This window comes from Mytilus galloprovincialis, chromosome 14, assembly GCF_965363235.1.
Source record: "Mytilus galloprovincialis chromosome 14, xbMytGall1.hap1.1, whole genome shotgun sequence".
NCBI lineage: Eukaryota > Metazoa > Mollusca > Bivalvia > Mytilida > Mytilidae > Mytilus > Mytilus galloprovincialis.
This window is the reverse complement of record NC_134851.1, coordinates 53820648-53892736: the sequence shown is the minus strand read 5'-3', so window position 1 is coordinate 53892736 and position 72089 is coordinate 53820648. Positions and strand designations below refer to the sequence as shown.

General features: G+C 32.5%; 3 protein-coding genes and 1 long non-coding RNA gene across 4 annotated transcripts; all 4 read right to left on the bottom strand.

The window, feature by feature from the left end:
• Positions 1–16481: 16481 nt before the first annotated feature.
• Positions 16482–38991, bottom strand: LOC143059131 (lymphoid-specific helicase-like). The gene is made up of 14 exons (XM_076232619.1): positions 38858–38991; positions 36822–36911; positions 35868–36050; positions 34510–34733; positions 33382–33507; positions 29711–29813; positions 29151–29312; positions 25999–26204; positions 23625–23838; positions 22455–22574; positions 21533–21649; positions 20528–20687; positions 17917–18132; positions 16482–17036 (listed from the first exon to the last, which is right to left on the bottom strand). Exons 1-14 carry the CDS (start codon positions 38858–38860, stop codon positions 16885–16887), a joined length of 2076 nt encoding a protein of 691 aa, XP_076088734.1. The 5' UTR covers positions 38861–38991; the 3' UTR covers positions 16482–16884.
• A 3211-nt stretch (positions 38992–42202) lies between these two features.
• On the bottom strand, positions 42203–43443 carry LOC143059133 (uncharacterized). Its single transcript, XR_012973396.1, has 2 exons — positions 42624–43443; positions 42203–42414 (listed from the first exon to the last, which is right to left on the bottom strand). It is a non-coding gene; the product is annotated as an uncharacterized LOC143059133 (long non-coding RNA).
• Positions 43444–44856: 1413 nt separating this feature from the next.
• Positions 44857–54284, bottom strand: LOC143059132 (lymphoid-specific helicase-like). The gene is made up of 5 exons (XM_076232620.1): positions 54066–54284; positions 51795–51820; positions 49903–50019; positions 46805–46927; positions 44857–45036 (listed from the first exon to the last, which is right to left on the bottom strand). The coding sequence occupies exons 2-5, from the start codon at positions 51798–51800 to the stop codon at positions 44872–44874; spliced, it is 411 nt and encodes a 136-aa protein (XP_076088735.1). The 5' UTR covers positions 51801–51820; positions 54066–54284; the 3' UTR covers positions 44857–44871.
• A 6082-nt stretch (positions 54285–60366) lies between these two features.
• On the bottom strand, positions 60367–67261 carry LOC143059130 (orexin receptor type 2-like). Its single transcript, XM_076232618.1, has 2 exons — positions 66720–67261; positions 60367–61498 (listed from the first exon to the last, which is right to left on the bottom strand). The coding sequence occupies exons 1-2, from the start codon at positions 67021–67023 to the stop codon at positions 60714–60716; spliced, it is 1089 nt and encodes a 362-aa protein (XP_076088733.1). The 5' UTR covers positions 67024–67261; the 3' UTR covers positions 60367–60713.
• Positions 67262–72089: the final 4828 nt, after the last annotated feature.

The following is a 72089-nucleotide window of genomic DNA, read 5'->3' as shown; positions in this document are numbered from 1 at the left end:
GGCTAATTCCATACTCAAACGAACGAATTCGTTCACCATCGATAGTAGGTTTCAACAGGTAAGGTACATTTCATTGTGTTGTATATTTCTCCGCCTGATATGAGGCCTTTTAAAGGGGTCTTTTTCCCAATATTTAAATCAAATAAATAATATTAACACATTAAACAACAATTGCAAACGTTTTTTTTTTCTTTCGATTGCATTACTAGTATTAAGAGGATAATAGTGCGTTGACTTGACATAACAACGATATGTCAAGTCAATGCACTATTATTGTCTATCTACATACATGTAACTACTCTCGTTAGGCAGATGCTATTGACATTATTGACAGTTGTATATGATGAGAAATAAATATTACAGTTTTTATAAGATTATCTCACAGACAGTAGCTCTTCAATGTCTACACGTTGTTATGCTACAAGGTTGAATTTGCTCACATGGGATATGACTGTTAGAGAAGTCGTTCTTTCTGATAATAGGTTCAACATATCTCTTGATCACTAAGTAAACATATTGTGTCTATTAAAACATTGAAATTTCAAAATTATGATAGATTATTTGAAAAAAGGGTTAACACAAAATATCGAACTTTGCCTCAATTGGTGTAAACATCTTTATAAATTTGCATGATGACTGTTATTTTGACAATTTCAAGCACAGAATTTCCATAGAATTAACAATGTATATGTAGAATAAAACAGTAAATGTGGTTTATTTATTTTGTAATAATTGGTTGTAATCTTGGAATGTTCGGTGACAAATTAAAGCAGGTGTGACTTGTAAGTACTTTAACCCACGTGGTCAAATTCAACTTGCTAGCATAACAATTGTATTTGATTTTTAATTAAGTTCCGAGATTTGAACATAGGTTACAACATCTATCGCCTCTAGGTGTTTGTATTTTTGTTTTGAAGTTAAGTACAACATATTTAATTATGTTCTTTGTGTTTTACTTTATTCATGTGTGCGTATATATAGTTATAAAAGGAACCAGGATTATAATTCAATACGCCAGACGCGCGTTTCGTCCACATAAGACTGATCCGTGACGCTCAGATCAAAATAGTTATACAGCCAACAGGTACAAAGTTGAAGAGCATTGAGAACCCACAATTCCAAAAAGTTGTGCCAAATACGACTAAGGTAATCTATTCCTTGGATAAGAAAATCCTTAGTTTTCCGAAATATTCAAAGTTTGGTAACAGCAAATCTATAGAAATGACCATACAATTGATAGTTATGTCAACACCCAAATGCTGACTACTTGGCTACCTAGGGGATGAAACGACCATCAGCAATGGCATCGACCAAGTAGTATAACGTTCTTTGTGGAAGAAACAAAGAACGTAGGTTAACCATTTGTTACCACCAATGTCCAAAAATAACTAACTGCATGCTATATTTAGATCGTATATTGGCGCATTTCAATTGTTATTGATTTTGATACAGATTAAATGACTTTACTCAATAATAAAATTGAGAATGGAAATGGGGAATGTGTCAAAGAGACAACAACCCTGCCATTACTAGCGGTTAACTGACATGCCAGCTTTAGACTTCAATTAAACTGATTGAAAGATAATGTCGTCATCATATGAATATCAGGCACAATCCCTCTCGTTAGGGGTTTAGTATCATACTATCATAAAATATATGAAAAGAACATAGCCCGTGTCATGCCAACAACTGGTTTTAAAATGAATGGGTTTAGTTCCGATGCAAAGACCTTATAAGTAGTCAATAATAACGCCAAAATATGCAGTCTTTAATGACCTGACAACAGTATCGTAATTATATCCCTTCCTAATAAGTCTATTTAAGGTTTTGTTAGCTTCTGAGGTGAATACTGACATTTTTGTGCTTTATAAAGAATATTTCCCTAAAATATTGGATGTGAAATACCTGAACGTATAAGAAGTCAGCATGTTGAGCTATATTTACGAATGATGTCCTTATACCGATGATAAAATTTAGTAAATGTTTTGACTAGTTTGTGATATCGAAAACCCTGGTGTAATAATTTGTCAGTAATACATAAATTTCTTTCGTTGAAATCTTAAAGATCGTTACATACACGAGCGAATCGTACAAGTTGGGATATATAAACACCGTAATGTGGTGACAAGGGAACGTCACCATCTAAATATGGATAATTAACGATAGGAAATGAAAAATCATCTCTTTTATCATAAATTTTAGTATTAAGCTTTCCGTTAATGATATAGATATCAAGACAGTGGTCATTGTTAGTATTAGCTTTATTTAAAGTAAGTTCAACAGGATAATTTTCTTTAATATAATACATACATAGAATGGATAACATTAACAATAGGAATGACTTAAAATATTTTTCATATAAGTCAGAGGTTTACATGATCAAATACCGGTACCGGTACCAAGTTAACAATACGACAGTTCCTTTCAATTCATTTTATGTATTTGAGCTGTTGATTGTTTCCATTTAGTAAATGACTTTCCGTTTTGAATTGTCCTTGAAGTTCGGTATTTTAGTTATTTTACTTTTTAAGCTACAACATACCCAACAAATTACCAACCGACAACTCCTCAACCCATTGGCCAAACGACTTTAATTTGTACATGTTGTACAGGCTCAAAAAATCAAATCATGTTTTGGTACGTACAGAACAGCCCTTCCATTTTATTTACCTTTCGAATCAATGTGTTGTCATCGTTAAACATGTATGGAAAACCCATTAAACAGTTTGGTTTCGCCAAGTTCGAACAAACGTTTGGTTGTTAGATCTAAATAAGTCGGCATCTTTTAGGAATGACATGTCTTATCTTATATATAAAAGAAGATGTGGTATGATTAACAACGATACAACTCTCTACAAGAGACAGATATCATGCGTGTAGCTACGTTCTAAGTCTTTCTTCAATTGCTTGTAATTTGGAATAAAAATGACAAAATTGGTGTCATATTTATATATTTGTTCATTTTCTGTCAAAGTCTAAATCTACCGTGATTTATATACTCGCTTTCCTTTTTAAAGCAATTCCTTATGTACTTAGATTCGAAATGTGGTTTGCTTTTTTTTTTAATTATAACTGTGTAGATGTAGGATCAGTATGTGGTTAAAGTTTAGCTAAGGACATTTGTGACTGTTTTGCTGAGTGTGAATTCGCATTTCTAAGACGTGTTACGGTACTTATCTATCCCAAATTCATGTATTTAGTTTGATGTTATATTTGTTATTTTCATCGGATTTTGTCAAATTGGTTGACCTCTTTTCTATTAAATTCATGTGTTATGGTAAAGAAAATTATTCACCGCCTTCATTTATTAGTTTTGATTTTGTTCAACGTAATCTGTATTTTTATGTTTGAAGTTAGATTCAAAACAAACCGGACATATATATATAATATAGTTAATTGCTATTAATTAGTATTGCAATGTGCATTGTGTTTAAATGTAATATCAGTATTTAGTTCTATTATAATCTTATATCAATCCTATTTCTATCTTATTTTTTAGACATAATTTTTCAAATGTGACGTCATATTTGTGCTGTTTCAGAAATTCAAATGTCTGCATGACGTAATATTGTGCCTTTTCACCATTTCGTTCGTATGTGACGTCATGGTTATAACTTTTTGCGTTCAGGTCTGGTTTGTTACTGAGTCGGGTGTGTCTATTTTCTGTGTTGGTCTTCAATGTATTATGTATTCGGGTTTTGTTTTCTGTAATTAGTTAAGACATCAGTTTTATGATGTAAATCTGTTATATTCATTTGATTAAATTTGCATAAATTTTTCTATATAAATCACAAGCAGAAAACCCTAGCCGTATTTGTCACAACCTTTTTCAACTTTTGATCCTCAGAGTTGTACAACTTTGTACCTCACCCCTTTTTTTTGACTTTCGAACTTTTATATCTGGGCGTCACTGGTAATTCTTGTCTGGACGAGGCGCGTTTTTGACGTAATGAATTTTAAACCTGATGCCTTTTGTTATCTGTTGTTCGTGTGTTTCTAATACGTTCACCTATTTGTTTGTATTGTGGTCCTGTATTATTATGTTGTCATTTTGATGTTATATTTAACAATGTCATCAAAGTGCGAGGTTTGGCATGCCACAAAACAAGGTTCAACCCACCATTTTTTTCTTTAAAAATGTCCTGTACCAAGTCAGGAAAATGGCCATTGTTATATCATAGTTCGTTTCTGTGTGTGTAACATTTTTACGTTGTGTTTCCGTTGTATCGTTTGTTTTCTCCTATATTTGAGTGTACTATAAGACGTGTCACGGTACTTTTCTATCCCAAATTCATGTATTTGGTTTTGATGTTATATTGGTTATTCTCATCGGATTTTGTCTAATGCTTAGTCCGTTGCTGTGTGTGTTACATTTTAATGTTGTGTCGTTGTTCCCCTGTAATATTTAATGCGTTTCCCTCAGTTTTAGTTTGTTACCCCGATTTTGTCTTTTGTCCATAGATTTATGAGTTTTGAACAGCGGTATACTACTGTTGCCTTAAATTAATATATCAATAACTTTGTCAAACCATCGTATGATTTTACGATAGCTGGACAAAAACTGTTTATGGTAAAAACAGTATCCAGCGCATCATGACAAAATCATATATGATGAATTTTCCCGTAATTTAGTGATTTTTAAAAGGAATTTCTTGAAGTATTTACATTCTGAGGTTAAAATTTGGTACATATGAATTATTTGTAAAACCGTGGTCAAAGTTAATGAAACTTTCTTGGAGGAAAACGCGTATAGCACAATAAGAAATTTCCATCCGGGTATCCATGATGTCGAGTTAATTTACATGATAAATTTATAAACCTCAATATTTTGTCATGAAACTTGTGCAGAAATTAAATGAAATGTTTTTATTTGTTTCACTCCTGTAACCAGTCCATGGACTGATAAATGAATAAACTTTTCGCGGGGAGAAATTTCAGGCGAGAACCAGGGTTCTATTTACACATTCTAATACTGCACCTGAACAGCTCAGAAATTTAATCATTTCATGTTCATTTACTATTCTAAATAAACAATGAATAGATTAAACATAAAAAATAACGATTTTAAATCTAAAGAATGTTGTTATTGATATGAGTTATCAATGGCAGGAATGGTGCGTACTTTAAAACTTCCGGAGGCTTAGCACCCGCTCATCTATTACCAGCTGGTCTATTGGCCTGGATCCAATAGGGCCTTTAGGCCCTGATCGAGGTTCGGGTGTACACTTGAAAATGACCTAGTTACGCCACTGGATATAACAGCCTTCAGAAACGAATAAAGCCCATACCGCATAGTCGTCTATAGAAGGCCCCGACATCACATCAGAGAAAACTAACGGCATAAGTAATATACCAAAAAAAAATAAGAACGAAAAACATATATGCAGCACACGAAAACCACTGAAATACCGGCTCAAGACTTGGGACAAACACATACAATGTCTACTTTTTTTGTTGACTTTTCCAGTTTGCAAGGCACACATTGATAAATAATAAAGACATGAACATATTTTAACGCTGTCATTGGCTAATATATAACAACGCTAATATTATTTAAAGCTACTGTTCTAATAGTTCTTAAGTGTAATGTTTGAATTATAAAGATTTTCAGTGCATAGTTCCTTAGGAAAGATAACAGGTGTGCTCAACGTGATAATTATTTGAAATTTGACATAAACATCAGTTTTCTTTGTTTGATATTATATGCAAAATTACAAAGGGAGTGTTTGATATAAGTAAGCGAACATACTTTTCATAACTGTAAGCAGATGCTTTAAAGTCACTAGGCACATGTTATATAACTTTTGTATGCTTCAAATAACAATATCTTATTTGATACTTTATTTCAAACATACTGAATGTCCTTTAAGATACTAGAAAAGACATCACCTGACTCATCTTTAAATATTCTCGGTGCATTGTTCCAAGTTTTAATATGTGTTTATCTCTGCCGAAGTCTCCCATTAACATATTTTGTTTTGTTTAAAATAGCGTTTCCAGGCGATAATATAACATGTTCATTAAAAAATAGAAAATGATAAACCAAAAAAAAAACCCTCTTTTTGACGAAATCGTTGTAAAAGATGCAGATGATATCAAATGGGTACCCAAAGTTATACATTTTGTCATAAGTCGTAAACAAAATGACATTGTATTTGCCCAAAATAAAATGAAAAATGGAACTTTTAACAACGGTCTACAAAACATGTATAAAAAATAAAAACAAAGAACGCAAACCCCATCTAAAGTAGGGGTTATCTCAGGTAATCCGGAAAGTTCAGTAGGTACTGGTCCACACGTTGTGTTGCTCATGTTAGTTTAAAGTCAGTGGTGTCACATCGACAAATAGAGGAGTTACTGTGTTTGGAAAAAAAGGTTTGGATAACACACCATTAAACTATAGACAACTTTCGAGTTCGATGCATTTCCGTCAAAAACTCTGGTTTTAGTGAACATCATTTGTGCGTTTAGTGGCGTCATCACTTCCATTCCAATGTTCAGCGAGTGGTTGGAAAACTATAATTCTATATTGTACGAATTATTCGGCAAATTGAATTCTCAAAATTGACAATCAGCATTTCTGTCAGTAAGGAATTGTCATTAAGTACCTACAGAACAACCATTATTTCTAGTTTATCCTGCACAATGACGATCACTAAGACGCTTGATGAACGTAAATAGTGCAGGGATACAGGCGACCCCCTCTATCTGGTAAATGACGTCATTAAGGCGCGTATAATTGACGAGTGTTTTTTTCCGGTGACGGATGAACTCGAAAGTGGTTTATTCATGCTTTATCGTTTCTTAGGAGAGGAACTTCAAGAAAACTCTGTAATTTTGGTGTTGGGCGTGATGTTATCCGATAAAACGTCAATGAATAATTATTGTTGCCAAAAAAAAACCAGTAGTAATTAATTGAGGCTAAAAATACACCCAGGCATGAGCAAATGTCTTCCCACGTGTTTCTAATCTCGAACTTTCACTGACTAAAAGACATCAAAGTGTAGCCGGTCTGCCGAAATCATTTGAATAGCACAAATAGCTGCAAAATTGCAGCATTAAGATATTTCCTGAAAACTGAGAATAGAGTACAACAATCTACCAGATACCTTCAGGAAAACTAGTGCGACTGTTGGATAAGGTCATGACAACAGGTATGACATTATCCTGGAATCACCCTTAACCTTTTTAGAATTTACAACTCAAAATATATCAACAAATATAAACAAGAGTGCACTCGCTAATGTATCCAGGGGTGGATTTAGGCGGGGCGTTGCGGGCGTGTGCCCCCTAAAATTTGCAAAGCATGGGTTGTCTTCAACTTATTTAAGTACAGAAGGGACCATTCCATCTTTTTTAACATTCAAAGTATATAAAACAGTCAGTTTAACAGAATAAACGTGATTACTTATAAACTGACCTACGATTTATTAAAGTTCTATAAATAATTCAGGAAGGTGTCAAACGCGGAGCTGCACTTGATTACAAAATAATAGGTTTTTAGAAGTTAAAGTAAAAACAAATGTTACATTGTATTTGCGGTTTTTATAACTAATTTTATTTGATAAAGTTCCAAAACATCCCTTACTCACTTTAACAATTTCATCATGGCACGGTCAAGAAAACAGTCGGCAAGTGGGATTCTTTCATAATATCTATAATGAAAGATAGAAATACTGTTTCAGGCGAAAGGTTAGTTTATTAATTTGTTTCTCTGTGTCTATATTTTTTTATCACTTGCAACCTAAAAATTAAGCCGAATTATATACCGTATTACATGCTTGGGATTCCAAGGAAATAAACATAACTTCGTAAATGCATCTCATTCTGATTTTAGTTGTCTGTGGCGAACACAGTAGGAACACAGAATCAAAATAAAATGTTCGCATGATCTTCAGCTTCTGCTTTAAGGGCTGCAGCTTTATAACTGTAGCTTTATAAACTCACTCATATATGCACTATGAATACTTAGTGTTAATTACGGTGATTGTAGATTGTTGTCATGTGTGGATTAAGGCGTTTTCAGCATGAAACTTTAATTTTACCACACAATAGTTTGAGATCTACATATCACCCCTTTAGAAGAATATTTCAGTAATTTTACCTCAAAATTTTTTTGCGCCTCGCTCCGCTCGGCGAACATAAAATATTTTCGCCCCCACCCTAACCAGAAATCCTGGATCCGCCCCTGGTATCGGTTGTTTATTTGGTTGTGATCGATTCTAAACAAATAACACAAACCCCTTCTATTATTAATAATCCATGTAAACGACATTAAGGTCAGAAGAATTATGTATCCGTACAATTGTATCATCACCTAAATATAATTCAGCTATTGATTATAGTATATCAGTAACAACCTTGATATGGAAAACTTAACAATGACCTATAACTTATGAACATGGGGTCAAGGTCAGATTAAAACTACCAGACAATATGCGCATACACCAAATAAAATTAACCTATTTTCTTTATCTGAGAAACCGACCAAAATATAAAGACTAAACATTGACCAATGCACCATCAAAATCAGTTCAAAATAAGAAGAAAATTGCTAGTCGTACATGTAAACCGTATGGTTAACTTAGTAATAATAGTACAAAAATAAAGGGCCCTAATCACGCAACTTTACAAGTGATCGCTGATCCCTGAAATGACTTTTATATCATTTGAGCCATGTCTGACGGACTAGGCAAGGATACTAAATTTCAAATATAATTATAATCATTTTACTCATAACAACTGAGATATTCACACGACAAGAAAAGTATACATTGCTGGACCATTCAATCGAGGTCGAGGACAATAAACATATAACAGCCGGCAACTTCTTTACTTAAGAAATTAAAACACAAGGTATGAAGCATCCAGGTATTCTAACATCTGAAATATTAATTTCAATATTTATTGGAAAGAGCGCAATAGAGGCGTGATCCAAATACAGACCATAGTAACATTAAAACAACATATAAATCAAATATAGATGCATGTAACAACAAGTCATAAGTAAATTATATGAATACCATAACATTTTAAGTAAATTATATGGATACCATAACATTTTAAGTAAATTATATGGATACCATAACATTTTAAGTAAATTCTATAGATACCATAACATTCTAAGTAAAATTTCTCCGATCTTGTCTGTTAACAATAAAATCAGATGAATAGAAACATTGCTAGTTAATTCAAAATTGCTGGACAATAAACTAAAGTGATGGCCTCGAAGTGGTAGACTAATATATTAAATGTAATGTAACTTTATTGTAAATATTATTATTCTTCAAACTCATTTAGGTGGAAAACTTAATTTTGAAAATTGGTTATTAATTAAATGTCACTAGACATTGTCCTTCAGGACAAACGTCAAAGTGATATGTACTGACAGTCGTGCGACTTTATAAACACTAGCATTGCTCTATAATTCCTATCAAAACAACTTTAACACGAAATTTCACATTGAAACTTGCTAATCAATTCAAAGACACTGGACAATGATCTAAGGAACACTCAATATGATAGACAAACTGACATGGGAACACTCAATATGATAGACAAACTGACATTTACTGATAGATATTCAACTTTGTAAAATATAGCATTGGTCTATCACAAGTAGTTTCCTATTAAAGTGACATAACCAGAAAATGTCCTAATAAATGAAAGTCAGGTTGTATCTATGAAAGTTAAATTGATTGACAATGTAAGAAATCTCGATTTTGAAAACTGAAAGTAGCAGGTGATACTGTGAAATTTATGACTATTTCAAAAATCCTGATTGAAAAATTAACAATGGTTTCAAAAGTAACGTTAAAAAATAAAAAAAAAATATGCAGCACCTGTGATTAATACGTCATACATATACTATAAATATTCTGGTTAAAAGACGTTGTATATTACTTGGTTTATACAGAACAAAATAAGTAAAAAGTAAGTATATTATATATATGCAGACGTATTTTTTTTTTTTTTTTAATTATAATTCAATTTATTTTTATTTTTATGATAAGTTAAGCACAAGTCCTATCTTTCTACGGGTCTTCGGTATGTTCCGTTTTTTTTTAATAAGTAAATATGTCTTTGAAATTTGAAAACTTTAAAGGGACACTAGCTGTCAAATTCATGTTCATCGTTTTGACTCAAATTCTCATATCTGATTTATACCAATGTAAAACATTTATCAAATTATAAAAAAGTAAAAAAAAAAAAAAACGTTTGCAGTGCATGGTCTCGAGAATATGTAGATTCAATTTGTGTGTATTTAGATTTAGACGCAATTCAATTGCATATCCTGATCTCCGAAGACCTTCGATTGTCATATCAGTGATATAAACATAAATATAAATATAAGTAGAAAGATAGAGTAATCATGCAATTGGATTTTTCTTAGTCTGTCTAATTCCATATTATAGGTTGAAAATATGTTAATCATCGTATCTATCTGTATACGAATTATGTTTTGTGAATCGATTCAGTCAATCAAATGATTTACCTTTGTTTCACTTTCAATGTTGACATTATTTTCCTTTAAACAACTTAACACGCACGATTTATGCGTTATCCATCTCTAGCTAAGGGGTTTATTTATAGTTCATATGAATACGGATTCATTGAAATCGAATTATTCACTTGCAAGTGAACAATTCATCATCAATGTTTCTTTGCCGTATTTCGACAAAATTGAATCATATTGGCCGCTAAAAGTGAATTATAATTTCACTTTTTTATTTCATTAAATGATTAATGATTGAACAAAACAATCATATTTTAGATTTTTTTTTATTTATCCCGTAGCTAGTGCCTCTTTAAGACAAAACTGTATAATGTAATAATTTGTTGGAAAGCAACCGCGTAGGGCCAAAACAACTCAATCTGAAAAATAGTCATCAAATATTCTGAAACTCGACGTTTTGGTCTTCTTTTATTTTTAAATATAATAGAGTTATGTCCTTATTCATGACTCATAGAATCGGATAGTATTTACCTGACAGGGGGTACCTTTTGCGTAGGTATTCAAAAGGTACCTAGTTGGTAATTATTTTTTTTTAAGAAAACCAATCATTTTCCAATTTTTTTCTAATTCCATTGATGAATGATAACAGTTGTCTGGTCTTGTTTTTTTTTTAATTCCAAAATGTCATTTGTGATGTCAATGTGAGGAAATATACAGGTCAACTTTTTCCCCCGTAAATGTGTGAATTGAATGCTATTAGAAATAATGCGTATAAGGACAACATTTATTATAAGCTTTGGATTTCAAATATTTTAGCCAAGAGCATCACTGAAGAGACATGTATTGTCGAAATGCGCATCTGGTGCAACAAAATTGGTACCGTTAATTTTATTACTACCACTGGGTCGACATGAAAATACGGATTTCTTGTGTTATTAAAATTTGCTGTTACAAAATGATGGAAATTATTATAAATTAAGGAATGTATCTCCCTCATGCAAAGCTCTGATTCCTTTCACGGATTTGGCTATACTTTTTGGACCTTTTGGATTATAGCTCTTCATCTTTTATATAAGCTTTGGATTTCAAATATTTTGGCCACCAGAATCACTGAAGAGACATGTATTGTCGAAATGCGCATCTGGTGCAACAAAATTGGTACCGTTAATTTTATTATTAAAAGCGCTGAACTATAAATTGAGTTTAGAATGGAATTCATAAGTAACGAAAATGTAGATGTAAACATAAACAATTTAACCAAATAATTTACAAAATAAAGTAGTGTTTACCAGTTTATCTATAAAATGTTCATAATTCATATTTGATTTATTACATACCAAATTACAATAAGTCTGAAATAAACAGTTAACAATGCATACACACGATAATACAAATCAGAATTTCGTGTGTATTTTAGTCTAGACGTCATCTAATTAACTATCGAGATGACCTCCGAATATTACCGACGATCACATACCCAATGTAAACATAAGCATAAATATAAATAGCTAAGTCAACGAAATGGTTCATCTTTGTTTCACTTTCAATGTTGACAATCTTTACCTTTTGATGGCTGAACACGAATAATGGGTTAAATTGAAGGTCATACATGAATACGGATTTAATGAGGTCGAATTATTTACCTGCAAGTGAATATTGCATCAGCGATATTTCTTTGCTAATTTTGACAAAATTGAACCACATTGGCTGCTAAAAATATAGTTTAAAATTAATTAACTTTCAGTAATGATTGAACCAAACAAAATCATATTTCTTAGCTAGCGCCCATTTAATAACTGATGCACATTTCAACAAATGCTTATTTTTAGATATTTTGAGAATAAAAAACTAAAAAGCGAGAGTGGTGTTCTTGAATTGTTTCTTTTCGTGTGTGTATGTTTATTTTCTTCGGTGTTGCTTTGTTTTTCATTTAAAATTTTAAGGAATTTGACATATTTGTTATGTCTATTGAATAAATTTTACAACAGAATGGACTATGCATTTTTAAGAAATTGACATGCTGTGTAATCATTTGTCCATTTTCATAACATATAAAGCATTTCTACGATCATTTTGTAATGGCAGAATACGTGTTTACAAAAACAAAATAAATAATATAAAATGTGAATATAATTATAAAAAAAAATCACAAAAATACTCCGAGGAAAATTCAAAAAGAAAAGTCCCTATAATCAAATGACAAAATCAAAAGCACAAACAACAATGAATTTCCATGTATTTACAAATAGTATATTACAAGAAATATATAAAATAAAAAAGTAATATATAAAACAAAACAGAATGAATGTATAAACCAATTAACTGGTTCCATGGAAATGCCTTTTAATCGTTTTGTTTTAACACATTTGTAGATATAAAATGAGTATCAACTTCATTGTGGCCATTCTGTTACTGGGAGTATCGCTAGGTAACATTATACAGAAAGATGATCACCGAAAACTGAGTGAAAACAAAGAGGGCATAGAATGGAACAGAGAGAAAAGACGTTTTTCTGACCAGGATTATAGTATTGGAGGGGGAAGGTTTGGGAAGAGAGACAACAGCGGTAAACAGCTCAGACCCATGTTTAATATCTCATGGAAGAAAAGTCAAGATACCATAGATCCAAGTGAAATGGAATATTATTAGACTATGGAAAATCTACTATTCAGAAAGCAAAAGAAAAACAAGCATAAAATTAGAAAAAAACTTGAAGATGAGTAATAATTTGGAAATTGCAATAAAAATATTATAATGCTTACTGTGTTACTGAGTCATAGATAACATTTATAAAAATAGGTATTGGCTACGATTACAATGAAAACGTAACAATTACGAAAAAGTATTGTTACATTTCACACTTATTATCTGAATGCCATGTCGGCCCAATGAAAATAGGTCCTGGCTATGATAACTTTGAAAACATTGCAATAACAAAAAGTTGTTGTTTCATTTAAGACGAATTCATGGGATGGAAGGTTTGGTCTGATAATGTTCCGGTGACATAATAAGCAGTAATATATATATGCATAACTGTATTATAAAATCCATTTAAAATAAAGCTGTTTATAATATATTGCCTGTAAATACATCGAAATGCATTGATGTCACAATAGCGCAACGTAACTTATGACACAAATATTCCTTTCTTTAATTTCAACCATTTTTACATGACAAACTGTGATATGGTTGAAATTAGCCAAAAAGTTAAACTTTAAGAGAAGATGACAAAGTATAACCTATTATTGATGACTGATGCGAGGCCCCAAAAAAGATAACCTGCTTCATGGTCTCCACCGAACTTAAAGTTGAAGGAAATCCTAAAAAATGAGAAAGGGGTGGGTCTTGTGTCGCATAAGTAGACGGAGAATTTTATTTGTGCTGGATTATTCTGTTAAATATGTAATAAAATCGAATTAAATAATGTTAAAGAGGGGCAAAGATACCAGAAAGATATTCAAACTCGTAGATCGAAAATAAAATGACAATGCCATGGCTAAAAAAGAAAACCAGACACCTAATAATACCATGACACAATAAAGAAAACTCAAGACTAAGCCAAACGAACCCCACCAATAACTGGGGTGATCTCAGGTGTCCAAGAAGGATAAACTCCTGCTCCCCATGTGGTACCAATCATGTTGCTAATGTAATTGCAAACCCGATAAAAAATCTAATTCGGTAGGTCACATGATTGGAAAAGGAACGGGATTGTAGTAACGACATTAGGATTATACCCAATATCAGCTGTCAAACGAATATTCTGTAACGGTCAACCCATTGTGATGGCGTCCGTAAAATTTACGAAGGGATGATTTCAACTTCACCAATGGGAACTCTTTGATTAATAGCTTCCTTGTGAGCAGCAATCCTCTTTCAAGGAAATCATTATAGGATAAAAGCCCGGGAATATCGTTAATGTTGTCACAACATTAATAAAAATTGCAACTAATAGTATACAATTGTGCATGCACAAATTTCTGGATAATTTTGTCAATTGGGGTTTGAAAAAGTAAAAAAAAAAAAACGAAAAATTATATTAACATAAAAAAAAAAAATTATATAACAAGAGTGTACATGAAAAATCTTGAACCTGGAGGCGGCTTCAGCTTGCCCTTAAACAACAATGTTTACTAGTTCAGGAAAATGGACTAAACACTAAACTGACCCGTAACAATAAGGTCAAGATAAGATAAACTCTGCTAGACAGATATGTACAGCTCACAAGGGATCTATTAAACCAAGAATTCCAAATGGTGAAGTTGAAATCATCCCTTTCGGACGCCATCAGGAGTTGGTTGTCCGTTATGGAATAACTGTTTCACAGCGGTTATCAGCAGTTCCTCATGTAGTAACTACAATCCCCTTCCCTTTTCATGAATATGACCTACCGAATTAAAGACTATTTACGGGGTTTGTAATAACATGAGCAACGCGATGTGTGCCATATATGGAGCAGTTTCTGCTTACCCTTCGAGATCAACACGTTTCCTGTGGGGTTCATGTTGCTTAGTCTTAAGTTTTCTATGGTGTGTCATATGTACTATTATTTGTCTGTTTGTCCTTTTCTTTTTTAGCCATAGCGTTGGCAGTTTATTTTCGATCTATGAGTTTGACTATCTCTCTGGAATCTTTTGTCCCTTTTTTACAATCATTCCAATATAATATAATTAAGATTTTTCTAAATATACATGTACTGCTGTAATTTAACCTAACTTGAACTAGCCATCAGTAACTGCAAGTACTTTCTGAGTGTCTTTTTGTTGTTGGGATGTACAAGTACCCGGTAACGTTTTTGTTAGATGCATTTCTTTTTGTATACTACTGATGAGTTAAGCCTTTTTCAACTTATTTGTATAGTAAGTTCTTTACAAGCTTAGGGGAGGGTTGGGAACCCTCTTACATGTTTTACCCTGCCACATTCTGCATGTATGTGCCTGTCCCGGACTCCCAATCCAGGAGCCTGTAATTCAGTAGTTGTCGTTTGATGCTGTTACATATTTATTTTTATGTCCCATTTATGGGCATTATGTTTTCTGGTATGTGCTTCCAACCGTCTGTCCCACCTCAGGTTAAAGTTTTTGGTCAAGGTAGTTTTTGATGAAGTTGAAGTCCAATCAACTTGCAACTTAGTATGCATGTTATATGATCTTTCTAATTTTAATGCCAAATTAAGTTTTTAATCAATATTCACCGTCCACTGAACATAGAACATGATAGTGTGGATTGGGCAGCCACGAACTCTTGACACATTCATGTTCATTCATATTTTGTATATTATTTAGGCCATTAGTTTTCTCATTTTTCTTTTCATGGCCTTTTATAACTATGTTGTAGGGGCTTTGCTCATTGTTGAAGGCTGTACAGCGACCTTCAGTTGTTAATTTCTGTATCATTTGGTCATACCACATCTTCCTTCTTATATGTAAACCTAATAGTTCTATGCACAAATGATGCATCTAATGAAATTGATATGTTGCTTATAGTATCTTTACAAGAAAAAAAACAAGCATTAACCAATTAACAAAGCCAGATAATATGTATGTGGCCTACCTAAGGCCACACATACATTACAAGCAATCAATACACCATACAGTATTAGAGAAGGGGATCAAACCCCAGAAACTCAACATTTATAAATTAACCTTGAAAATGAGGTCAAGGACAGATGGTACCCATCAGACTGACATTTACACCTGTAAAATATTCCTTAAACCAAATAAAGTATATCTATTAATTAAAGTATTTAAAAATAAATTACCAAGACACTTAATATTGCCCAATGTTCCCCAAGGTCACAATTACATTTGACCTGCTGAACTGACATGTACACCTTACAATCATTCCATACATTACTGATTATAGTATCTGAAACACAGACTTAATCAATCAAATAACTTAAACATTTACTATTGATCAATGCAATGAGGTCGAATCCTTATGCAACTACCATATTTTAATCCCTATGTCTCACATTCTGTAACTTTTGTTAAAGGCAAAAAAAAAGAAATTAGAAAGAAACCAATACCAACCAACTGTTCTTTATTGCAGAAAACAGACATATTTCTATAATTCTTTAGGTAGACAATGTATACTAAAAATATTATAAACATGATAAAATCAATTGCATCAAAAATTTGTACTGTTTAAAACTATAACTTGTTATCACAATAGCTTTAAAAGAAATAACAGGTAGGATGCCAAAGTTCCTATTCAATGTCTTAAATTGAATAGGCCTTTTAAGATTTCTAAACTTTGAATAATGACCACCAACATGGGAAATGTTACATTATCATCTCCATATCAAGTTCTTATTTCATATCAATGAAGTATTCTTCCCTTTTCTTTTGTGTACTTTTTTTCTCCAGCATCTAAATGTTCTTCTGCCTTCATTATTCTCCAGCATCCGAATCTTCTTCTTTTTAAGATTATAATCCAGCCATATCTGATAGTTCTTTTACTTCCTCTTCTGTAACAGATTCCTGGTCAAGATCAATGTCATTGTCTATCACTTTAAATAGTCCTTGAACTCCTTTTCGTGATGATCCTGATGTCTTAAGCTTCTTCGTGGGCAACTTACCTGAAATTAAGAAGTATAAAACTAGGTTGAATTATCATCAGGTTCAAAATATAGTACACACAATGTTAAAAACTAGAGACTCTTAATACCAAATGTCATTTATCTGGAACTATGAGCATCTTTAACATTGGCCTCTCTCCAACATTATATTGTAGAAGAAAAGTTCATGACTTAAATCTTATTAAGGTTTGGCCTGTTCTGTTGATGATTTTAATAGAGTAGTTTCTTTTTTTCTCCTTGAGAAAATCACTTTTTTGTGCAAAGAGAAAAAAATAATTTGTATATCATCATACAGAGCATCAACTCATAAACGTATTTAACTTGGTACAAATCAAAATCAATTGACTATCAATTTCAGCTATACTGAGGTACTTCTATCTATGTACACTACATTTCAAGATCATAGATTCATTAGGCCAAAATTTTGACTTGTTGGGTAACATATCCAGTTGGAAGAGTCCTGGAATATGTATGCTGGTCAGAAGATGTCTACTATTGCAGATTGATTGATTTTTGGTTTTTTAAGTCCACTTTTAATACAAACTTGTGGCTGTGGCCAAGAAACAGCCTGAAAGTGCCATTTAAAAGTGGTCTTAAAAAACAAAAATCACTCAATCTGCAATGGTAGACATCTTCTAACCAGCATACCAGCATACATATTCCAGGACTCTTCCAACCTGATATGTTACCCAACAAGTTAATATTTTGGCCTAATTTCTCAAACTCAGTGTTGACTGGCTAGTGATCACAGTAGTAGAACTACTTGGATTACTTGGCCACAGAGACCCCTCAACAGACCGTCAGACCCCACCAATGAATCCTAAAATCAACAATCTTCTTTAATTTGGTGATTAACTATTTTTACGTGTATTGAACTCACCTTTATCACTGTTGTCAGCATTCTGAAGATTCCACTTTTCAATCAAATCTGATCTGTCTAACATAATCCTCAAATCATTATCACTGATACCAGATTTCTCATCTTTCCCTTTCATTTCCATCTGATGATCTCGACTTTTCAGCAAATCCTGTAATTCATGTGGAGTAAGAGGTTGAAACTTGGTACTAAAGTCTTTTATACCTGTCTTGAACTTTCCTGCAATTAAAATAATAAATATCATTCGGTGATTTATATCAACAGTAATCATGCTTAACAACAAGTCCTACAGCATTGGCTTGTAAAATCGCGTTCGGACTTGTAAAATTCTTCTCTACAGGCCAATAGAATCCATTTAAAATTTTCAAAAATTGAGCTTTTGGCTTGTGGGCTCAAAAGTGAATTGGGAAGGCTGTATCAACACCTTCAGTCATATTTTCTTTGCAACTATTTCATATGATGATTTACCAAATACAGTTGTCCTCTAATGCAGAACTGAAAAAATTATATGAAAAAACTAGAGGCTCTCAAGAGCCTGTGTCTCTCACCTTGGTCTATGTGCATATTAACAATGGACACAGATAAATTCATGACAAAATGGTGTTTTGGTGATGGTAATGTGTTTGTAGATCTTTCTTTACTGACATTCTTGTTGCTACAATTATCTCTATCTATAATGAACTTGGCCCAGTAATTACAGTGGAAAATACTTCCTAAAAATTTACAAAAATTAACAAAAATTTATGAAAATTGTTAACAATTGACTATAAAGGGCAATAACTCCTTAAGGGGTCAATTGACAATTTTGGTCATGTTGACTTATTTGTAGATCTTATTTTGCTGAACATTATTGCTGTTTACAGTTTATCTCTATAATAATATTCAAGATAATAACCAAAATCTGCAAAATTTCATTTAAATCACTAATTCGGGGGTAGCAACCCAACAACAGGTTGTCCGATTTGTCTGAAAATTTCAGGGTAGATAGATCTTGACCTGATAAACAATTTAACCCCCATGTTAGATTTGCTCTAAATGCTTTAGTTTCAGAAATATTAGCCAAAATCTACATTTCACCCCTATGTTCTATTTTTAGCCATGGGGGCCAAATTGGTTGGTTGGCAGGGTCACGCCACACATTTTTTTAAAATAGATACCCCAATAATGATTGTGGCCAAGTTTGGTTAAATTTGGCACAGTAGTTTCAGAGGAGAAGATTTTTGTAAAAGATTACAAACATTTACGAAAAATTGGTCAAAATTGACTATAAAGGGTAATAACTCCTTAAGGGGTCAACTGATAATTTTGGTCATGTTGACTTATTTGTAGATCTTACTTTGCTGAACATTATTGCTGTTTACAGCTTATCTCTTTCTATAATAATATTCAAGATAATAACCAAAATCTGCAAAATTTCCTTCAAATGACTTTTTTCGGGGCAGCAACCCAACAACCGGTTGTCCGATTCATTCGAAAGTTTCAGGGCATATAGATTTTCACTTGATGAACAATTTTACCCCCATGTCAGATTTGCTCTAAATGCTTTGGTTTCAAAGATATAAACCAAAATCTACATTTCACCCTGATGTTCTATTTTTAGCCATGGCGGCCATCTTGGTTGTTTGGCCAGGTCACGCGTGGCCAAGTTTGGATTAATTGGGCCCAGTAGTTTCAGAGGAGAAGATTTTTGTAATAGAAAAATGGTTAAAAATTGACTATAAAGGGCAATAACTCCTAAAGGGATCAACTGACCATTTCGGTCACGTTGACTTATTTGTAAATCTTACTTTGCTGAACATTATCGCTGTTTACAGTTTATCTCTATCTATAATAATATTCAAGATAATAACCAAAAACAGTAAAATTTCCTTAAAATTACCAATTCAGGGGCAGCAACCCAACAACGGGTTGCCCAATTCATCTGAAAATTTCAGGACAGATAGATCTTGACCTGATAAACAATTTGACCCATTGTCAGATTTGCTCTAAATGCTTTGGTTTTTGACCATCTTGGTTGGATGGCCGGGTCAGCGGACACATTTTTTAAACTAGATACCCCAATGATGATTGTGGCCAAGTTTGGTTTAATTTGGCCCAGTAGTTTCAGAGGAGAAGATTTTTGTAAAAGTTAACGACGACGGACGCAGGACGACGACGGACGACAGACGCAAAGTGATCGGAAAAGCTCACTTGGCCCTTTGGGCCAGGTGAGCTAAAAATCAGCTAAACATTTTAATCACTTTCTATTGTGAAGGAAGTATTTAGCTTCTCAATGATCGCAATCAGTGTTTTGTCAAACCACTATATATACAATAAAATTTTTTTGATAAAGTGTGTGGTTAATGTTTTTAGATTTTTTTTCATGTTATTGTCAAAAGATCAACGTAAATATTTTGACAAATTCTTAAGAAAATTAAGTGAGTCATTTTAATTTTAGTCAAAGTGTTTGGTACCATTTTTAACATATAAAAACCTATGCAAGATATCAAGGTTGTTGCTTGAGATTTATATTTTAAAAGCCTTGAGAAACAAATCCCTTTCAATGTCAAACTATCATGATTATGATTGTATCAATTTTCAATCTTGTTCATCACAACTGATATTCTTAACAAACCTTTGTGAATAACCATCTTTTCTAACTTCCTTTTAGCTGCAGCTCTTTCCACAATTCTTTGATCAATAGTATTAGCTGTAACAAATCTATACACAACAACGGGTGAAGTTTGTCCTATTCTATGACATCTGTCCTGGGCCTGAAGGTCACACTGAGGGTTCTGGAAATGCAAAAAAATAGGTCAAATACATATGACAGCTTCACCATAATCTTAAACATAAAGAGAGGACTTTTATTGAACGTTCGTTCATCAAACAATGAATGTGTTGATTGTTATATATAATTCTGACAAATTTAAAAATACAGGAAAACATGTTAAAATTTGTTTGAAAGGAAACAATATGTAACAACTTTCATAATTTGTTTCAACCTGATTGACATTAAATACAGCAAAACAAATCTTTCAAAGTTACATTTGATTTGTTGATGTAACTACATAATGGGTCCAAGAGCAATAACTCAATTATACATTTAAACTTATTCATAAATATCCTAACAAGAAAATAGGCATGAGTTTGCTTACAATGCAATAAAACTTGATCAGCCTTGATTATTTAACTGATTCCAGACCTTGCTGAAATAAAAACTCTGATATAATTTCATTAAAATATTACAATAAATGTAGGCATAAGAGAGCTTGAAATGCAATTTTCCATAGAATTTAGCTATCCAAGGAACATAATGATGGCAATTTATCACATGAATGATGAAGGTCCCCACATTTCCCAAGAAGTTTCAATCGTGTCTCCATCTTCTTTGGCTGCCAAGCCAATGATTACTAAAATTCTGTTTTATGGTGACCCCTGCATTAGATGTTCCTCATACAATGCTTACTATGGAATTAAATTTCATTCTCTAGTATCAGAACAAGACACTGACTTACAATCGACATTAAAAATAAAAATGTTTAATAATCAATTAATCCAGCCTATTTCATTTGATTATAATGTTTATGAAGTTCAAATTATAAGAAATTCTTTTAGAATGTAAGTTATAAGGTCTTACCCAATCACTGTCATAGAGGATAACTGTATCAGCTGCTGTCAGATTAATACCAAGTCCTCCAGCTCTAGTACTCAAAAGGAATATAAACATATCTTTGTCTGAATTAAATGCATCCATCTGAAACATAAAAACAATGAAGGTAATTATATATAAATTAGGGTAATTCTAACTCTAAGAATGGTCAAAGTATTTTCAAATCAAAACTCAAATAGCCCTGTTGTGAAAAATGTTTCCAAAATAAAGAAAAATAGGGACAAGTCCTTTATGGAAGGTGCAGCTTCTCAAAAGGTTAGTTAACTGTCTATGAAGTTCCAAAGTTCAGATTTATATCTGGATTTCAATTGTTGTAGAATACCATCTTAACAATAAGTAAATTATGCTGAAAATTAAAACTTTAGATGATAACACAAAATTTGAACCATTTGGCAGGAATAATACATGCAAGAGGGCTTAAGAGACCACACAGATTGACGACCAGTCCATCCTATTACAAATGCAACATATTTATTAAAAAACAAGAATGTGTTCCCAGTACACGGATGCCCCATCCGCACTATCATTTTCTGTGTTCAGTGGAACGTGAAATAGGGGAATATCTCTAATTTGACATTAAAATTAAAAACATCATATCAAAGAGAACTTGTGTACTAAGTTTCAAGTTTATTGGACTTAAACTTCATCAAAAACTACCTCGACCAAAAACTTTCACCTAAAGTGGGACAAATGGACGGACGAGCGAACAAACAGACGGACGGACGCACAGACCAGAAAACATAATGCCCATAAATAAGGCAAGAGGGTTTTTTTTAGTGATTGCCCTTGGGTAGCTGCAGATGATCAAGAAAAATTGACTAATAGACACTGATCTCCAGTCCTTAATATTAACAGCGTAGAAAATGATATTAATATGAAAATTAAATACCTGTTCTTTTCTTTCATCCAGAGAGTATCCTCCATCCAGACGACAATAGGAGTAACTCCTCAGATAACAATAATCAGTTAGGATATCTAACATCTTTGTCATCTGGGAAAATATCAGTACCTGAAATCAAAAATAAAGAATTATACATAAAAGAACTACTTACTCATAGATAAAAGCTCTCTTATTTGTAACCTTAAGTCAGAGAATGGTGGTTAAATGTATGACATAAAACAATGAGAAACTGCTGTCACATATTACTTTTATTTTTTAAGGGCATCAAAGTTCCTATAACAGTATCATTTCATTTATAGCCGCCTTTGCTCATTGTTGGAGGCTGTTTTGAGAATTTTAGTTGTTATTTTTGTGACTTTTGTCTCTTGTGGAGAGTTGTCTCATTGGCAATCATATCACTTCTTTTATATATAAACTTCTGCTCTTGGTTGAAAGCAATAAAGTTACCACTTACAGTAAACCAACTAATTTTCGTGAGCGATTTATTTTCGCGACATTTGCGAGTAAAAAATAACACGAATTTAAATCGTTGCGAATATGTATAACGTGGATCTTTCCTTATTTACCTACATCAAATTAAAAAGAAAATTGCAAAATTAGATCGCCGCGAAGTGGTCTCGAAAGAGCTAAACGCGAAATAAAGTATCCGCGAAAATAAGTTGGTTTACAGTATTTTGGAGCCAAAGAGAGTGAGCAGATTCTTATTGAGAGTCTTAGGGAAGGAACTTTATACTGAATATAAAGAAAATCCATCAGTCCATTCATCTCTTCAATAGTAAGTGCCTTTGCAATTCTGTTGCAATCAGAGTGTACCAGAGTTCAAAATACACTCTTTCTAATTTCATTTGTCAACATAATGCAGTTCCATGATGATGCTGCCATTCATTATCAAAATCCCTAATGTCAGGCTATGTCTCATCATTATTCAAGACAGCAAATCAAAGTTTTAAAGCATTTAAAGATGTACATTTTTTTTAACCCAAAACATACCAACCCTGTGGACTTAGTTTAGTTTTAGAACATATTTGCTGAAAATAAAGCTAAAAGAAGCTCACTGTTGCCAACAATATCAAACTGAGACAGAAATGTTATTCCACAACTGCCTGTGAGGTAAAAGAGTGTCCTGCTTTTTTTTAAGTGATTAAGCATTCTATCTACCTTATGTCCTGCTTTTTTTAAGTGATTAAGCATTCTATCTAGTAACACCATTTTGCCACAGGATTTTACAAGGTCTTCATCAATTTTAAATTGTTCGTCTGCTGTTAGGGGATACTCCAGGAGGTATGGATGATTACAACACTTTCTTAGCTGCATCATAATGTTCTGTAATCGTACTGTCACCTGAGAGGTTTTGGGTGTTGCAACTGTGTTTCTGTTAAAAATGAAATTCTCATTTACTGGGGATTCATTTATTTTCATGGGTACCAATTTTCGTGGATTGAGGTAAACTTGCAGATTCATGGATATATGATTTTGTGGTTTTGCCAATCTCTGAATACAAACCCTATATAAAAAATTGTAATTTGTTGAAATTTTGAATTTGTGGTTCAACTGTACCCACGAAACCCATGACAATTGGTATCCAACAAACAATAATGAATCCACAGTACTAATTAAATCACAATAAAAATCTCAAACGAAAGCATCATCATATATATACCTGCCTCAGCATGATCAAGTTCATTAAAAGATTTACAGGTATGCAAGGCACAGCTTTGTTTGTAACTGTCAGGTGTTCATTGTGTAAATAAATACTACAAAATTAAGGTGTGTAGCAGAATCTGGTTATCCTTCCAAAGCACTAGAGATCATACCAGTTTTTTGTTTGGGCTAGTGTTGATAAATCAATGTTTTGATGCAGATTTTGTGAACTTGTTTTGCTTACATTGTCTAACATTTTTTACCATGGTGTCTGTCAAATCTCTTATGACTTTTAATTGTCCATTTGATATATTCCACATCTTTTTAAAATACAAAATGTAAGTTGCACTAGACTTTACAATTATGGAGTAAACTTGAAAATTGAGTGCATCAATTTAGGTTATTCATGCCATGAAGTACTAGTGTAACATAGGCTAACACACTTTTATGCTTTAATGGACTGATTCATCAATTTAGGTAATTCATGCCACGAAGTACTAGTGTAACATAGGCTAACACACTTTTATCATGCTTTAATCGCCTGATTCATCAATTTAGGTTATTCATGCCATGAAGTACAAGTGTAACATAGGCTAACACACTTTTATGCTTTAATAGACTGATTCATCAATTTAGGTTATTCATGCCATCAAGTACTAGTGTAACATAGGCTAACACACTTTTATGCTTTAATGGACTGATTCATCAATTTAGGTAATTCATGCCACGAAGTACTAGTGTAACATAGGCAACACTTTTACCATGCTTTAATGGACTGATTCATCAATTTAGGTTATTCATGCCACGAAGTACTATTTTAACAAAGGCTAACACACTTTTATGCTTTAATGGACTGATTCATCAATTTAGGTTATTCATGCCATCAAGTACTAGTGTAACATAGGCTAACACACTTTTATCATGCTTTAATGGACTGATCTGTCTTAATTTGAACTGTCAACGACACTGATTTAGTTATGCATCTAAATAGAAATCAATTACAATGTCCAATTCTAGTTCAGTGACTGTTTTAATATAGTTCAGTACAAATCAATAAGGTCACTATGAAACAAACATCAACAGCACACTTTTAGCAAAAGTGAATAAACTTGCTGTGAAATAAACAAAATTCTTGGAATATGAATTTTTCCAGTTGCTGTGAATATAGAAAAATATGGAATGGAAATAGAAGCCTTGTTTGGTGGTTATTAAGGTTATATTTTGTTCAAGTTTTTACTTTAAAGGATTGTAGCAAGTATGTATGATTGAAACATGTAATATCAATCATAATTATGAAAAGGCATTGCAAATGTATCATAGCCATTAGTAGCAATTAGCCCATCACGGAATATTTCAGATTTTATTATTTAAATTGCTTTAAAAATTTCTTATTATCCATTTATAGTAATGATAACCAGTTTTGATCAAAGTTTGGGTCATAAACCATTTATTCATATAGTTTTTAATATGTGATATTTTGGAAGCATATATTAATGGATTTTCACATAGACTAAATTTGAGGTACTCATGGTTTTTATTCATCTTGTGATCTCAATAAATTTCACTTCTAAAACTAAAATACAAAGTATGAATTTTGTAAAGCTGAAATGCGAGGAAAACATAAAAGTAAATTTCTGTTTGTTTAGCCTGTAGGTTGTATTTGTTCTAATACAGTTACCAGTCTGTACTGTGTGCCACTAGTATGACGCCTCAGACTATGTAAATTTCATTCAGACTAGTAAGGTTTTGCTAAACTTTGTTTTGACAAATAAGAAAAATATCGGAAATCTGGTCTTTGGACTAGTAGTCCGAAAAGATTTTTGTGCAGATTGCAGTTACCCATCAGCAAATCATACTGAACCGTTTTACTGTTTCAGAGAATGATTCTTACTTTGCTGCAGCGGACTCTTGACTGTCAATGATTGCCTGAACCCAACTTTCCAACTCTTCTTCGTCTTTTTCTATATTTTTCTTCTTTTTATTTGGTGTTTCATCTAAATCTTTATCAGAAGCTATCATTAAATCATATTGAACTTTCTTCTTAGATTTCCTCACCAAACGTCCATTTTCATTCACTTCTTCTTTTACTACAGGGGTCTACAAAAATGGCAAATAATTTATTTTAAAAAGTTAGCTATTTTATTAAGCTGTGTTATATACAATATATTATGAAGCCAAAAGGAGTAGGTTCCGTAAGACCCCTTTTTGACCCGCAAATATAGCAGTTTTACAAAATTGTGAAAATGTAATCTGTTAGCTATTTATTGGAAAGTAGAATGCTTCTGCCCCATAAATATTGGCTGTTTTTGACAATACAATGCACATATATCAGGTACTAGCATCATTAAGTCATGCTAAATTACAGAAATCTTTAAAAAAAAAATAGCATTTTAGTAAAATTTTAGAAGGTTTCCGTCTTAAAAATGAAAGTGGCAGCATTCGTGTTCATTCATAATATTGAAATGTAAGTTGTATTCGATGATAGTACATAACATATATAAAGGTTGAGGATGAACACTGATGCGGCCACTTTCATTTTTGACAAAAAACATCTGAAAAGTGACGTTTTTTGGCATATTTGGCAGATTTTTCATATATAAGCTTGAATCAGAGCGTTTTTAATGACTAAATCAGTTAAAATCTTTCACTTATACTAATCAAATTTATTTAAAATAGACACTTAAGTGTTTAAAAAGTGTCCAAAATCTTTCGTTAGATGAACCTGATATTAGAGGCCAAAATCGGCCCTTACCGGACCTACTCCTTCAAGATCTTTATTTTAGATACACATATATTGGGTAAAAGTATATGACAGATATTTGCAAAGGCTTCATGAATTTGTTTTATTTATATAAATAAGATATGATTCTACTTTATTCAACATCAATATATAACCAGGGCTATATCTTCCTTTGAATGGCTTCTGGTTTAATAAGGGCAAAGGAAAGACATGTGCAATTCTTTAAGATCCAAGTCATTATAATCCAGACATTGTGATAGAAATACATATTTTGCAACAGTGGACCACTGAAAATGTAGTTCTGTGTATAGATATATCAATATAACTAGAGGCTCTGTGTCGCTCACAGGGCTTCCAAAAAATATTTGAGCAAGCCGGACATTTTTGTTTTATCCCGATTTTTATCCCAGAACACTTAGTAACAAAAGGCAACCATAGTAAATTATCAGTTGCCGAGTTGGACATCATAAATGTCATATGAATTATCATTATCATGATTGACACAAAAATGGTATTTGACTTGATTTTTAATATAAATTCGATGTTCTGGTGCTAACTGATAAATTGGCAGTGCACTATTCACAGTGTGCAACATCAGAGCATTAATATCTGTCTGAGACTCTTTATTTGTGCAAAATTACGCTGTCAAACACTTCACTTTCATACTTAAAAGTACTTTTAGCGGATGTTGACAATGGTAAAACACAGACCACAGGCCAGGTGAGCTAAAAAGGACCATGTCAAACCAGAGACCAAATGTTTGCATCAATAAATTAATGTGATGCCATAAAAAAGGGCAGCTTCATGATTTATGCAGTTTTTGTTCCTTTTTTTCTTATCTGTTAAATGTATCTCAAGTTTTTGAGAGAATTAATTAAATTAAATAACAAGACAGAGATAAATGCTAAAGTAGCAAAATTATCATTATAGTCTACTAATATTAGGGCCAACATTATTAAAATTTTTTTAAATGACATTTTCCATTTTATTCATAAAAGTGAACTCTATAATTATGCAGATGACAACACCCTTTCATACGCAGATAACGATTTAGATAAATTAATTAAAACTTTAGAAGAAGAAAGTAAAATTTTGATAAACTGGTTCTCAATAAATAAAATGAAAGCAAATCCAGAAAAATTTCAGGCAATAGCTGTAGGTAAAAAAACTAAAGACAAAAACCTAAAATTTAAATTAGAAGGTAATGAAATAGAGTGTGAAGATAACGTTAAACTACTAGGTGTAACAATAGATTTTAAACTAAATTTCAATGAACATGTCTCTATAATATGTAAAAAAGCATCCAAACAATTAAATGTATTAAAAAGAATAGGTAAACACCTGACTAAACTCGGAAAATTAACAATTTATTATTCTTTCATAATGTCCAACTTTAATTACTGCCCACTAGTTTGGCACTTTTGTGGGGAGGTAAATACAAAAAAGATAGAGAAAATCCAAGAGAGAGCACTAAGGTTTATCTACGAAGACCATTCAGCAAGTTATGAAGATCTACTCTGCAAATCAAAATTACCATCTTTAAAAGTAAGAAGAATGCGATCTTTGGCGATTGAAGTTTTCAAAATTATAAATAAAGATTGTCCTGTTTATCTCCATGATTTGATTCACTTAAAGGAAAACACTTACTCTTTCAGATACCAGAATACAGCAGATCTACCACATGTAAGAACAACTGCATATGGCCTACAATCTTTCAGGTATGCAGGTGCTAGGCTTTGGAATGAGCTGCCAGATGAGCTTCGTAAGCAATCATCTTTAAATCAATTCAAGAACTTGATAAATTCTTGGTCTGGCAGCTCATGCCAATGCTTTGCCTGCAAAACCAGTTAATCTCTGCTTATTATTTTTTTGTTTTGTTGCTTTATTTTCAGCATGGCAAATTTATTCTAATATCTTTACAATAGTGCTTCTGCTGCTTTTGTGCTAATTTTAGAAACTTAATGTGCTTTTATGCTTTTTATGTGCAAACCATTTCATTTGTGCTTTTGTGTTTTTATCTCATAATTGCATGTACCAGTATGTGTTAAACTTGTAAGATGCTTAAAGAACTTTTGTGCTGCATGTTTATATACTGATTGAACTCTTGCTTTATATGTTTAATGTTGTGTGCATGACTCGATATGTATGTTTTGTTTTATTTGTTGTTATGTCGGTTTTAAAAGCTCTTCAGAGCTTATGTTTGTAATTGCTTGCTTATACCGACTTTAAATAAAGCTTTATGTCTTATGTCTATGTCTTGTTAAGAGACAAAATCATAACTATAGTCTAACTAAAATACATACATTCTTTTCTTCAATCATTTTCAGGACAGTTCTATTAACAGTGGCCTCATAAAACTCTGACTGTACCGCTGACAAAGGAGCATACACTAAAATTTCTTTCTTTGGTGGAATTTTCAAATCAACATCCTGCTTCAGTCTTCTTAACATAAATGGTGTTAAAATCTAGGAAGGAAAATAAAAACAGAGTTTAAGTCTCCAAAGAGAATGTATCTTTACCTAGAATTGACTAATGGTAATATTAATTTAAATTTTCAAAATAATTACTACTCCTGACCAAACCACAGAAATTAATCTCTTTTCAGAACTTTTCAGTTCAGTATTTTAGTTATATAACATTTTTCGAGCTTTATTAAGAATTGAATGAAACAATAGCATATACTTTCTTATCTCATTTGCATATTTAGCATTTTAATTGCTTTTCTCTTCAAATTTTGTAGCTATATTTAAACTATCCTGGTTATCCAATTTTCAAAACATACTTACAAGCCATATGTAATTTATAGCCCCATACTTGATGTAACATTGAAAGAATATTCTTCTGTTGTTCCTCTTTAACTTACTTGATGTAACATTGATAGAATATTCTTCTGTTGTTCCTCTTGAACTATCTGTTTGTCAGCATCTTCTCCACCCAGTCTTCCTACATCAAACCAATCTGTGAAACTAAAAAAAAATGTTATATTAGAGTACCTCTTGACACTCTCCTTATCCTGTTTTTTTCAATATGTAAACTAGAAGAATTATTGTTCTCAGGTAAATGTTATCTAATTTACTGTGTATTCATTATTTATCATTGGATAGCAATTTTTGTAGATTTCGTGGGTTTTGGTGAACCATAAAACTAATTGTTCAAGGAATAACAAATTGTATATATGTTAAAGTTGTACCTAACACTACAGGGAGATAACACTGTAAAAATCAGCTAAACGTTTTAATCACATAATTTTTCTAAGGAAATATTAAGCTTCTCAATGATCAAAATCAGTGTTTGTCAAACTGCTATATGGAATAGGATCCCAGTTAGGGCAACCAGTCCGGTACCCACGAATGTAGTTCTTAAAAAAACTAGAGGCTCTCAAGAGCCTGTATCGCTCACCTGAATCTACTTGGGTTTTTGAAATCATATGAAAAAATATAAAATTTGGCTAAAAGTGACAACACAACCTCATTGATAAGGAAAGGAACATGTTTAATTTCATTCAAAAGTCCCCCACTGGCGGCCATCTTGGATGGCGGATCAGCTACAAAGTAACAACACTTGGTCAGCACCTCATAAGGAACATTCATGCCATGTTTGGTTTTATTCCATTCAGTGGTTCTCTAAAAGAAGTCATTTGTATGCATTTCCCATAGGGTCCTATGTTAAACTAAGTCCCCTGCTGGCGGCCATCTTGGATGATGGATCTGCTACAAAGTAACAACACTTGGTCAGCACCTCATAAGGAACATTCATGCAATGTTTAGTTTTATTCCATTCAGTGGTTCTCTAAAAGAAGTCATTTGTATGCATTTCCAATAGGGTCCTATGTTAAACTAAGTCCCTGCTGGCGGCCATCTTGGATAATGGATCGGCTACAAAGTAACAACACTTGGTCAGCACCACATTAGGAACATTCATGCCATGTTTGATTTCATTCCATTCAGTGGTTCTCTAAAAGAAGTCATTTGTATGCATTTCCCATAGGGTCCTATGTTAAACTAAGTCCCATGCTGGCGGCCATCTTGGATGATGGATGGGCTACAAAGAAACAACACATGGTCAGCACGGCATAAGGAACATTCATGCAATGTTTGGTTTCATTCCATTCAGTTGTTCTCTAAAAGAAGTCATTTGTATGCATTTCCCATAGGGTCCTATGTTAAACTAAGTCCCCCGCTGGCGTCCATCTTGGATAATGGATCGGCTACAAAGTAACAACACTTGGTCAGCACCACATTAGGAACATTCATGCCATGTTTGATTTCATTCAATTCAGTGGTTCTCTAAAAGAAGTCATTTGTATGCATTTCCCATAGGGTCCTATGTTAAACTAAGTCCCCCGCTGGCGGCCATCTTGGATGATGGATTGGCTACAAAGTAACAACACTTGGTCAGCACTCCATAAGGAACATTCATGCTATGTTTGGTTTCATTCCATTTAGTGGTTCTCTAGAAGAAGTCATTTGTATGCATTTCCCATAGGGTCCTATGTTAAACTAAGTCCCCCGCTGGTGGCCATCTTGGATGATGGATCGGCTACAAAGTAACAACACTTGGTCAGCACTCCATAAGGAACATTCATGCTATGTTTGGTTTCATTCCATTTAGTGGTTCTCTAGAAGAAGTCATTTGTATGCATTTCCCATAGGGTCCTATGTTAAACTAAGTCCCCCGCTGGCGGCCATCTTGGATGATGGATCGGCTACAAAGTAACAACACTTGGTCAGCACCCCATAAGGAACATTCATGCTATGTTTGGTTTTATTCCATTCAGTGGTTCTCTAAAAGAAGTCATTTGTATGCATTTCCCATAGGGTCCTATGTTAAACTAAGTTCCCAGCTGGCGGCCATCTTGGATGATGGATCGGCAACAAAGTAACAACACTTGGTCAGCACCTCATAAGGAACATTCATGCCATGTTTGGTTTCATTCCATTCAGTGGTTCTCTAGAGGAAGTCATTTGTATGCATTTCCCATAGGGTCCTATGTTAAACTAAGTCCCCCGCTGGCGGCCATCTTGGATGATGGATCGGCAACAAAGTAACAACACTTGGTCAGCACCTCATAAGGAACATTCATGCCATGTTTGGTTTCATTCAATTCAGTGGTTCTCTAAAAGAAGTCATTTGTATGCATTTCCCATAGGGTCCTATGTTAAACTAAGTCCCCTGCTGGCGGCCATCTTGGATGATGGATCGGCTACAAAGTAACAACACTTGGTCAGCACCCCATAAGGAACATTCATGCTATGTTTGGTTTTATTCCATTCAGTGGTTCTCTAAAAGAAGTCATTTGTATGCATTTCCCATAGGGTCCTATGTTAAACTAAGTCCCCGGCTAGCAGCCATCTTGGATGATGGATCGGCAACAAAGTAACAACACTTGGTCAGTACCTCATAAGGAACATTCATGCCATGTTTGGTTTTATTCCATTCAGTGGTTCTCTAAAAGAAGTCATTTGTATGCATTTCCCATAGGGTCCTATGTTAAACTAAGTCCCCCGCTGGCGGCCATCTTGGATGATGGATCGGCTACAAAGTAACAACACTTGGTTAGCACCTCATAAGGAACATTCATGCCATGTTTGGTTCCATTCCATTCAGTGGTTCTCTAGAAGAAGTTCAAAATGTAAATTGTTAACGACGACGACGACGGACGACGACGGACGACGGACGACGACGACGGACGACGACGACGGACGACGGACGCCAAGTGGTGAGAAAAGCTCACTTGGCCCTTCGGGCCAGGTGAGCTAAAAATATAACTTTTGTTATAAATTGTGTAGTGTTATTATTTCACTAGTTCTGTAACTGAATGTAGATTTATTTGGCTTTCTAGTTTGAATTTCTGTAAAAATTATGATTGATTTAAATGTAATCTGGCATCAGTATATAGAGAAAATTGCATAAATTCTAGCATTTATTCTTCCCCGGAAGTAGACAGACTGACCCTGTTGTCAATAAAAAGAATTTTTTGCAACGGAATGCTGGTCATGAGGCACTGAGATTGTGCTTAGACACTTCAAAATGAATGCCTAACATGAAACAGAAGTCCCAAGGTGGCTATCAAAATTATTTATTGAACAGGACCCTATGTATTTACTATGATTTTCAATGCGTTCATATGGGGCAAATAATTGGGTCCCCGTTCCATAAAACCAACGAAATTTTTCTGATAAGTGATTGGTTCATCCTTTTTGAATTTTGTATATTTTTGTCAAAGATTCAAAGTAAATATATTGTCAAAACTTTATTAAAATTAAACAAGCCAAATTAATGTTAGTCAAGGTGTTAGGTACCACCTTAAATGCAGACTTCGGCAAAACCACGAAATTAAATATCCACAAACATACAAGTTTTCCCCAATCCATGAAAATTGGTACCCATAAAATTAATAACTTTAACAGTTACAAGTCTTGAATTCTGGTATGAGATCATTAAGGGGTTGAAATAGTATGATACAGGTGAACTGAAAAAGTCTACGTATACAAAGATTTGTAAGTTGCAAAACACTGAAATATCCTATCATACCTTCCAAGATCATCAAATATTTCTGGTAACAGAAAGTTCAGCAGGGACCATAACTCTGATAAATTGTTCTGAAGTGGAGTTCCTGTTAACAAAAGTCTGTGTGTGTTCTTGTACAAACGAAGTTCTCTGAAAAAAATGAACATATATTGCCATTGTATAGTTACAATGAAAAAAAGAGACATTTCACAAATAGCTTCATTAAGGTTTTTACAGTTCGACATGGTATGAAAAGTTTTGCATGTTAATGGAAGACAGTATGTCCTACTTGGCTTTACTATGATGTTTGGTTGATGTTTCATTGGTAATCCCTTACTCTGACTAATTCTGTAGTCTGGAGCATTGAGCAGGAAATGAGATCAGAACAAATTTATTACAATAGAAGATGAGAAACAACTAATTCAAAGTGGACACTCCTGGTTTCTTGTCTAATTTATTCACCAAATCTGATTAGTATCAAAATGCTGCATAAATCCTGATTTGGCCAATAGACCAGTAAACAATACATGTATGCATATTTTCATTTTAAGATCATTTAATATAATGTACAATTTGAAGAGTAGAAAACGTTATAAATTCAAAGAGGAGTAACTCTGGGATTCAAATGTTACAAGTTTTATAAGCAACTCGTTAACATGTTGGAGGAGTCTGTTTTTGTTTTCGTTGTTGATGAATTTTGTCAGAACTGTCTTATAATTCTAGTAATTTGTGTAACTATTTTTATGCCCCACCTACGATAGTAGAGGGGCATTATGTTTTCTGGTCTGTGGCTCTGTTCGTTTGTTCGTTCGTTCGTTCGTTCGTCCGTCCGTCCATCCGTTCGTTCGTTCGATCCTCTTCAGGTTAAAGTTTTTGGTCAAGGTAGTTTTTGATGAAATTGAAGTCCAATCAACTTGAAACTAAGTACACATGTTCCCTATAGTATAATCTTTCTAATTTTAATGCCAAATTAGATATTTACCCAATTTCAAAGTCCATAAAACATGGAAAATGATAGTGCGAGTGGGGCATCTGTGTACTTTGGACACATTCTTGTTTTTATTCTATAATAGTGACAAATCTCACTAAAAGTAAAAACAAATTTTTATAAATGAGTCCACAGTACAATATTTCATGATAAATTTTACCTACCTTATCAACCTGCAATTGGTATTCTTAATTCGATGTCCTTCGTCCACTATGAGATACTTCCATTCATAGTTCTGTAACAACTGTCTGTCTCTGATTGTCATTTCATATGATGTCAGGACGACTGGTCTAACTTCAATACCTTGTCTAATTGTATAACGTTTTGATATCTTTCTTCTTAATCCATGTCGGACATTTTGGTTTCCATGGTAAAGTACTGTTGGTACCTAGAAACCATTAAAAACAATGGAAATATTTTATGAGTTGCACAAACTTGATGATAATGCATCTTTCACCAAAAAAATGAATGGCTAAAAAATCAGACTGACAGCGTAACTTTAGTATAATTATTTCCATATAACATTTTAAAATAACAATAGTATAGTAAACAAGAATGTGTCCCCAGTACACGGATGCCCCATATGCTCTATCATTTTCTATGTCCAGTGGATGTGAAAATGGTGGACAATCTCTAATTTGCCATTGAAATTGGAAAGATCATATCATAGGGAACATGTGTACTAAGTTTCAAGTTGATTGAACTTCAACTTCATTAAAAACTACCTCGACCAAAAACTTTAACCTGAAGCGGGACGAACGGACAAACAGAAGGACACAGACCAGAAATCATAATGAGGCATAATAAAGGGGCATAAAAAGATGAGTCATTTATTTCATATGAAGTCCCTCAACTTATTTTCTTTTAGCTTCTTTTCAAATGCAACTAATCATGTGTTGCTATAAACAAGAGAGCTACAATAACAGTTGTATGGAGTTAAATAAACTACAAAATAATTGTTTTAACATGCATTTTGCAATTGAAAGAAGTGTCAAAAATTTTAAAAAAGACGATTATAAACCAGAGTTTATTTTTTCTATAAATATTGCAATTATGCAAATAAATGTGAGATCTATAGCTATATTGATAGGCTAGAATTATTTTTTGACTAATTTTCTAGTACTTTCAAGGGTCATTAGACTACTTTGGCTATTTTAATAGCTTAAAAAATAAAGGTAAAAGAACAGTCCGTGTAATGCCTTCTTGTTTTCGTTTATTTTTTGGCTGCTGCAAGGATGTAGAACTTTTTTTTTCTTTAATCTTCTAGCTGTTTTCATCGCTAAATATCTTCTATCTTTTGTTGACAAATTCTTTCACCTCTGCAGAAGTATGTTTCTATTTGGTGCTTTTTCTTTTTTCCCAATCATGTCTCTTTGGTCAAACTTTTTCAACTAATAATGCTGTCTTAGTTTGATGGATACATAGATTTTTTACTCAAATTCCAAAAAAAGTCACTTATGTATAAATTTTTATTTGAGGCAAATTTAGTCTTTTTTTAAAAGCTTAAAAAATGTTAAGTTACCTTTGGAGCAAACCTTTGAAACTCTGACTGCCAGTTTGGTAGTGTAGACAAAGGTGTTACAACTAAGAATGGACCTGGTACTCCCATATTTACTAAATGAGCCATCATTGCTATACACTGTACAGTTTTACCCAGCCCCATTTCATCAGCTAAAATTCCATTAACACCATTCTCATATAAACACTGAAAAAAAATAACAGCACATAAGTTATGACACAGATTTTGTTTTGAAGATTATTCAAGCAACTGTGGTATGTTATATATATATACTTGACCTAAAAAAAAAATAATTGAAAAATAAGGCAATTCTTATTTTCTCCGTAAAAACATGTTGATAAAAATTTGTATAGAAAACTCTTTCAAAATGTTAGGAAAAACTTTCTTAAAATTATTTTGAAATCATCAACTCATAGATTTCTTCTTAAAAATTGTTGAATGTTTTCAAATGCAAAATCAGGACCAGAACTGTTAGGTGATATATATGAATATGTATCCAACATTGTACTGCTGGATTTTTAAGGTCTTAGTTCACCAGATAACAGTCGACACATGTCACACTTTTTTAACCTATTACATGACAGCCTTTACACTTGCACATATGTACTGCACGTTTATCTAAGAAGCAGAATTCTTTGGTTCTATTCAGCAGCTGGGGATCCAACAAAGGACATCTTGTTCCCAAATAATTGAGACTGAGATTTACTGATATAAAGAGAAAAATTATTAGAGGCTAGATGCAGTATTTTTACAAGGTTTCAATTGTCATCTTTAACTTGCCAATAACAAACTTGTCTGCTTAAACAGACAACTTTTAATGTCAATCCTGTTCATTTAACTGAAGTTTACCAAGTGGGTTTTAACCTTTCAATTTATTCAGTTAATTTCAGTTATCACCTTTCAGAATTGATTACTATCAAAACATGTATTTTCTGAATAACTCTATAACAAACAAACCTTCAGCCAGTTATAACCTTGTGACTGATAATCACGTAATTCTCCACCCGTAAACAATTTAGGTACTCCTGAATCTTCATCCTCCAATCCCTAAAAAAAATTATAAATATATTGATAAATTTTTGAAAATAATTGAAGATTTTGTTATATGTAACAATGCTCAATTTTGAAATGATCATCTCATGATTTTTTTAACAGAGGATTTTTCTCTTTGTATTCAATCTAGACCCATTCTGACAAAACCATTGATAGCAATATTAAACAAAACACAATATTGTGTAAAATCTTTTCATAGAATTAAAAGTGACTTTGAGTTGATACAAAGTCATCCACCACACCCATTCATATCTTTATAAATTGTCTGTTAATTTTCAACTATTAAAAAAGAATAAACTGATTATCATTCATAATAAATGTTTTTTCAAAGTACAGTACATTCCGGTAATTTGCATAGCCTACTTGTCAGACGAAATTATGCAATAAAGTGGAGTATGCTTATATCCGAAATGCCAAAATACGGAGTCAAATAACATCGATAGTGCAGATCAGTAAAGGAAATCCTGAAGAAAGATGAACGTCCATAATCCACTTACAACATATTGAATGATTCTTTATTCTAATAAAAGTTATTTGTCTAGTGTCATGCATTCTATTTCATTGTTTATTCTTTCAATAAAGTTTATAAACACATTTAGTTTTAGTTTATTTATGTACCGACTTTTCCTTTACCTGAGATACGAAAATAAAATTGTTCTAAAAATAGATTTGTTTCTATGACCCGGATGTACATATTATATTGTTACGCTTTGATTAAAACAAACTGTTAAACAATGCTACACAGTTTATAATCATTTGATACAATAAATGTGTAATGCCTTTAATATGCAGTATTTACCGATTGCACAGTGATGTAACACTGTTACTTTAACCTCGTTAGTTTCGTATATGCAAAGCAGTTAACAGGTAATGGGGCCCTGCAAGGGTTATCTGCTGGACACGAGTGTTGAAAGTGAGAAAATATAATAATTTTAAGTTAATGTTCTTTTCAAAAAATATTAAAAATGAAAGATTGATGTATGAAATTCTTCAACCATATATAAACAATGATAAATGCCCTGTAATATTTAACATAAATGTAGATCACCCTTAGCCAAATTACGAGATTGCACATTGGATAATGATCGATAATTAGCAGGCATTATTGTTTTAAAAATACACCCAAAAGGTAATCTATGAACAATGTTTGAAATGCAATCAATAATTAACACCTTTTGAGATAGAAGATCATAGAATGGTTGTGTTTTTACAACAATCAGCTGATTGACATTTTTATGACCTCGAGGCTTAAAATAGAATATGGGAAACTTTACCTGTGTACACATTGAGGCCTTTTTTATAATCATATAAACACGAAAGAAACTGTGTTAAAACTTTATTTAAATAACACAGAAGTAAATCTGAAATGATATAAAAAATTATGATGCATTAAAGAAAAATATACTTAACAAATTGCTGTTTCCAGTCAAAAATCTCGTCAGTTTTAACTAAGCATATCTAGCTGGCGATTATTTTCTATGCAATTAACCGAAATGCCACTTGTGGGGCTATGCATATAACCGTACAATTTAACATTAGATGAATGGGAAATGGTTTTGTGCAGGAGAAAAGTATGCAATTAACCGAATTATGCTATTAAGTGGTCTGCAATTAAGTGGAATCGACTGTACTAAAAAATCAAATTACTAAGTTATAATCAACATAAAATTTCTGCTTGACTTATATTTTTTTTTTAAATAGATAAGAAGCATATACATTGTATGTATGATTTTGACTAACAAATGACTGACATTGTGTGAAAAATAATTTTGTTGTATCTGTAACTTCTTTTAATCCAGGGGATGAGTTTAAATCTATCTCTCTGTCCTTGGTCATTTTTTATGATTGGTCGCTGCATGGGTGGGACTTTTGCCATATGTAATTAAAACAAACAGATGACTTAAGTATGAATGCTGCTTTGATTTGTCATAGATACATACCATGCCATCTTTCTCTACATGAGACTCTACAGAATCATTTTTTTCCGTAACTCTATCATCACTTCCAATATCCTTAGATACTTGATTTGAGCTTTCATCACAGTTTTCTTTATCTTTCTGCTCTTCCTTAATAATGGACTCTTCCCCATCTGTCTTGCTCTCAGTTGTCTTTTGTTTCTAGAAAAGAAAATCAATTCAATGATAAATACATAAACTTTATATATTGTTATGCACAAAAATTAATTATATAAAGCATAACTGAACATTCCCATCAACAAGTTCCATAGAAAATTAGAAAGGTTGCAGAAAATTTACCTTTCACAACGAGTGTTGAATAATTTTGAACTATCAGATAAGAAAAAGTGGCTGCATGGCAGATGTAATAAACAGCTGCGCCATGAGCGCATGATACGCCCGACGTCTTGTGTGGAAGTTTTATGCAATAATCATAAATAGTTTCTGAGGAATTTTTAAGCAATAACCATTTATTGTTTTTGAGACACGGCGGTACATGTGAAAACCACCACCCTGTTTTTTTTTTTACAAATATCACTAAAATAAAATTTTGAATCAAACCAAAAAGTATACAGATCTTTAAATTAGTATAACAAAGAAGTGTGTACAGTTTCAAGCAATAATCATAAATTGTTTTTGAGATACGGCGTGACATGTAATAAAAACCTCCCATTTTTTACAAAATACTCAATAACTCAAAAATAAAATTTTGAGTCATCACCAAAAAGTATACAGATCTTTAGATTAATATAAAAAAGAAGTGTGTAAAGTTTTAAGCAATAATAATAAATTGTTTTTGAGATACAGCACGACATGTAAAAAAAACCTCCCCCTTTTTTACAAAATACTCAATAACTCAAAAATGAAATTTTGAATCATCACCAAAAAGTATACAGATCTTTAGATTAATATAACAAAGAAGTGTGTAAAGTTTTAAGCAATAATCATAAATCGTTTTTGAGATACGGCGCGACATGTAAAAAAACCCTCCCCCTTTTTTACAAAATACTCAAAAACTCAAAAATGAAATTTTGAATCATCACCAAAAAGTATACAGATATTAAGATTAATATAACTAAGAAGTGTGTAAAGTTTTAAGCAATAATCAAGAAACGTTTTTGAGATACGGTGCGACATGTGAAAAAAAACACACCCCTGTTTTAGTTACAAAGTGCCGTAACTCAAAAAGTTTAAATCTTATTATCACCAAAAAGTATACAGATCATTTGACCATCATAAGAAACAACTATATTAAGTTTCATGAAATTTGGATAAGTCGTTCTCAAGTTATGGTGCGACATGTTTACGCCGGACAGACGGACAGACGGACGGACGGACGGACGGACAGACGGACAGACGGACGGACGGACACCGGACATTTGTATACCATAATACGTCCCGTCAAAATTTTGACGGGCGTATAAAAATACATACTACAACTCAACATTAGGCTGCTCGCTTATCATAAAATTATTCCCTTCGACAAAAGCCACAAAAAGTTGATGAAAGTTTTTGATAAATAAATTGAGCATTAAATATATTAACAAATTGAAATTGTTTATTTCCAATGTAAGTTATAGCCATATAGCTATAGGTCAAAGCTACCAACATATCCCCACTTTTAAAAATATCCTAAATTACAGTATGTGTTTTTTGCTTGTGACAACAAAACATACTACATGGTTTCATAAAATTATGTACCTTGAAAATTTCTGATATTTTTGGTGAATTTGCTGCAGAATCAGCTTTTCTTTTTCTTCCTCTTTTATTACCTTAAATCAAACAGTATGCTAGAAATACATGTGATGTTATCATCAGAACATAATAATGACATATATGACAGTTGTTGTCCATTCTTTTTATGTGTTTTGTCATTCGATTTTGCCATTTGATTAGGGACTTTACGATTGAATTTTCCTCTGAGTTCAGTACTTTTGTGATTTAACTTTTTATATATATTGAAATTGTATATTAATTTACAGGGGATAAAAATTGCACAATATATGCTAGTTGGAAGATATAAATTTATGTTGAAACCTACTGCATTTGTTTTAACCAGTCCTAATGCAGGAACCTGTTGTTCAGTTGTCTTTGTTTGTTGTTTCATAAGTATTGTTTTAATATAGACTAGATCATCAGTTTTCCTGTTTGAATTGTTTTACACCAGTAATATGGTCACTAGTTATTTTTTGGCCCTTTATAGCTTGCTGTTTGGTGTGGTCCAAGTTGAAGGCTGTACTTTGACCTATAAAGGTGTACTTTTTACACATCCTGATATGAATAGAGAGTTGTCTTATTGGCACTCATACCACATCTGATTTCTTTAAAAAACTCCACACAATCAGAATAAAGTCAGATATTTTTTTCGTTGGATAACCAATTTTCATGGATTTTGTGGGTCAAGTTGAACCAGGAATTTAAATGTTTAACAAAAGACAAATTTCCTATAGGCTGGTTTGCAAACTTCGGCAAAATCACGAAATTAAATATCCAAGAACATGTAAATTTTCCTTTAAAATCCACAAAAATAAGTGAATCTACTGTTATAGCATGTTACTGGTCAAAGTTTGAACAAGCCTTACCTTGACTACTTGGACTATCCTGGGAGCTTTTAAGTTTACTGCCTCTACCACTCCTCCTTGGACCTGGTGATAAAACAGGATCATCTGCAGATTGATTTATTTCAGATTTATCTGTACTTTCAGCCAACAGGTGGGTTGATAAGTCTTCAGGCTTGTTGTTATTCTCTGTTACATTTGTATCACTTTTTACTATCTATATATACATAAAAAAACTAAATAATATTTATCTGAATTATTGAATCAAAGCCATAAAGTATTGGGTTAAGAATGCATACAAATATAATCATTTCTCTTCATTATTTTGTTGGCCTATTACTCATAGAATCCTATTCAAATTCTAACTAGGATGTTTAATTTCCATGTGCATGATAAGCATATAGCCTCTACCTAACAAAATGGACAAATTGTAAATTAATTCTTCAGGCCACACCAAATTTTCTAACTTTTTTCCTTATAATTTATTTCTTCATTTTGCTCTTAGATATTTATGACAAGCATGTTTTCTAATGGTAGTTTTATAAGAACATTTAGTGTTTATGGTGCTATATAGAACTGAGATTTTGTAGTTGACTGTAAAATAGAATTCAAAATGTTGAGTTTTGTTGTCAATGTTGATTTTGTTTGGCAAAATATTTAAGTGCAGAGACCCTAAACTATACATGTACTTTGTGAGCAAACAAAAAATACAATGTGCATGTTATTAGTTATTTCAATGTCAGACACACACAAAAATTTGTCTTTAGATTCATTAAAAATAAAAATAAACAAGAATGTGTCCACAGTACACGGATGCCCCACTCACACTATCATTTTCTATGTTTAAAGGACTGTGAAATTGGAATAAATTCTCTAATTTGGCATTAAAATTAGAATGATCTTATCAAAGGGAACATGTATACTAAGTTTCAAGTTGATTGGACTTCTACTTTATCAAAAACTACCTTGACCAAAAACTTTAACCTGAAGCCAAAAACTTTAACCTGAAATTTGCACTATCATTTTCTATGTTCAGTGAACCGTAAAATTGGGGTCAAAACTCTAATTTGGCATTTAAATTAGAAAGATCATATCATAGGGCACATGTATACTAAGTTTCAAGTTGATTGGACTTCAACTTCATCAAAAACTACCTTGACCAAAAACTTTAACCTGAAGCCAAAAACTTTAACCTGAAATTTGCACTATCATTTTCTATGTTCAGTGAACCGTAAAATTGGGGTCAAAACTCTAATTTGGCATTTAAATTAGAAAGATCATATCATAGGGCACATGTATACTAAGTTTCAAGTTGATTGGACTTCAACTTCATCAAAAACTACCTTGACCAAAAACTTTAACCTGAAATTTGCACTATCATTTTCTATGTTCAGTGAACCGTAAAATTGGGGTCAAAACTCTAATTTGGCATTTAAATTAGAAAGATCATATCATTGGGCACATGTATACTAAGTTTCAAGTTGATTGGACTTCAACTTCATCAAAAACTACCTTGACCAAAAACTTTAACCTGAAGCCAAAAACTTTAACCTGAAATTTGCACTATCATTTTCTATGTTCAGTGAACCGTAAAATTGGGGTCAAAACTCTAATTTGGCATTTAAATTAGAAAGATCATATCATAGGGCACATGTATACTAAGTTTCAAGTTGATTGGACTTCAACTTCATCAAAAACTACCTTGACCAAAAACTTTAACCTGAAGCCAAAAACTTTAACCTGAAATTTGCATTATCATTTTCTATCAGTGAACCGTAAAATTGGGGTCAAAACTCTAATTTGGCATTTAAATTAGAAAGATCATATCATAAGGAACATGTGTACTAAGTTTCAAGTTGATTGGACTTCAACTTCATCAAAAACTACCTTGACCAAAAACTTTAACCTGACATGGGACAGACGGACGAACGGACGAACGAACAGACGGACGAACGGACGCACAGACCAGAAAACATAATGCCCCTCTACTATCGTAGGTGGGGCATAAAAATGTATCCTGCACCTCTAGCATGTCTAAGTTCATCTGAAAAGTCTAACATCTTTTGTGTGTGTGGCCTAAATGGTAAATAATCAAAATCTGTAAGGTGCTAATAAACATATTTACACTTTTGGTATTTAGCTGAATTTTGTCTCCAAATGACCTAAGATTGCCTCCGAATAACCTTCTGATGTCAAGCAACAATTTTTTTTTTATAGTGACGTCAATTTTTTTTAATTGTTATGTCAAAGTTTACGGGAACCTGTGTGATTCTACATAATGGCGGACAAATTTGCAAACAAGTGTTAATACGTCTATTATAAGTGGGAAGGTGTCAGACACACAGGTGGAAAAGGTGTCTAGATATTGTAAATATAGATTGGGGGAGCACCATCTTGTTTGTCTACATCTAATTTTCAGAGAGCAAGAAAAAACAATGAATTCTTATAATGTTATCATGAAAACCTACTACAAGTACTGATTTCTCTGTCCATTCACCTTAAGAAACAACAACAAAATATTGAAACCAATAATATTGTCCCATATCATGATGGGCGTAAAGTGCTTTTCAATACAGAAATATTGAAACAAATCATTCTTTAATGTCAGAACAGTTTAATGAATAATATGCGAAATTAAATGGAGAGAAGGGAATTGATATTTACACACAAAAACTTTACTTTTTGATTGGAGAATCACAGGTACCAATTAATTCAAAAAGTAATAGTGCTGTTTACCTATCTTGAACAATTTAATATGTAACCATGGTAACTATAAATTCAGAAACTATACAATGTTTCAATTATTGTGAAAAATGTAACAGGGTTATAATTGCAATAATAAAAACTTGTATTTTGAAATTTTTCATATGAATCAAACAGGATTTTTCTGAATATCTCAAAAATAAAATCCCATTTTAGTCTAAAACAATAAATACATGCAATAATTTCTGAATTTACAGATATTAAGCTGTAATTCTGGTAAAAAGACAGAAGATTAACACCAAAATTTAAGTACTCACTATGTAGGATTTAAAAAAAATATTACAACTATCATTAGAAACTGAAATTTACTATAGTATATTCTTTTTAATCAACAGACAAAAATTAAACAAGAATATGCTCATAGAACACAGATACCCAACTCACACTATAATTTTCTTGTTTCAGTGGACAGTGAAAATGGGGTAAAATCTCTAATTTGGCATTAAAATATGAAAGATCATATCATAGGGAACATGTGTACTATGTTTCAAGTTGATCAGACTTAAATTCCATTAAAAACTACCTTGACCGAAAACTTTAACCTGAAGCAGGACAGACAAACAAACTAACGCACAGACCTAAACACATAAATGTGGCATAAAAATAAACAGGTATCCCCTTTTCATATCAGAAAGACAAACAATCAATCCTAGAAAATACATATATTTAGTAATTTATTCAAACCTGTTTTTTCTTGATTCTTTCGGTCTTTTTTGTTTGTTCTTCCCTCTGTTTTTCCATCCTTGAGAGTAAATACTGTGTGTACATATTACTCTTACTCAGGAGAAATTGTAATCTCTTATACCTTTGTTCTCTGTCCTCTGCATTCAGGTCCTGCCAAGTCTGGAAAATACATATAAAGTATCATTAAAAATGACCCATCCTGCTTTATATTTCTCTTAAAACTAACTTAATTTCAAATATATTGTAGGAGTAAATTTATTGAAAATAAGATTTTAAATCACTTACCTTGTAAATATTTTTTCATAAATTTATTTTCACCTTTTATGAAATTGGTTATATGATGTAAATTTAGAAATAATGGCATGCATTCATTCAATTGCAATTTTGTCATTTAAGACTGAAATGCGATTTGAATTTTTGCGATATTCAGAAAAAATCCTGTTTGATTCATCATTGAAAAATATCAAAATGTGAGTTTTAATTATTGTGATTATAACCCTGTTACATTTTTCATCAGGGCTTTCCATTGAAGCCGGTAGCCGGCGGAAATCCGCCGTTTGCGGTGGCTTCAAGTGCCGGCTACTTCACTGACAAAAATATAAATTCAAAAAGAAAATAATATCTTTTTCAAATGTTTACAGGCAGCCGAGAGACGTATTTTCGCAAAGTCGCGGTCACGATAAACAAGGATGAAAAGTCAGTGTTTACCTTGGGCTAAATATAGTTCACATGAATTCAGGTCACTGATTGGTTGTCTATTTAAAGTCAGAATGCATCGTTTCTTTTCAAAGATAACAAGAGAGACGTTCCGGTGGTCATTGAATGATAACAATAGAGACGTTCCGAGGGTCATTAACTCGTTGGCTTTTTTACTTTTAAAACGTGAAGACAATCAGATAGGATGACAATCTTATGTTATGGAATAATATCCGTCAAATTAAAGAAAGTGTAGTAGATCATAATGTTCAGAATCTGGAAAACAGTATCTTTTGAAGTTCATTTTTCAAGGCCCACGTGGTGTTCAGGGAATCAAGGTCAAAAACGAAAGTAGAATATTGTCGACTCGACCTCAAATAAATAACATTTCCAAATAATTTATGTATCCGACTTATTGAACAGTTTAAAAGAGAAAATCAGAGGATATATCAATTTTCTGTCAATGCTTGAAAAATAATTGTATGATTTTAGTTACGCGTACCAGTCTTTAGAGAGAAAACGGGGGTCATTTGTTTACAAATGCACGTATGTCTGCAAAATAAATCGATCAAGATTTTTAACAAACCGGATTATTATATAAATAAATCTCTTTTAAAAGTAAATGAATTTTAAGCATAAATAAATGAAAATAAAAAACTATAACATAAAAAAAAAAAAAGTCTTTGAGATTTTTTTTTTTCTTTAATTTCATACATAAAAAATGGTCATTTGAAAGATGAAATTAGGTGCCAGGAGATTGCGAGAATGCAGATTTTGCTCTATTTATGGCAGAGCTTCTGGGGGCCTTGAGCGGCCCCCAGACCCCCTGCCGTAAGGCACCAAGCTTACAGCTTGGTGGACGTCCGGCTTCGCCGAACGCATGTTACAGCCGCCTATAATTTTAATTCAGCCTTCTACTTCAATTTCAATGGAAAGCCCTGTTTCATAATAATAAAAACATTGCAATAATTTCTGAATTAACAGTGATCAAACTGTTTATGCTGTCACTATCTGATGATGAGTGAATGTAAGCAATTTTACCCAAATGCAGACCTTAAATAACGAGAAAAACTCACACCATATAGTCTAGTTAGCTGTTTAAGGCCCTGACATGAAATATATGAAACAGCTATCTCTTAAAACACTTAAATTGCTCTCAAAGACAGATGAAAATATGTAATAATAACCTTTCTTTTAAACAGCACCAACAAATGAACTTTTACGTACAAACCTTGTCATGTTCTTGACGCAACTTTTCTTCTTCCTTTTCCCCCTCTTTTTCCAATGCTTCCTCTTCTTGTACCATCTCCTTTGTAATAACAACTTCCTGTTTTGCAAGATTCCCATCTGGTCCCTGTCAAGATAAAATTTGAGAATTGAAATGGGGAATGTGTCAAAGAGACAACCAGACCAAAGAGAAAAAAACCAGATGAAGGCCACCAATGGGTGGTCTTCAATACAGCGAGAAAAATCCTGCATCTAATAACAATGTTATCAAATTTTAAAAAATCAAGCACTGTGTTGTAAAGACTGCTTCTATATTGCAGTCGGAACTAAAATTGAAGCCTTGTTCTTTATAAGGTTATGGAATATAAAACTAACAGAGATATCTTTCTTTGTCTATAATTATAGTTTTCTCATTGATTAGATTTATGCATCATGATCAATTTATGTATTTTTGCTTGACAAGTATGGCTATAACTAGCTAGTATATATAAAAATAAGAAGATGTGGTATGATAGACAATCAGTTAACTCTCCACAGCAATTTCCTATTTTTATGAATTATAAAGTCTAAGAATAAAGGATATAAAATGCATTAGCAATCTGCTAAATATTGATTGATTGTTGGTCGCTTTACTTCCATTCATGCCATTGGCAAGTATTACATGCCTGTTCAAGACATTAATAAACAAAAATATAATAATTAAATAATCTTTCCAACCAATACTTTCATAAATGGATTTTGATTTTCAAAGAGATATATTTGCCACTTCAAAATTTAGTGATAATAGTTATTCTAAAATACTTTATACACATTTTTACAAACATTTGGTATTTGCGAACCTGAGACAATGTGTTAATTTTGTCAAGACAACATTTCAAATCTATAAATATGACAGAAATAGACAGAGAATGTAGAGAATCAATATGCTTATACTTATATAACATCATGTGGCACTTCCAAAGTGTTCCATTTATGGCAAAGACTTGTTAAAATGGGTTGACAAACTAGGATGGTCAATTAGAAAGTTCAATCTTGCTTTTGCATAACAAAATTTCTCTCGGTTCCAACAAACTACTGGGAAATAATCTTATTTATATATGTTTAAACAAAAGTTTCTTAATGTAAATCCACTGTTTGAAAAATCCTTTAAATATGTTTCTGCTTTTGGTTTTAAATAATGCAACTCTGAAACTGATGTTGACAGCTGTCTTCATTTTATTCCACCTGATTACATATATCTGCCAACCAGTAAAGAGATAAAGAGAGAGTGAAATTACATGTAACTGTTTAGAATTTCCATGTCTAGGATGTATAGAATGTTGTGCTCAATGCACTATTTTCTTTTCCTTAAATTAGTGATCAAGTTTGAAGTATTGATAACCATCAAGCCAGCCCTATAAGTCTTACCCCAAAAAACAGTTCAAGGGAGAAGGTTCTATAATTAATTTCCTTTTATATTGTAGTCTAGAAACATAGAGCAAACGTCAAAAAACTAAATTTAGTATGTCAATGCCTGCACTGGATGTTTCCTAGGTCTAAAGGAGTAGGTCAAGTAAGAGCCGATTTTGGCCTCAAATTTCAGGTTAATCTAACGAAAGATTTTGAACACTTTTTCAACACTTAACTTCAGTGTCTATTTCAATTGATTGAATTAGTTGATGTGAAAGATTTTAACTGATAACTTCATTAAAAACACTCCGATTCAAGTCTACAAATATGCCAAGAAACGTCACTTTTCAGATGGTTTTTGTCAAAAATGAAAGTGGCCGCATCAGTGTTCATCCTCAACCTTTATATATGTTATGTATTATCATCAAATACAACTTACATTTCAATATTATGAATGAACACAAATGCTGCCACTTTCATTCAAGACGGAAACCTTCTAAAATATAAATTAAAATGTTAAAATTATGAAGATTTCAGTAATTTAGGCCACAATTAAAAATATTTCAGTTTGCCCAAACCCGACCCATGATGACTGGGTGTGGGTAGGTAGGTAGGGAAATTTTTTTTTTTCTTCAGAATTTGCATGAAAATATTAAAAGATCTTAAAACAGTATATCTTTTTTTCCCATCAAACCTTTGTAGAGTCAACCAAAAGCCATGAATTTAAAACCTCTATAAATAAATTAGTCTACTTTATTATTTGTATCCTGAGATGTTTATAACCTTTACAATTACTAAATGTGTGAAAGGGCAGGTGGATTTATGAAGTGATTTTCAACAGTTACATCAACACGATGTTTGGTTTTGCTTGTGTAAAAAAAATATCAGCTGACTATGTAGTGATTTAATTTGTTTGCAGTTTTTAAATCCTATATCCATCAACCTCAAGTACAAGCTTATTCAAAAAATATTTAAAAAATTACTTGATGGAACATTAAGAAGCTGTGCATTTTTTATTTGCATAATAATTTTCACACACTTACTCAAACTTATGATATTGTTGATGCCAATACTATACATGTCATATATGAATTTGTAACTTTTACCTGTTTTGAAAATTGTATATTTCATAACATTTTTTTATTTCATTATTCATGTATGTGTGTCTGTTTGATATTTTGTAATTGTTTGTTATATTTCATTGTATTTCATGAGGGCCTCAGGGAAGATTAGCTTTATAGCTAACTGTGTAACCCTCTTTAAATAAAGAATTATTATTATTATTATTATTATTAAAATAGATTAAATGTCCTAAAATATTTTATATGAATTATTATCTACCATCCATAGTTTCTGTCTTTTTTTGTTATGAAAAAATTCTTCTAAAAAATGTCAAAAAAAGAATTTGAGTCGGCAGGTTTATTTTGGGTCGGTAGCGTTTGGGCAAACATACAATCTTGTTATTTTGGCCTTAGCATGAATTAATGATGCTACTACCCAATATATGTGCACTGTATTGTCAAAAACAGTCCATATTTACGTAGCAAAAGCATTCTACTTTCTAGTAAATAGCTAAACGATTACATTTTCACAATTTTGTAAAACTGCTATATTTTGGGGCCAAAAAGGGGTCTTACTGAACCTCCTCCTTTGATTGAAATCCAGACTTTTCATCATCTTAAAAAAATAGACTTAAATTGTTAATTATCCTACTTGATCAAGTTCTTGTCCTAATCTTTCTTCTTTCTTTCCTCTGTCTTTTTCCATTTCTTCATCTCTGATATCTTTGGAGGTAATTACTTCCTGTTTCACAAGATCGCCATCTGGTTCCTGTTAAATATATGTCATGTATGTCTAGATATTTAAGAAACCCCACGTCATTAAAATAAAATGCTTCACTGAGCACAGCCTGATACGACTGAAGAGGTTAAACCTTGAACAGTTGTGGCAAATTTGGACACAAAATTCAAGCTTGATTCTGTCTGAATTTGGATTGTGATAAAATTTTTAACATAGTACAACTTTTTAACACAAAACAAATGTCAAGATCTTACAAATCTATTGCACAATACTGTGCAATTAAAGATTCTTCTTGAAAATTTAAAAAAAATTGAAATTTGAAAAATTTTGAAAATACAAATTTGAACCCCTTAAACAAATTGGATCCCCCCAAACTTTTTGAATGAATCCCCCCTTTGAGCAATTACCCCCACACAGAAACCCAGCCTTTCCTTTGTAGAATGGAACTTTGTAGTACGATTTCAGAGAGATCCATATTCTTAAACAAAGAGTTTTTTTCAGGAAACTAGAAAAATGCTCGTTTTTGGTCCTTTTATGGCCCCTAATTCCTGCATGAATTGGACAATTACCCCTAAACTCAATCCTAGCCTTTCTTTTGTGATATGGAAGCTTGTGGTACAATTTAAGAGAGATCCATACACTTACACACAAGTTATTGTCAAGAAACTACAAAAATGCTAGTTTTTGGCCCCTTTTTGGCCCTTATTAATACCTAAACTGTTTGCACAATAACCCCCAAAATGAATCCAAACCTTCTTGTGCTAGTTTTTGCCCCTTTTTGGCCCTTACGACGACATCATACCATTATACGATCCCAAAAATTTATTAAAAGAAAAGAAAAGCAGGAAATATCTTGAATAACTTTAAGATAACATTAAATTTGATTGATTTGATTGTGTTTTAACACCACTTTTAAGCATGGCTTTTGGATTATTTCATGGCAGCCAGTATTTAATGGCGAAGAAGTCGGAGTGCAGGAGAAAAACTCTTGCTGTCGATAGGGAAACTAACAATTCTAGTCAATTAAGATTGAAGTCAAGTACACCCTCACAAGCAGGGTTCAAACCCACAAGCTCAGTGTTGACTGGCTAGTGATTTAATACAGTACAAGATCTACTCAAACCACTTGGCTATAGAGGCCCCTTGAATATGATAACATGTTAAAGCCTCAACATTTGCACAATAGTAACTATCAACATATTTAATTTTTCAAGAATAAAACTTACTTTTAGGGGTTTTCTTTTTGTGGAAAACAGTCTTTATCTTAAAGCTCATTAAATGTTTCAATTTTTTTCCAAATTTTTATACCTTCAATTTTTGTTATATATAAAAGATGTCTCCCATTCTAAAGTGTAGAAATGTATTGGTCATTGATGCAAAAACTAGTTCAAATTCGAATGGCATTTTGAAGGGTTATTTAGTTTTTAAACCTACATTGTATGTCAGTTTGAGGGTTTTCACTTCGGATTTTTAAAGGAGAGTTCACTTAAGTTTTTATTAAAAGAAGGTGGCCTGGCCCTACACTATACCGAATAGTACTATGATGATTTTGTGTCTCATACATTTGTTAGATCAGATAGTTTATATAAGTTACATTTGTTTGTCATTATCTGTTGTTTATCAGCTCATGCATGTACATGTAGGACAGTGGTAGTGGGCAGTGTGATAAACTGGTAGGTTGCTGACCTAAATTGTTCCCACCCTTCCCACACTATTTCTTAGTTGTAACTTTAATCATTTCTACCCACTCCCAAGCTATTTGTTAAGATTAAAACAACATAAATACTGTACAAATGTCTACTTACATCCATACTTGATCTCTCTTTTTAATCTAGAATAAACAACATATGCATGTTAATATTTGATATAAACAATAAATAACATACTTGAAAATATTTGATATGAACAAAAAACAACATACATTTCTTTGAACTAATTATGATTAGAAAGTTACACATCACATTGATTGCTTCCAGGAACCATTTAACTGAACCTTCTGCCAGTACTTGAGGGCTCTAACTGGATGAGAGATAGAGAACATGGAGAAGTACTTCCCTGACTCAACCAAATAACAAAGGCTTAGTATTCACAACTAAGGTTAAGGAAATCCAGTCAACTCCCGTCCTCATACCATATTTTCACAACTCATCTGGTTGGTTCCCATCAAACAACTGTGGATGTTTCGAAGAACAATATTATAAATTGTACAATTTAAACCTTGTAAATGTATGTTGTATATTGAAGTCAGGCGAGTCTCAGTCTTCAAATTCCTGTTTAATAAAAGCATTCTAAACTCTGTTGATTTCAATTCTCTGTTGAACGGAATAAATTCTATAATCCTATAGATGGAAAATTCATGAAAATAGACCTAGATCAGGAAGATGTCTTGATATTTGAAAGATTAAAGATGTCTTGATATTCAAATGAGAATTTCTAAAAATTAAGAATCAAAGATAAAATTCAAACCGGATGTTTTTCTTTTTCTACATTTGTAACCTAACCATTTTTAAGAGTGTTTACAGCTGTGTAATACTTGTTTGAATATTATAGTTTATAGTTAAAATGACATGTTTAAAGTGACCTACATGTATGTTTAACCCCTTTGTTTATCCTGCAAGCAGAACTTTTTAAAAGTGCACATGACAAACCAATTTTTACCCTATATCAAGTGAAATGAATTCAAAGACCCAAGCCAATATAACATGAATGCTTTGAATTAAAACTCAGTAAAATTTGACGGATCGGAATTTCCAGAAGTTAGATTGTATGGCATTGTATGGATTTATATTATCCGGAAATTTGGGTTTGCCAAATTGTTCCGAACTTGATATTTCATACTCTTCAGAAGCAACGTATTTTGGAAATTCAGGGGACTATTTTGAAATCAGTAAATATTTGCTCACTTCTATTGAAATTGTAACTTATTTTATCTTTTCTTCTGGATATTTCTATATCAATAAGCATGATAAGCACATAAAAGGTAAGAGATCCTGAACTACAAATGTTTGCAAAAAACTTTTTATCAGCAAAGATTTAAATTTCTAGGTTGGACCAGAAAATATTTTTGAGACGAGTCAAGAGCGAGAGCAATAGTTCTGATTTGGCTACCAGGGAGGGTGTTCTGTCAGATCATATGTTTTTGTTCGTCATATACACGGTATCCGGTCGTTCCAGCCCCAAACCGATCTGGCCCAAAGTCGATCCGGCCCAAGTCGATCCGGCCCACGTCGATCCGGCCCCAAGTCGATCCGGCCCCATAATAAAATATGAAATAACTATATTGATTTTGGAGGAATTTGTGACACATTTTAACAGTATAAATGGAATTTACAAAAAAGTGTCCGATGATGGATGACAACAGGTAAGTGAAGTATTGGAGTACCAGTTAAAGAACTATTTTAAATTGATACGAACATGAGTGTTATTGTGTCGCTGGTTGTATAGCACCTTCAACATATTTTGAAATATGAAGTTATTTTCCATGATAACTTTAACCAAGGATTTGTATAGTAAGAATCCTTGCTTTAACTTTGAATGTCATGGCGATTTTATATTTTTTGGTTCATAAACAGAATATCTAAATAAATATTTACAATCCAGTGGAACAGGTCTATAAAATTTAACTCACCATGCATAATGACTTGATTAATCAAATCATTAGTCTATAATTGGTTTGTTTATTCAACAATTGTCTGATGATTGTGAACTAAGGTAATGCCACTTGTAATCACTTAATTAAATCAAATCCTGATTAATTAAAGTTACGTAAATTAATCAACAAGGTCTTTACCGTACAGCTTTTACATTATAATAAAAATCATAAACATTTATGAATTACATTAATATCTATCTTTATTTTTATTCCTTATAAATATATTTTTTATTGGGGCCGGATCGACTTTACATATGGGACGGATCGACGTTGGGCCGGATCGACCCGAAAGCATATATGTACTATGCATGCTTTTTCAATGGAAATTGTTACGTTACAATGCATTATCAAGAGCACGATGGGGATACCCTTATAGTCTGTTAATCCAGCCTCCAGGTCTTACATAACCATCGTAACTACTTACCACGTTAAAATCAAATCATACAGTATCCTGAGCTGTCTCCAAGAAAAACTTTTGAGGTATATTGTGTGTATTTGTGTGCGTTTGAAAACTTAATACAATTCTAGCGATGAGCAGGTGTTTAAGTTTTACAATGTAAATAAGCTATAATATATATAAATCTGCTTGTAAGCCTTTCCCGCCATCTAGGTAATAAACAGCCTGTATCCCGACCATTGGAAACCAGATTAGACAAACAGACATGAGCCAACTCGCCCCACACATTAAACGTCATGTGATGTTTACTGTAGTGAACCAGGGACCAGGGACCCTGTACTTTCAAAATATAGATTAAAATATAAGTTCCCAGAATGAATTAACAAATATCTTATAAATTCTGACTAGTAAAAACCGTTGAAATGAATAATATATATAAAAAAACACACACATGTTAAAAGAACCTCGTTAGTACTTATAAACAGTGAATTTGTATAGACCATTTGGGATTATGTAGAATCACTGATTTTCAGTGATTATGTAGAATCACTGATTTTCAGTGATTATGTAGAATCGGTAAAATCATTAGTGATTATATACAATCCCTGAAAATTACCAGCCATTTTTAAAATATAATCACTGAACATTTTACTTATTATTTTACATATGATTTCAGGGAATATCAATAAAAAAAATCAAATGATAGACAAATTATTTTACATATGATTTCAGGGAATATCAATTAAAAAAATCAAATATAGACAAATTTATTTTTCTTATTCTCTTATTCCTTGAAAGTTTAAGTGAACACCACCAGAGGCGGATTTAGGGGGGCAGGGGGGGGCGGGCCCGCCCCCCCCCCTTTTTGGGAAAAAAATTGGTTGCTTATATAGGGAATCATTGATGCGTGACTGGAGCGGCCCCCTCTTATGTCAGTCAATGGGCCCCCACTTATGTAAATTTCTGGATCCGCCACTGACCACTTACCGTTATTCGTTAAACTGTAATTTTCGGCTTCTATTTGCGTAAGTTAAAATATTGCCGTGATTCGTCAAAATATCCTTATAATGATTCGTCAGAAGTCGCACATAATTAAGGTAGTGGTGCCTGCAAAATAGCTATTATGACGACTCTGATAAAAATGTCCTTATTCAAGTCGGCAAAAAAGCATATTTCTATAGAACTGGCTATTTTACAGGCACCTGCAATACAGTGATTTCTTTTGCAGGTTCTTTGTAAAGAGTAAATATTTACTTTTAAAAAGTACGTAGAAAATGTGCACTGTCATCATAAAGAATCAAATAATTACTTACATACTAGCAAGTACAGTTAAGTAAGAAAACAGTTAACAATATTTGACACACATATATCATTTAAAAGCATTTTATCAGTCAAACATCACATGACGTTTAATGTGTGGGGCGAGTTGGCTCATGTATAAATAACTATTAACACTGATTTATCATGAAAAGGAAAGAAAAAAAACAGATGAAAAACATTTAACATCCATTTGTGGCAATGAAATCATAACTAAACATGTGGTTGAAATTATTTTTAAAATCAGTCAGTGACAGTCTTAATGCTACATGTATGCATAAGAATAAAATTTCATAGTGTTCATTGCATCATAAATTTTATAAAACATTATATAATATAACAAAGTCCAATAGCTTCAAAAATCAAAAATGTTTAAATTAAGTTATAGCATATCGACATGACTTATTCGGTTGCGAAGTTCTGTAAAAACAGCACGAGGAAAAGCATTGCGTGAAACTAATTATGTAACAACACACTTGGACTATTGGACACGATCGAATGGATGGAAAGGTGTATTGGCGAATAGTAAGAAACACAATATTTTATTAAATCATAAAAATAAGATGATATGGTTTGATTGCAAATGAGACAACTCTCCATAGATTAGACCGTTGGTTTTCCCGTTTGAAGGGTTTTACACTAGTAATTTTTGGGGACATTTATAGCTAAGTACATTTCCCGTTGGTAGAAATTATCTACTAATGTTCCAATGGGAATTTGTAGTTGCGAAGGGAACTTTAAATTTCCCCTTGGGAACTTTGAATAAGCTGTGGTGACAACAGTGACACCAGACTCAGTAACATGTTGGAACCATGATTTGGGGAAATAGATTTTTCTAAGTGTGTACGATCACTTGGTAAAAAAATAATTTTGTTATCTTGGAAAACAACACAGTCAGATTCGCCAATTCTGGAATGTCACATTTGTCCCGCACAGTGTCGCTTGCTGTTCGGAGGCACTGTGTTGAAGACTGCACTTTGACTTCTTATGGTTTACTTTTACATACTGTGACTTGGATGGAGAGTTGTCTCATTGGCACTTATACCACATCTTCTTATATCTATGCACAGCAACCTATAGCCAGAGCTGAATGGCATTATTCTTTTAGTTTACAAACATATATCAAGCGTACGATATGGTATAGGATTGGACAGCTTTCAGATCTATGATTGACAAAAAAGACATGGTAAATATTGGTCCTTTTTCTTTTCAGCGTCTACAAATGACATTCAGTAAGATTAGAAAGCTACACAAGGATTTATAAATTTAAAATTCGCCGTGCAGTATGAAAGATCAGTAGGAGTAATTTAGGTCAATAAATAGAGATATTAGAACTCCTTTGTTATTCAAAGTATATTGATTTTGGAAGAACTAATATGGTAAAGGAGAAAAATTTGGTTTGGTCTCTTGTGAAGAGTTGTCACATTGGCAATCATACCACATCTTCTTTTTTTTTTATATTGGTTTAATTGGACTAGCAAAATCTAATTTCTAATAATCAAAATCAATTAATGCTCTGAAATTTTATTTTTATCATCTGAGTTCTGATTGTTCCTCTCGTGAATCTTTTTTTTTTTTTAGATTTGGAATTATATGAATTCGGATTTGCTAAAACATTTACATATGTCGGTAAAAAAAACAAAGCTGAGACGCCTGACTCCAAAACCCGACGGACAAAATCGAAAAATGAAAAAAAGACAAACTTTGTTTTCAAAACCATCTTTTGCTTATATAAAAAATATAATTTGAAGATCTCTTCTGAACAAACTTCTTTGAATACTTCCAGCATCTCTTTTGCATATTCGATTGTTTCTGTTATTTAAGTTGACGGTGCTGTGACGAAGCCGTATTACGTAACCCATCTTGGATTTTGAAAAAGCAGATAACAATCTGAAATCGTTAATGAAATGTGCAATTAACGAGAGTAGTGTGTAGTTCATTTCTAAGACTTTTCGTTTATATATAGATGATTTTGTGTTTTATCATATTTACGACTGTATTTTACCCAAAAAAAAATAGAAATTTTTGTAGATACATTTTTTTCGACTTTGTCACATAGGGACATAACTCGGATAAAGTGCTTTTTATAATATTATGTATAAGTAGTGAATTAAACCATTTTATTGTGTCGCAAAAAAAAAAGTCTGGTAACTCCATTTTTTTCTTTTTCTTATCTGAAATCATTTTATTAGTATACTATTAAGAGCTATCTTTTCATATTTTCTATTGCAGATATTGGGTTTTCGTATGGAATCTATACAAAATCTTTCAATATGTGTTTCAACTCTTTATACCACTATTCCACATACTAAACTTAAAGCTCGACTGAAAGAACTCGTCAGTTTTTGTTTCTTCAACAAAAAGGGCACTAGACGTTTAAAATATCTAGTTTTGGGCAGAAATTCAGCTTACTTTGTGAAAAATCATACAGAGTCAAGGAAAAAATACACCTAAGAGAATACCACTGCCATGCTGGACTTTTTAATTGAAAACATATTTGTTGAATTTGGAAGTTTGGTCTTCCAACAGCCTATTGAAATCAAAATGGGTACCAATTGCGCTCCTCTATTTGCAGATTTGTTTTTGTATTCCTATGAAGCAGAATTTATCCAAGGGCTAGTACAGAAAGGAGAAAAGAAATTAGCCCAGTCTTTTAATTTCACTTTTTGGTATATTGATGATGTACTGTCTCTTATTAATGATAGATTCATTGATCACTTACATTTAATATATCCAAGTGAACTTGAAATTAAAGATACTACCGACACAGATAAATCTACTTCATATTTAGACCTTTTTCTCGAAATGACTACTGATGGTAGGTTGAATACCAAAATTTATGACAAACGCGATCATTTTAATTTTCCTATAGGCAACTTTCCATTTCTGTGTAGCAACATCCCAGCGGCACCAGCATATGGAGTATATGTGTCTCAATTGATACGTTACTCTAGAGCTGCTCAAAGTACGTTGATTTTGTTGAACGAGGAATACTGCTTTCTCAAAAGTTGCTAAGACAGGGCTATGAATCAATCAAATTAAGGTCATCACTCAAGAAATTTTACGGTTGATTGGCCATTTTGACAAAAGTGTGTCAGAAATCTTTTTTTATATTCTTCCTCAGTCATAATAACCTTCCATCATTACCGAACTGAACAAAGAAATAACACGACGGGTGCCGGATGGTGCAGGAAATGCTTACCCTTCCGGAGCACCTGATTTCACTACCGGTTTTTAGTGGATATCGTGTTGTTTCTTATTTATTATTGATAACTGTTGATGTAAATGTCTTTTGGTTTTTCCAGTCTTTGTTTACTCCTTGGTTTTGATTGTTATGGTCTTGCACAATCCATAGTATGATAATAAAAGCCCGGTGACACATACATTTTTATTATATTTTGTATAAATTACATTTTCAGAAATTATTTTAAAAACCTATGGATTTGTATTAAGAACACCCCACCCCCCAAACCACACACACACACCAATTCTACCTTAATACAATCATATCATTGAATCTTCAAAACCGCCATGTGCAAATTATGCTCAACTAGACTAACCTAAACAAAATCACTTCACCCGATACGACAAACGTTACTGCCCGTGATACCTATTGTATGTAAAACTCCACTAACCTAATGATCTCATCGTTTGTTGTGTCGAGGAAAATTTTCCTCTTTCACTAACTATATACCAGAATGTATTTTGTAACACATAGATTTATTACGTCAAATACTTGGAAGAAAGATAATCATTTAACCGGTTAACCTACTGTTTATGAATGTTTATCATATACTTAGCATTGATATGATAGCTTTTGCATATACAATGTATGTGTAATGAGCGGAAGTACACAAGCCATAATTTCCCACCCGGGCTGATAACCCATATCAGGTGCATCTCGTGCACAACACCCATAATAGTGCCTCTCGTGCAAGTTACTTCCGGTGTTTCCGGTATCGGTTGTTTACTTTTCCATTGTGACGTCAGATGTTTTTTATGACGACGTCAAAATTTACGGGACTTTTGTGGGGATAGTTTAATACTTGCTAACAAATGCCATTGACAATTATGAACAACAAACATGGAGTAGTAATGATCGTAAAACTCTTCCAAATTTTCAATGTTTCAAAATGCCTCTATAGGAAATGTTACCATAAATATATAAGGAGTTAATGATGCTGTTGTAGAACAACTATAGTATACTTGATTCATAACTTTAATTTTCTTTATAAAGTGTTTGACTGTTTTAGTTATTGCATTAGTTTATTTGCCTTACATAAAACTATTGTCGGAAGTATATGATAAAGCGATTAATACATGGCCTTTTCCATATCAGCCTGGGTATCATCCCTCGACCCATATCAGCACCTCGACTCCGTCTCGGGCTGATATGGGGGTCTCGGGATGATACCCAGGCTGATATGGAAAAGGCCATGTATTAATCTCTATGTATTAAACTTCATGCATTCAAGATAAGCGTTCTTATTTCTTTTATCGATTGCGTTTTACCAAAAAATACCATTCCCATCCTGTTTGTTCACACTTCTTTTTCCTTGGTGCCTTTATTTCTTATTGTGTTGCATTGTGGATACAGGCTTTAATTGTTAATGCTTAGTTTTCATAACAAGGTCTGATTCTCAGGTTCCAAAACCATTATTCAAAGTTAACTGTATTATGTGTAAAATGAGTGTAAGGTGTTTATGTCTGCCTGTCAGGTTCGGCTTGACTTGAGCTCCGGCATTTTCATGTTTCAAATGTTCGCGTTATGGTTTATGGGACACAGTTGTGTTTTACGTTACTACATGTATAAGCAATATGCAGACTGTATTTGGTGTAGTGAATATTTTTTTCATATTACCGACTTTTTAGTCTGGATATAATATTTTTTCTACAAGTTGTCTTTTTGTGTTAGGGCATCCTGTCGATGAAAAGATGTAGATGTTCTGGTTCTTGGAACATGGTAAACAGAAAAGAATATAAACGACGGAGACAATATAATTTTAAAATATTTAATTACAAACGTAAACAAACAAACATTTGAAGATTTGCTGGTACAACATTCACCAAATGGTAGACTACTGTATCAATTAGTCATACATTACTTATGCTGATTCTAAATGTGCTGAAAATACAAATTTTGCTGTTACCATAATCTTTTAAATTTGCATTTAAAAAAATTCAGAACCCATAAAACACAATAAAGTTTCCTCTACGTAATGTTTACGACAACATTACATTATTTGTTGTGTCAGTTGTTGTTGCGCGTTTCAATTCGATATAATAAATCTTCCTTAAGCACTCTGTCTAGAAATTTGAAAAATGAGTCAACTAAATAAACAACAAACAACGCTACCTCTAACGATTGTTCTTCAATTTTGCATTGCCTGTTAGTTCTGTTATATCAGTATAACAACTTTTCCTTCTCATCATCGAAACATCTGTTAGAGCATACATTTTATGTTTGATACACAGTATATTTAAAAATGCGTTTCTGAATTTTGTAGAAATAAAGTTATATATGATCGGATTAATCGCACTATTCATATATACTAACACTCTAGGAAATGTTTTTAAAAGTAGATAGCCTTCCAGCTGTAATGACATAATGTTTGATTTGTCTGCAAATATCAGCCACAAACTAACAGCCCTCTGCGGAAGGAGACAAATAAAGAACATGACTACAACCGCTAGCATCAGTTTAACCATTTGTCGCCTTTCTTTTAGAATTTTTTTGGCATATCTATCTGCAGATAGATTGATGAACTTCTTGCGTTCTCCTAAAGCCTTGCAGATTTTACCGTAGAAAAATAGAAGCATGATAAACATGAAACAGAAAAACACAGCAAAAATCAAGATAAAATAGACTAACTGCCACATATGATTGATTGGCATTCGACAAACTTGGATTGGTGTTCCATCGTGGAAGTTTGAATCTCGGAAAACAGGGATGAATATCACTGGTATGCACACAAATATTGATACTGCCCAAATAATCAGTAACTGTGCACCAATGTTATGCAGTCGTCCTTTGTCATATTTCAGTGGATAGCAAATTCCTTTGTAGCGATCCAAAGTAATTGCTAGAATGGTCAGAACACAGGAAAGTGTTGTCACCTGCTCCAGAAATGGAACGATCTTGCCTGAAAAATATAATAAAGAAATATGTAATCGATTATTACTTTGCATCTTATTTTTCCTGCAAATTATTCGAAGGATCATGTAAAAATTCTGTTCCGATCAATTTCTTATATTGTAACCACATCACTAAAACAACCTGTCAAATCTTAAAAAGGTTTTTCTTTGAAGTTTAATGTTGTCCTTTAAATGTCTGTTTTGTTGTTTTCTTATTAACGTATACCTTATATCTGTGACTGTACCTGTTATTGCTTTATAAGAAGATACATTTAAATTTATGACTGAAACAAATGAACAAACCAGGAGGAAATAACAAACATCATTTGATATTGATCAGAATGTGAGGTCTTTAGAACAGATATTCTTAGTTTATGGCGATGATTACAGTCAAGGACACAGCTTTGATTTCTATGGCGAATCTTCATTAGCAGACATGAAATAGCATACGGAGGCTTCAAAATCACTTTACTGTACATAATGAATAATAGTATACATGTAACCCACCCCCTTCACGTCGAGTATTTATTTTACAAGTATCTATAATCTTACTAGAATAAATTATCAACACTAGATCAAATAACAAAATTGTCTACATCACGAATAAAGGCTTTCGAATTGTGAAATATTTTTATGAACTTAAATTTTGAATGAACTCATCAGATAAGGTAAATATATATTATCAAAATCGGTATTACTAGTAATAAGACAAATCGGTATGTTATAAATGTGTAGAAGTGAATAACAACTACTCAACACTCTGGTCATAGACTAAAAATTGACTGCAAGCGAAATGTCTGAACTGAATTAAACTATCCACATTGGAAAAGTCTGAAAATTGACTCAAAAAAATAAAATTTATTGTTCAGTCTCTTAAAAGAACTGTTTCAGATCAACATTAAAAGTACTTTTTTTGCAGACGTATATTTAGATATACAATTGTTATTTTACAAATGAACACTTATCAGAATTAAAGAACGTTACTTTCCATTATTGATTTTGAGTAAGGATTTGATGACTCCTGTTTTCCTATAGTCTAAATGACGTCACTGGTGAGTCTTGTGTGGACGAGGCGCGTTCCTGGCGTATTGAATTTTAAACCTGATGCCTTTTGTTAGCTATTGTTCAAGTGTTTCTTTGGTCTAATATGTTCTCCTATTTGTTTGTATTGTAGTCCTGTAATATTATGTTGTCATTTTAATGTTATATTTAACATTGCCATTAAAGTGCAAGGTTTGGCATGCCACAAAACCAGGTTCAACCCACCATTTTTTCTTTAAAGATGTCCTGTACCAAGTCAGGAATATGGCCATTGTTATATTATAGTTCGTTTCTGTTTGTTTTACATTTTAACGTTGTGTTTCCGTTGTATCGTTTGTTTTCTCTTATATTTGAGTGTGAATTCACATTACTATCAGACGTGTCACGGTACTTTTCTATCCCAAATTCATGTATTTGGTTTTGATGTTATATTTGTTATTCTCATCGGATTTTGTCTAATGCTTAGTCCGTTTCTGTGTGTGTTACATTTTAATGTTGTATCGTTGTTCTCCTCTTATATTTAATGCGTTTCCCTCAGTTTTAGTTTGCTACCCCGATTTGTTTTTTTTTTTGTCCATGGATTTACGAGTTTTGAACAGCGGTATACTACTATTGCCTTTATTTATTCATATCAATATAATTTAATGGTAAATTTAATCTCATGATAAGGGTCATTGATACTTTCTATTAAGAACATTGTTTTAAGAAATGCACTATTTTGATTGACTAACACTATTATCAATTGATCAATTAAGAGATTTCAATAGAATACTTTTTGATTCATTCCCGATCTTTTATGATAGAAGGGGGACGAGAATTAAGAAAAAATCAGTAATTCATTAAAGTGAGGTATTTTAACAGCTAACGCGTCGTCTAACCGTGAACGTCACATAAACCTCCCCTACCTCTCATACCTCTCCTAAATGTCTATGATGGTTTCAGCAAAACATATTTTATCGTTTACTTGTTGTGGGATGAATTAAATTATGATAATTATTTTAAATTAACAGCTGATATCTCAAATAGGTGTCAGCATCAATATCCATAAACATAGCAGTCAAAAGATAATTAAAGAATGTCCTCGGGTGTACGAAAGTTAATATAGTGACAATATTCAATTACGTTGTTCACATTCTAACCACCTAAACTGACTGATAGTTCTTTTTAGTAGTTTTTTTCTCATCCCTTAGAGGACTGGGTTCTGTTCTTGTTTGTTAAGTATGATTAGTTTTAAGGAATATATTTATAATTTGATCAAGTAGATTTACATAGTATGTCTTTGGTGATTACCAAAAAGATCAATTATCAACTGAGTGACGCTTAAACTTGGTGTGCCGTCTAATGCGTATTAATTTCTTCAGGACCTCCGTTAATTTACATAAAAAGAAAATAATTTAAAGAGTAATGTGCTAAGCAGAAACTGCTGTTTAGATAATAGGATGATATGATATCATATCATATCATCAGGTTGAGCATGCTTGCAGTAACTACGGGCATTATATCTGCGACTGTACCTGTTATTGCTTTATAAGAAGATGCATTTAAATTTATGACTGAAACAAATGAACAAACCAGGAGGGAAATAACAAACATCATTTGATACTGATCAGAATGTTAGGTCTTTAGAACAGATATTCATAGTTTATGGCGATGATTACAGTCAAGGACACAGCTTTGATTTCTATGGCGAATCTTCATTAGCAGACATGAAATAGCATTTAACATTAACATTAGAGTTACGGTTCCGCAGCTAACCATTATATGAATACACTGTCTCAATAATGTATACCCCACAATCCTTTGGTTATTGTTTATCATAATTATTGTAAGATTCTGGTGATGTAATTCAACGTTTTCTGAAAGTGATCAACCAAATGTAAACTTCTTTATCATCCACCCCACTAATTTGTTCTTTTTATAGCCGACCGTGCAATGGCTGTATAGCCAGTCAAGATCGTTAAAAACGTCCATTTGTTTGTTCTTTTTATTCTAATAATTTGATTTTGAATGTAACGCGTCTTCTGATTGGTTGACACTTTTTTGTCTATCAGCTCATTAACATAATTTTGTCATGTGACGTGACCTTGACGTCATGAACGTTTTTTCATGATTTACTATCGCTCAAGATAGAATTTAGAATTAGATTATAAAGATGACTGTAATATTTTTCTGCCTATTCGAAATAACTTTGAAAATATGGTGCACACTTTGAAATAACCAGTTATGCAGTGTGCACCAAATTTTTAATATTATTTCTTCATAGGCAATTCAATAGTCATCCCTTAAATAGATAAGCTATTAAACAAAAAGGTTTATAATTCAAATGACAAGAACAACGTATGCATTTGTTGGATAAGTTCTCACTAATGAGCAGTTACATATAAGTAATCATAATGCTATGCTTACTCATTAATTGATAGTTATTTTTAACATCAGAGACTAATTGAACTCGAAACAAAGGATATGTTGGATGACCATATATAATGACGTATTACTGATCAATGTTAATAGTCGAAATAATAGATAATGAAGCTAAAGCTAATTATCTGAAGAGGAAGTTAGTATGAACAGTACTTATATAATATTAGCTTCTTAACAGTTTATAGGAAAGATCAATTCTATATATTTTCTCGATTGACAGGAACATTAAATGTTGTGTAAGACAATACAAGTACTGATATGGAAATGTTTAAGTCATGCTTAACATATTTAAAAAAATCACAGATATAGTCTAAATAAAGGCAATAGTAGTATACCGCTGTACGAAAGTGATAAATCGATTGAGAGAAAACAAATCCGGGTAACAAACTAAAACTAAAACTAGAAGACCAGATTGCAACTCATTTAATGACGAACAATATCCTCTAAATTAAGTTCAACTGATATAGATTTAAGCAACTATAGGTCACATACATGCCCTAAACAGTATGTAGAACTTCAACCTATAGTGAGGTTCAAAGGGCCTCGAAAAAGCAAAATATTCAACATTTCAAATTTAAAAATCAACAGCTTAAATCATTAAACAATGAAAGAGAAACAAATATGATAGACATCAAGCAGCTGTAACACAATAATAATAAGCTCCTGACTATAGGGACATGCACATATACAGGTTACAGATTTAATATATTTACAAGTGCTCATCCACACTGACCCTGAACAGTTGAAGTAATATCGCATCATAAGAACACGCTTTTGAAATAGATTGAAATGCCTTAAATCACAAGATTGGTACGAAGTATAAACACTACTTGCTTAATTTTAAAGACAAAATGTGTTAATATCCTTTCTGATTTTGACCTTCTGAGTGAAACAAAAAAAAATACAAGAAGACTACAAAACAAAATAATTCAAAGAAATTCAATAAATTTTGAATTTTGCAATAGAATAAATTAAAAGAAATTCATTTTTCAAAATTTTAGGTCCTCAATGTTCCTCAACCTCGTACATTTAATATTTTTTTCAAGTGTCACTGGAGAGCCTTTTGTAGACGAAATGCGCGTCTGACAAATACAGATTTAATTATGTTATCTATGGTGAGTTCAGTTCTAACTAAAGGGTAGGACTGTGAGACCAAGGTACTTACATCATTAGCTTTAAACTAAGTTAGAAGTGAAAGATAAAATTGCAAAAATACCGAACTCCGAGGAAAAGTTCTTTAACACATGTCAAAATCAAAAGCTCAAACACACGAAATGAATTGAATACAACTGTCATATTCCTGAATTGATACAGGCATTTTCCCATATAAAAAATGATGTATGATATCTCGTGTTCTTTTTTTGAACGCCCATCACCTTTTTCTTCTCAGATTGCGGTCTCCAAAAGTGTATTTAAATAACAGACGGAAGCAAATACAAATAATTGTGCAATATTTCCGCAGAAAATAATAGTGTCGGGATAAATGCGTTTTAAAATAAGTTCACTTCTGCAAGCTATTTACAATTAACAAAAACAAGAGTAGGGTTAAAGCAGGTTGTGACATAGATGTATTGATAATTTATTCTCTTGTTTCGTATGTCAACGTATTATTCAACAAACTGTGATCTAAACTATCGTTAAACAAATCTATTAAGACTTTTTTTTTAAATTACGGAAAATAATTACAGAGTATCTGGTGCAGACAGATTTGGTACAGTTAATGGTATTAAGAGATCTTAACTTATTTGATTTTTTTTATATACTTACACATTGTTTCTCCAAAATACCAGACTTCCTTAGCAAAAAGATCAACAGCTGCAGATGGAATACACACCAACAAAACAAAAAAATCAGTTATGCTCAAGTTCACAAGAAAATAATTCATCCGCGATCGCATTGTTTTGTATTTGTAGACGATAACTATCACATTTAAGTTACCGAATAGTCCAAGAAAAAATGTAAGTCCATACATAATACTTGCGACAATTACAATATACAGTGGTGGTTCCGGCATTACAGCAGATACATTATAGTAAGATTCTTCGACATATGTAATATTCTCAATCCCCATGGCTGTTGCGAGTTAATACAGGCTAAGTTATTGCAGTTTTGAATTCCCTGAAATTTTGTGAAAATATACCACTTATTTTTGCATTCACAGAAAAATCAGATTAACAACATCCCTGGACAATTGCTGTAAATTTCTTCTTCAAAAGTTATCATCAAAAGAAGTGCTCGTATTTGATCAAGATTTTCTTATTTTTTCGTTTTAGATGGCGACATCTTGATTCACGTCTTAACTCATCAACTTTTCATTGATTTCTGTCACTTACATATTTACATATCATTCTGAAACTATCGATCATCGATGTGTGATCGTTGATATTGTCACTTTGTAGAATATTTACCACTATCATTAGCACACCTCTTCAAATCAATTATACTTAGTACCTGGTCAACTTAAAAGCAATAAGTTGAAGAGTTTTGAAGAACCACGTATCTTGCCTGCGAATGCAGCTGTCATTTTAAAAGTGTTATATTAAGTGCCAAACAAATTCGTCAATTTATGAGTAAAATATGAAATTAAAAAACAAAATTATGCAGATGCTCTTTTTAGGTTAATTCTATCAAAATGAAGGTTGGATGTAAAACGTAAAATTTTAAGTTCATTGTTTTTTGCAAAATTTTAAAAAGATAAAAGATTATTTTAATAAAATTTTGCTGCAGACATATTCTCTTAATCACAAAGTTGACCTAAGAAAAAGGTTTATAAAATAATGTTTGAAAGGTAACTATTAAACTTATAATAAACTTAATCCCAGACTATAACTTAATAATAACTGCAACAAAACATAAGTCCTGTTATCATAAACATACGGAAAAGGGACTTAATAAAAAATATTTAAAAAATTTTGAATCAGACATCATCTCTAAATGAAAAAAAGAAGCTGTTATTCACTTTTATTCACAGTTCCAAACCGATTATAAAAAAACAATGTTCTCCTCATTAGTGAAATAACTGTTCTCGGAAAATGATTGGTCGAAATTATAATTATAACGTCAGATATTCTTGATTTATTGCAAAGTTCTTATTTAGACGTCATGAAAAAGGGACTATGTCTGATGACGTTATATATAAAATACACAAATTTCAGTAAATTTTGGAAAAGGAAATATCAACCTTTTCAGATATCATACCAAAATCATAAAAAAAACAGATACCACTACTTTATGGTGTTGTAAAAATTTATATAATACTGTGGAGGTTTAAAAAGTTCTTAACGTTGAAAATCTTTATTCACAGACTGTGTCTAAATAGCATGTATCAAAAGTATGCCCTTTTATCAGTCGAACACAAAATAAATAGCTAAAGATATTTTCAAGATTTGGCTGCGGATAATGAATGTTGATGATGAAAAAGCTTTTGTTCACGTTTCATAAAATTTCTTGAAGATCTGACAATGTTATCGATGTCGGAAGTTGAGAACAGAATGTAAAAATGAAACAAATGACTTTGTTCGTATAAAACAGAGTTGAAATAGGAGAAAAAAATCTGAATTCTTTAAACTGTTAAACTGTTTATACAGTTGTTGTCTATCATTTTTGTTTTTTACGTTATTTTTTGTACATAAATCTCTTTGGTTTTCTCGTTTGAATTGTTTTACATGTTGTCAAATTGGGGCATTGTATAGCTCACTAAATATGTGTTCTCATAACACTTGGTTGTCTGCGACAACCAAGATGAAAAATGTTCAAAACGTCAAGACTAATGGTCATTGTTATCTTTCGTGAAAATGTAAATGAGCATACCACAAACTAAGCAGAATCCCTAATGTTGTATTATAACACGGTGACAACATTATGTCTATGGAATTACAATGTATATTCAAGAACGTAAACTCACCAACGATACCCTATTTATTAAATAATAGGAAGACAAGTTGCTCGTCTACATTAGTGGCGCTCAAATTAAAACGGTCAGAAAGACAATTCAAGTGTTAAGTTGAAAAGCATTGACAACAAAAAATTTCAAAACAAACATTGTACCATTTATACATCCATTACAAAAAGAAAACAAAAAAGAATAGTAGTGTTTATCAATGAATTTAACTACATTTTCATTTGTAATCTGTCTTTTTATGCCCTTGTAACCCCTGTCCGCTCGTCAATCCATCTGTCCTTCCTTTCGTCCGTTTGTCCCATTATGGGTATATAGATATTCAGCTTAAATCCTCCTACAGTTTAAACCCTAGGAAGTGTTCACTTTGCTGTCTGTTTGTACATATATTGAAGGTGTGTATGTGGTTGGAGCTTTGATTTCTATAAATACTTGCTCTTTATGCAGATAGTTGACATTTTTTGGAGTATTTACAGTATTTACTTGCATAAGAGGACCGTTTCCAGATAACGTCTCCTACACTTTGAATGCTAGGAAGTTTTCCCTTTGCTGGCTGTGTGTACATATATTGAAGGTGTTATGATATTGTAATTATTATGTTTATTTATGTTGGCCTAATTTGTGTTGTATGGCCTGATAGTTGTTTACCAAATAATCTTATAACTGTGCAGTTTAGGAATCACTGGAACAATCACAGAATGATTGGAACTTTCTAGAATGATCCTTATAAAAGATGCGTAATTTAAACTTCTACGTTATTCCAGAAACTTCCGTTGTAACTTTCCAGGATTTTCCACAATGTTCCATTATAGAGTGTTCTAGAATTTTCCATGACAACACTATATATACAGACACTAAAGTTAAACTCTCATAATTAAACTTGGACATAGACATTGATAGACATTAGTATTCACAGCATTTGGATTGACACTTTTATTCTACAAACAACATCATACTGGATTGTGACATTAGTAGTGAACGTAATATTCAAATTGGATTCCGAAAGATTTCCGGGTACAGATAAAGATAACAGATTGGACTCATATTTTGACAGTTAAGTTAACAGTAATATTTGTGTAATACCTTTTGTAAACATTTGTATAATAAATCTTGTTAATTTTTATAATTGATTTGTGTCTTTTGTTGGCTACAATTTAAAGGCGATTTCTGGCCGTAACAGAAATTGGGGGCTCGTCCGGGAGACTGAAAATATATTATTCAAAATTTTTTCAATATTTTTTTATTATAACCAGCCAACAAAATTCTACAAAATGGCATTTGATGCCGGTAAATTTTTGAAAACGCCAGACCTGGAGAGTTTTGATAATTTAAAGAAAGACGAATTAGTGTTGCTTGCTAAACATCTGCAGTTAAATTTTAAAGTATCTATGAGAAAACAAATTATAAAAAATTTGGTTATAGACAAATTAGTTGACGCAGAAATTTTAGGTGAAGAGGCTCTTGAACTTAAGGTCGAAAATGTAGATGCCTTTAAATTAAAACAGCTTGAATTAGAACATGAATTTAAATTAAAACAAGCAGAACTGGAAATGAAGGAAAGGTTAGAAATGGAAAAGAAAGAAAAAGAAGATGAATTTAAATTAAAAGAACTGGAAATGAAGGAGAGGGAGAAAATAAAAGAACTTGAAATGAGGGAAAGGCTAGAGATGGAAAAACTGAAAATTGAAATAATTAAAGAAGAAAGCAACTCTAAAGTCCTATCAAAATCAGATTATTTTGATGCAGCAAAAAATATACGTTTGGTTCCCAGATTTTGTGAAAAAACAGTTGATAAATATTTTCCACAGTTTGAGAAAATTGCTCGTAATTTGAATTGGCCAAAGCCATATTGGACTACAATGCTACAAAGTGTTTTTGAGGGTAAGGCCGCTGAAATATACTCCGCACTTCCATCAGAAAAAAGTTCCGATTATGACACTGTGAAACAGGAAGTTTTGAAAGCCTATGAGCTAGTACCAGAAGCATATAGACAGAAATTTAGATCTTATAAAAAGTTTGATTCACAAACCTATGTGGAATTTGCTCGGGAAAAAGAAGATCTATTTGATAAATGGCTTACTTCAAAGAAAACAGATAACAATTTTGATAACCTAAGACAATTGATGTTATTAGAAGAGTTCAAACAATGTGTTCATTTAGACTTAAAAACACATTTAGACGACAAAACTGTTGGGACAATACATGATGCAGCTGTAATTTCAGATAATTATACTCTTTCACATAAAAGAAGTTTCAAGGGTCAAAATGTTAATACTTCCAGTGGAAATTACAAAAATCAAAGCACTGAGCATACTGATAGTAAGCCTGTTCCACAGAATAAGAGTCAGTCCAGTTATAATATGTCTAGTCCAAAATTTGATACTTTTGAGAAGAAGTCACTGACTTGTGCTTATTGTAAGAAGATTGGTCACCTGATGGCTGATTGTTTTAGACTCCAGAAGAAGAATGAACGAGATAATAAGCCGAAGTCCAGTGCGTGTACGACACCTTATATTACCAGTACGTTGGAATGTCCTGCGAGTCAGGCTTTTAAGTCCAGTTTTTGTGATTACATGGAGGAATATAAACCCTTTATGTCTGATGGGTTTATTTCTATTGTTGATGATACCACTCTTCAGCCTATTAAGATTTTACGGGACACGGGAGCTTCTCAGTCTTTATTGTTAGAAGGTGTGTTGCCTTTGTCCGAGAAGACTTCTGTTGGTGCCTCCATTTTGTTACAAGGTGTAGAGTTAGGTTGTATAGATGTTCCTCTCCATCGAATTTATCTGAAGTCAGATTTGATAACTGGACCAGTTGTTGTGGGTGTTCGTCCTAATCTCCCTGTTGAGGGTGTTACATTATTGCTAGGAAATGATCTAGCTAGGAACAAAGTGGTTGCTGAACCAATTGTTACCAGTGAACCGGTGGTGGATTTTAAATCACCTGAAGATGATGCTGAATTGTATCCAGCTTGTGTTGTTACTAGGGCGATGGCTAGAAAACAACAAAATGAGATTTTGCAAGAAGACAAGTTTGATTACATGGACCTTTCTGACACTTTTATAGCTGACATTGAAGGTCCTGGTAGCTCAGAAAAGGCCATTACAAAACCACCTAGTGTTAACAAGAATGTTATTATGCCATGGCCAGACGTTACCAGCCATTCATTAGACCGAAAGAATTTATTTGAAGAACAACATAAAGACCCTGAGGTTCTTCAGCTCAGCCAGAGAGCT

Excerpts from the sequence above, each read along its gene's own strand:
- LOC143059131 (XM_076232619.1), bottom strand. Across the intron at positions 33,508-34,509 it reads ACCAATTGCAGGTTGATAAG|AGAACTTCGTTTGTACAAGA; the intron begins GTAGGTAAAATT and ends CATTTTTTTCAG. Across the intron at positions 23,839-25,998 it reads CAAGAGTCCGCTGCAGCAAA|AAACACAGTTGCAACACCCA; the intron begins GTAAGAATCATT and ends CATTTTTAACAG.
- LOC143059132 (XM_076232620.1), bottom strand. Across the intron at positions 46,928-49,902 it reads TAGGACAAGAACTTGATCAA|GGACCAGATGGGAATCTTGC; the intron begins GTAGGATAATTA and ends TTATCTTGACAG. Across the intron at positions 45,037-46,804 it reads TGCGTCAAGAACATGACAAG|ACTTGGCAGGACCTGAATGC; the intron begins GTTTGTACGTAA and ends TGTATTTTCCAG.
- LOC143059130 (XM_076232618.1), bottom strand. The coding sequence starts at position 67,023 with ATGGGGATTGAGAATATTACATATGTCGAAGAATCTTACTATAATGTA. Across the intron at positions 61,499-66,719 it reads GTATTTTGGAGAAACAATGT|GCAAGATCGTTCCATTTCTG; the intron begins GTAAGTATATAA and ends TATATTTTTCAG.